General features: G+C 31.9%; 1 protein-coding gene across 1 annotated transcript; it reads left to right on the top strand.

Annotated features, from left to right (window-relative positions):
- Positions 1 to 31,084: 31,084 nt before the first annotated feature.
- Positions 31,085 to 69,053, top strand: LOC128986353 (tachykinin-like peptides receptor 99D). The gene is made up of 7 exons (XM_054406684.1): positions 31,085 to 31,183; positions 60,180 to 60,917; positions 62,569 to 62,784; positions 63,297 to 63,447; positions 65,103 to 65,299; positions 66,544 to 66,689; positions 68,051 to 69,053. The coding sequence occupies exons 2-7, from the start codon at positions 60,499 to 60,501 to the stop codon at positions 68,173 to 68,175; spliced, it is 1,254 nt and encodes a 417-aa protein (XP_054262659.1). The 5' UTR covers positions 31,085 to 31,183; positions 60,180 to 60,498; the 3' UTR covers positions 68,176 to 69,053.
- Positions 69,054 to 72,089: the final 3,036 nt, after the last annotated feature.

Raw genomic sequence — 72,089 nt, 5'->3', positions numbered from 1 at the left:
ACTATGAGAATGTGACAAGAATTAAATCTATAAATCATCATCTTCAAACCTTAACCATGAATAAAAAAGTACTATCCTTTGACGATGACAAGAGGTTTATTCTGGAAGATGGGATCAACACTCTTGCGTTTGGTCATTATAAAATTGATGTTCAAAATGTGTAGATATATAATAAATACAAATGTTAAAAAAAATCTTTCATTTATTTACCCTTACCATCCTCTTGATAGAATTGGTCAAACATAAATCTATATTTGCCATTATTCTTTGGCCTTTCTTTGTCTATTACGAGAAAGCCGTATTTAGTTTTATCCCAACATTGATGACAGAGATTTTTAAATTGGTCAAATGAAAAGTCATTACCAACATGATTGTGATATACATGTTTTAAATTTAAATCATCTTGTTTAAATAATATTAGGAAATTTACATTATCACGTAAATGTTTGTGTACTTTGCTGTAAGATTGACACAAGTAAAAACAGTTAATATTTTTATGTCGACCCATTGAGAAAAATTGTGTCATATTTGGACTATTTATGTCATCAAATACAACAACTGACTGTGATTTTACATCATTTGGTGTGATTTCACAGTCAGTAAACGTGTGTAATTTCACTTCATCACACAAACTAAATATTTCAATTATTTTTTTATATTTTTCTTGTTCTAAAGATTTAGATATTAAATATAAGTTTGTAAATTTTAATCCTTCCTTTCTTACAATTAAATTGTAAATTACAACCGTCTTCCCACTTCCACTTGGACCACTAATAACACATCGAATATTGGTAGGAAATAGACCCAACTTCTTTGGTATATACTCCTTAGTATGTGATATTTTAAATTTATGTTTTTGTTGAATAAAAGACATTTTTTATATAATAAAAATGGTAAAAAATGATAATAAGAAAACATGTAAAAAGGGCAAAGGTTTATTCCTAAAGCCTTACAGGGGTCGAGGGTTATTGAATACTCTTATAAATAACCTTCCATTTCCACTTCACATACCATCATATCAATACTGTGGACCTGGGACGAATGTACGTGAGAATTTAGCTAAAAATGTACCTCCAAAAAATAAACTAGACTCTTATTGTAAAGAGCATGACATATTCTACATGAATAATAATGATACTGCTGCTCGGAACAAAGCAGACATGAGATTAGCAGACTTAGCTTGGACTAGAGTAACGGCCAAGGACGCAAGTCTTGCTGAAAAAGCCGCTGCTTATGCAGTGACAAATTTGATGAAGGCTAAAGCAAAAATGGGAATGGGATTAAAATTTAATAAAAAAGATGGACAACTACCAGCTGTTAGAGGCCGCAAAAGACGTGCCTCACTTCAGGGGAGTGAACCTAAAAAGCGAGCTAAAAAATCTAACACCAAGAGTAAAAGAGTGCTGAATAGTTAATTTAGATAGTTAATCTGGCACACATTGGACAGCATATCGTAAAAATAAAGATATTGTAATTTATTTTGACCCATTTGGAATCCAACCTCCAAAAGAAGTAATTAAATATTTTGAGGGATATAAAATCTACTATACAACCGATCAAATACAAGATTTAAATAGTTCTATTTGTGGAATTTTATGTTTATCATTCATAAAAAATATTTCTTTATAAAAATGGATTCATTTACTATAACATTTTCGGGTACAGAGCCAGAGCTAAAGTCAGTATTCTTTCCTCCCATAGAATTAAATGATGATTATGTAATTGGATTGGTAGATTTTCAAAGTTATAACTCAATATTTAATGTTAAAAAACCACTAAATACTTTAACATATTACAAAGTAGAGAAAATGACATTACCAAAAGGAGAGATCTCAGTTGATGATTTAAACCAGTTATTAAATGGAAAACTTAAAGTTATAGTAGATAAAAATGGAGAAGCATTAATTAATACTAAATCCAAACTTTTATTCAAAGGGCTTATTCCAAAATTAAATCAACTTAAAGCCAAAAAATTAACCATTAGTGAAGGTGATGATGTTTTCTATTGTGACCACAATGCTCCAGTTACAATAGAAATTTCTGAAGGAACATATGAGGTGGTTGAGCTTGCAAAGGAAATTCAAAAGCAAATCCCAGATTTTTTCCTTACAGCTAATAATAAAACTATGAAAGCAACACTACTTTCTAGCCACGTGTTTGATTTTACAAAACCATGTTTAGGGTCTGTTTTATTGGGATTTAAAGGTGTTTCTACTCCTGGTGTTCAGTTTGAATCTACAAATAAAATAAACATTAATAATGTAAATGTGATTAGAGTAAAATGTAATATTGCAAATGGGTCCTATTTAAATGGCAACAAATCACACACCATACATAGCTTTTATCCAGAAGCTCCTCCTGGCTACAAAATTATTGAAGTTCCAAGAAATATTATATATTTTCCTGTAAATAAGAGAAGTTTAGATGTTGTCAGTATTACATTTGCCGATCAGCACGACAAGGCAATTGACTTTAACGGAGAAGAAACTACAATTACTTGTCATATAAAAAAGATATGAGGATTTATAAGAATTTATCTATAAGTGTACAAAATGCTAGGTTCCTAAAGTCAATAGGACTAAAGTTAAAATTTTCTATTAATAAAAATGGAAGATTTTCTAGACGTTACAGGGAAATCCCAATTCGACGATAGTGTGGTTAAAATTACAAATCACTCCTATGTTCCCCACAATACTTAAGCAATAAATAATTCTGATGAAATTCGAATATGTATTAATAATCAAGATTTGCTAACTCTACCATGTAGGAGTTATCTGTATATTAAGGGAGAAATTGAAAATCATGATAAAGGTCATTTTATAAATAATGCATTTGCGTTCTTATTTGATGAAATTAGATACGAAGTTGCAGGTAAAGAAATAGACATTGTAAGAAACCCAGGAATTTCTAGTCTTATGAAAATATTGAGCTCTTACAATAAAACTACTAAATTGTCAAATGTAGCATTTGATTCTGACACGAATTTAAAAGAGTTCCATAAAGGTGGCAAGTTTAGTACATGTTTACCATTAGAGATGTTAATGGGTGTATTTGAGGATTTTAATAAGGTATTAGTAAATGTCAAACAAGAATTGGTGTTGAAAAGATCCAAAAATGATTTGAATTGTATATTAACAACCACTAGTGCTCCAGCCAGTGGCACTGCTGATACGATTCCCAAAATTACACTTAACTCAATTCAATGGGTCATGCCACACGTGATACCATCAGATGGAGAGAAGTTACAATTACAAAAGATGTTATTGCAAAATAAAAATTTGCAAATTGCATTTAGAAGTTTAGAGCTGCATGAACTTCCATCATATCCCAATACCACAAGACATACATGGTCAGTAAAGACATCTTCAAGTTTGGAGAAGCCTAGGTATATTATATTTGGTTTCCAAACAGCTAGGGATAATAGTGCACGAAAAAGAACTGATGAATTTGATCACTGTAAATTAAAAAATCTCAAAGTATTTCTAAACTAAGAATATTATCCTTATAGTGATTTAAATCTCGACTTTGAAAATGGAGATGTCTCTAAAGCTTATGAGATGTTTATGAGGTTTAGAGAGACTTACTATAATACTATCCCAGATCCTATGATTAGTAGGGCTGAGTTTATGAAGAAATATCCACTAATTGTAATAGACTGTTCTAGACAGAATGAAACAGTGAAGGAAGGAATTGTTGATATTAAATTAGAGATTGAAACTGCAGAAAATGTACCAGCAAATACATCTGCATATTGTTTGATAATACATGATAAAGTGTTTGAGTACAATCCTTTGTCAAATGAGATAAATAAAATGTAAATAAAAGATGAAAAACATTCAACAAGAATTGGTTGACTCTGCAAATCAAATACGAGAGAAATATAGAGCTTTAAAACGTGGCAAGTTTCTAGAGGCTGAAGAGAGGTTCCAAACATTCCAACCGTTAATAGAGCCATTACAAGAATTAAAGAAAATCACATCAGAGAGGCCTCGAATGGAGATACTCCCAATGACTCCATCTAGAATATCAATGATACCAAGATTACAACCATTACAACCATTACAACCATCCACCCCACAGAAATTAGATTTTGGTCTTTTAGCATCAGACTATTTAGGAAATTACCTCAGTAAAAGTAGTATGACAGACACTACATATGGTATTAGACGAGAAGCAAATACATTTTTTATTGGAAATAAGGAAGTTGATATTGCCAATGATGATGTTACAGTTGCAAATAAAACCTACAAGGGGACAAAAGGTTTATGGGAATTGTTAACGTTAAAAGAACCTGAGAACTATAGTCAGGCTGATTTGCAAAATTATAAAGAGATTTTAGAAGCTACAAATGGACATTTAAAGAGTTACAAAGCTGATGCACCAATTTCAAGTAATAGACATACTAAATATCTTAATATAATTAAACCTCTATTTAAATCTGTTGGTGAAGGTTTGAGACAAGTGACTGGTAATAAAATAGACTATATTTATTGGGATGATCCTAATGAGCTTGTAGATAGGTTAAGACTTCTTTGGCTAAGTCGCCAAGCCGGTAACTCAGGAGTGGATAATGAAATCGATTCCATTATTGAGGAATTGAGAGAAAGTGGAATTATTTATTAAAGAAAAATATGTTTATAGATAAATTTTATCGTTTATATAATCCATATAATAAGCCTGCAGCACCCAGGGCTAGTAGTGAACCTACTTTAAATTTACAAGATGATAGTTGGAATTGTTTAAACCGTAAAATTGGTAATGTTAAAGATGGGGAGTTTGTAGATGATGTATCAACTTTAGGACAGACATTAACTAGAAAAGGTGATGTCTTTTTACAAGGTAAAACTAAATATGAGTTTTTAGAATCTAAGAATAAAAAGTGGAATGCTAAAAAACAGAAAATTACTAATGTGGAAAAGGGTGAAAGTTTAGATGATGTGCCCACTTTACAACAGACTTTAATACGAACAGATGGTGGTACATTTGTACAAGACAATAAAAATTATGAATTTTTAGAATCAGAGAATGGTGTTTGGAATGCTAAGAAACGGAAAATTACTAATGTAGAAAAGGGTGAAAGTTTAAATGATGTGCCCACTTTACAACAGACTTTAATACGAAAAGAAGATGGTAAATTTGTACAAGATGATAATAATTATGAATTTTTAGAATCAGAGAATGGTGTTTGGAATGCTAAGAAACAGAAACTTAGCAATTTGATAGACGGTACAGATAGTAAAGATGCTGTGAATGTTTCACAAGTTCCAAAAATGGAAGTAGGCTATTGGAATTTTAATAATAAAAGGTTAGTACGTGTTAAACCAGCCATTGATGACACTGACTGTGTTACAAAAGAACAGACTATAACTTATAATAAAAAACTACATAGTTGGGATGCCAAAAATCAATTCATAAGAAATCTACCAGAAGGGGAACATTCGGATGATATTTGTCTAATGTCACAATCTATGCATTACGATGGATCAAAATTTGTATATGGAGAAAAAAAATTTAATTTGATGGAATATAATCCTGATTTATTAGTTGCTGACCCCACATCTTTGAGCGGATTTAAGTATATAGATAATAGACCATATATACCAGAAAACTATGTATTTAAAAGAATGGAAGATAATCTATTGATTGGGGCTAATGGTGATGTATTTAGAGTTACAGGAAAGGATGATGTTATAAAAAATGAATAAAATTGCATACGAACTTCATAAGCCTGCAAGAAAGAATTTCATTAGAAGGTCTTTTAAAGTATTGGGTATAAAGGAAACCATACAAATAGATTTAATTGATATGCAAAACTGTGCTAGAGAAAATTCTGGCAATAAATATATTTTAACTTTAATAGATACATTTTCTAAAAAAGCTTATGCTGCTCCACTAAAGAATAAGACAGGGTTAGTGGTTACAGAAGCCATTAAAACCATTCTACCAAAGGGGGTTAAAAACATTCAATCTGACAATGGAAAAGAATTTTTTAATCAATATTTTAGCAAATTAATGAAAAACTTAAATATTAATCACTATCACACATTTTCTACAACTAAGGCTGCAATTGTGGAGAGGTTCCAGAGAACTTTAAAGAATTGGCTATATAGGGAATTTAGTGCTCAGGGGAGTTATAAATGGTTGGATTTACTTCCAAAGTTAATTCGAAAATATAATAATAAGGTGCATAGATCTATAGGAATGAAGCCTAACCAAGTGAGTATTAAGAACAGTAAATATGTGCATGAGAGGTTGACTTCTAAAGTAGTGCAAGTTAAAAAGCCAAGATATAAGGTAGGTGATAGTGTGAGGATTTCCAAGTATAAACATGTTTTTAGTAAAGGATATACTCCAAATTGGACAGGTGAGCTATTTACAATAGCAGAAGTTAAGAATACAAAGCCTGTGACTTATATCTTGAAAGATGAAAATGGTAATATAATCAGGGGAGGCTTCTATACAGAGGAGTTGTTAAAGACCAAGTATAAAGACATGTATTTGGTAGAGAAGGTAATTAGAAGGAAGGGTGATTTATTGTATGTCAAATGGCTTGGGTTCCCAAGTAGCCAGAACTCGTGGATTTCCACTAAGGATGTCCAAGGGAGCGCGCCATGAGCCGGGAGCGCGTCCGAGTTCGCGCACAAACCTCGCTCGATTTTGAGAATATACATGTGAATAGATGTGGATTTGAAATAGTAATGAAGTTGTACAATGGTATTGAACATTAATATAGGGGTGTACAGGCAAAGATCAGGATTTTTGAAAAAGTGGCTAAAAAATGATCCCCATGTTATTCTTATGGGGAAAAACGCCCCAAGTGCCGACTCTTTGTGGGTTCGCCACTACTCTAAATTTACACTTGTAAGGGTCAATAAATATAAGAAATAGCTTTTTAGCTTAATATCAAATATATTTATGGGGAATAAGTAAGAAATAAGGTTTGACAATTATATAGGGATATTTAGGCAAAGATCAGAGTTTTTGGTTTTGGTGGCCAAAAAATGATCCCCATGTTATTCTTATGGGGAAAACGTGCCTAAAGTGATGTCTCTTTGCTAGTTCGCCACTACTTCAATGATAATAGATGACTGTATGCGTTCATTAATTTACTGTTACAAATGCATACATAGGTAACTACTACATCGTATCAGTTAATATTTTATTGATTAAACAACAAAAAATAATGCCTAGTTTATACAGAAGAAACATAATTTACGAACTTAAGGCAATACAATGCGCTTGAGATATTAGTATTTAATTAAAAGTTTGTTAAATTTACTTTGTCCCGGTTTCACGATAATCGAAATAAGCATATTGGTAAATTAGGTTTAGAAGATAGTCTTTAGCCAAATACCTCGTCTACCTAAGGTGATACCGCAAAGCTGTTTATACTGATTACTTTGTCAATCCCAGTGAAGACATCGGCGTCACCCAACCACGTTATCAGTGTCTTATCACAGTGTGACGTCACTCCTTTCATCCGGCTTGGCTCAAACATTCCAAAACATTGTGATTACCTTCACACGTGAGCTCTCCTGCACATTAATGTATTGATATAAAATTAGTTTAAAATATTTTATCCATTGAAATTGAATAGAAGACATCATACTCTTTACGTGTGTTTTAATCCAACAAAACTTACTGATATAGAATAAAAAATAAACTTAACAAACTATGTAAGTAATTGTAATTTTTGATGAAATCCTTAACACGTTTAAAGAAGAAAATTTACTTACGTATGTTTGGGTGCAAACCCCCTTCACATGGAATTTGGGTTATTCGAAACTAGTTTACATATCATTGTTAGTTTTCACGTAATCATATTTTTAACACCATTAGGCGGATGTAGTCTACTTTGCTATTATTTCAGAACTGTTGTGGAAAACACGTTTCATTTCGAATTATTTCCATTTTATTGCAAAAGTCTTCTACACATTTCTTCAAAACGTGTTCTATGTTTAAAAATTGGTTTATATTTTTTTAGGTAACACTGTTCCTTATGAAATATCACAAGTTCAAATTATGTAAGCCCTCAAAGGTCGTAAGTGTTATTCATTTTAGGTCAATGTTTATAAGAATAATGGTTACAATTTTACTTTCATAGTAAATCCGTAGCCTAATGATATTCGACATTTTTTGTGTACTGCAGATAAATTATCAATATCCCTGCAACAAATCAAAGGCTACCAAGCAACTATTATTTTGTTAGATACCACTTAAAATGAGTTATGAGAGACTGACACCTACACACCTTAAAGTTTTCAATTGAAATAAACAAACTAAATCTGTTGTGTAAACGGTTGTGATAAATAAACGGAAATTATAAGCTCAAATTAAGAAAGAAATCGCCTTAACTACCTCAAGGAAGATTTCCTTTGTTTGGACTGGATCGATGTTTTGTTCATTATTGTTCCGTGACTAATGAATCGATGTTTTGTTAACTATTGTTGTTTGACTAATGGATTATACCATTCACTCTCACCAGGGTTTGCATTTTAATGTTTGAATGCAAGTTTTATAAGAACAATTTATATTTTATATGGCATATTTAATCACATAAATATCTTTTGAAAAAGAAGTTTAATCACTAAGTACCAAATTTCGCTAAGTAAATAAAAAATCTAGTAAAAATATCTTTGAGAAAAAAAATCTTAAGACCTTTTTGGTAATGGTATCGAGACTCACGTATTACAATAATTGTCTTCAACAAGATAAAATTAAATAGTTTTTTTTTTATCTTAAATCTACTATCTAAAGATATTTTATACTAGGACAAAATATCAGTGTTATGTTTTATTGTGTAACTATTAGCCCCTGGACTCTCATTTTCTCAGGTTATCTAGCTGAACTCTATTGGTTAAAGAAAATCCTAACTTGTCAAAAGCATTTCCCTTACAGTTACATCTACGTAATATGCTATATTTATTATCTCTTTCTAGGTAGATGGCATTTAGAAACCTTAGATGCTTGAATGTTCCTTAGAAAAGTGCTAACAACCGATTGGAATTCTATATACAGTATCTGTAATGATTTCATGACTTTAACAAGTAAGTGCAATTTACATAGTGCCAAGTTAACCTATACAATAATAAAATTGATAAGAATTAAAGCTGCTAATATTAATGATTTTTTATGAATCTTTAATCTACGTTTAAATTCCGATCTAAATTTACTGCATAACATTTTCGATAAATATTAGCAAGGTTTTAAGATGAATGAATATACTTGAGCCACATAATTGTACCTACTTTGAAGAGAATCTATTAGGCATAAAAAAACAGATTTTACAATTTTGATCATTTTTTAACTTTTTGATGAGTTTTTGATTTTTAACAAGAACTTACATATTAACTAAAGTCACTGAAGAATGCACTAAAATTATAAAAAAGTAAAAGATAACAATTAGTTGTCAAATTAAGAATAATTATTTAGTGGATGCACATTCGGTAGTGAATCTGCTCAACAGCTACGAACTACATACGAATGCACTGTTATAATTATATCAATTAAAACATATTTAAAATTATCGGTCAGCTTTAGATTATATAATATCGAAAAAAGTAAACAGTTATGGTTTAATCCAGTGTTATTGATTAAAGTTGATACACTGGTAATGTAATAAAGGACAGATAGTAACATAAATATTAAGAGTTACAACTTGGGGATAAGGAAAATACGATAGTCACGTCCCTAGATGATAGTGCAATGTTTTACTCTCTCACGCCCGTGCAGAAAGCCCCCAATGGTGTTGAGCTTGAAAACTTCCTATGTATTGTAAATAAAATATAATAAAATAGCCTTCACAGATTAGTACAATTACGTTATTGTGAAGAAATACTGGAAGGTTTGTTTAAGACATTGTGAAAATATAATTTGAAAGTGACAAGGAGGTGTGAGTTTATCAATGACTATTCCTAAAATAAACATTAGGTATAATATTTGTTATTTGAGCGCCTAATTCATTACATTACTCAAAAGTTAATGAAGATGAAGTATTTCTTACACTTTTAGACCTTCTCTTTAAAAGATATGAGAATACTATAAGATCAGTCTTTTCACGGTTTAAGATATTTAATTTAATTAATATAAAAGTTTTAATATTGTAGCCTAGCTATTAAATGTCTATATAATATTCTTAACATTAGTTTATTTGTTCAGCATTTATAACTTGAAATAACTTGTAATAGAGTTATGTATCTAAATCTAGGTTACCTATCGTCACCATACCTATTAATTGTTAATGCTAAAGTACTAAATGATCTTTGATAAACTAATATCAAGCCATAAAGAAGTTAATGTTTTGTCGTGTTTGCCGATAAACGACACTCATCAAGTTAATGGCTGTAAATATTAACGTTTTAATTTACCTTTACAGCTGACTAAACTCTTACAGTTAGTTAACTCGTTTTATCTCAAAACTCGATGACGTTTTAGCAGGCGAATGTTCTTTTTATTTACAAACAATATTTATATCTCTGTACATTTTGTCATCTAACTAGCTTCGAGTATTAAAATTGGTACTCGTTCATCATAAATGTTATTCAAGTACATATCCTCATTCAATTACTTGTTAACAATTTTATACGGTATCATAATTAACACAAATATTCATTCTCTTTAATGAATATCCTAGAATAAATCCATATTATGTTTAAAAAAGTCTTCGTTAAAAAACTAAGAGATTTGGTATTTTTGTCTTAAACTTGTTTTAGTTTAACTCCCATATGCCTCAATGTAACTCGACTTAACGTTGAATTTTTGATAAATGTTTTTGTAATTCCTGATTATAATAATTTCCCCTACCTTTTAGAGTATTTAAAATTTAAAATTGAATACAACAGATGTAACGTCAAACATTTGAACGGACGTCAGTGTGTAGTCAATCATATCTAAGGATTATAAAGGTTTTTATTTTTCTTTAGATATAGAGAATTGAATTATTGCACAAAAATGATACAATACTGCTAATTGTAAAAGAGAAAAAAAATATATAAATAATTGTATACAATATAAGTTAGTTAAATATAGTTGATGGGAAATACTTAGCTTTAAGTCGGTGTCGGTGTCTTAAGCTGGATCCACTTTGGCTATCATCTGGCTTAAATTAGTTTTCAAAACTTGGAACTTTCTTCTAGTTTTAAGTTAATTTATTTACACCAGGCTCCAAGAGCTAAGAACCTAACGACTTGTGCAATTAAATTTAAAAAATGTTTATATAAACACATTTAATAATAAAAATATCTTATTAGAGATATTGCTGAAATAGTTTAGCTGGCTTTTTGCTTAAAATTTTGTTTTGTGTATCTTTACATTTTTCAGTCAATTAATAATTGTTACTTTGTTACTTAGTTTTTTGTCAGTGTTCTTGAAAATAATTTTATAATTTAAAAATAATGAATTTAACTGTAGCCACCAAATGTTAAAAAAGCCTGAAATCATCGAACAATTATCGAGCGCTAAATACTGTATATTCGTGTGTGTCCGTTAGCCCGATAGCACAATAAAAAATCATCTGATTTTGATGAAATTTAGTAAAAATGTATTAACTTACAAAAAATATATTTAGTGGTATTTAGGAGGGTTACTTAATTATTACTTAATAATTCACAACCCTTACAACTTGAGGCATGGAGTAGATGAGTAGGACGAGAATTTTCGAAACAACTTTCCATTGAAAGTATTCAAAACCAACTAATGAGTTTACCTCACTACTTAAGTTTGAATACAAGATATCGTTTTTGTTCTCTTTTTTATGCTAAAACTTTTCTTTTTCTGAAATTTTCCAGTGAAGTTTTATTTCAAATTAAGCTTTTAATTGACACACATTGTCACCAAACTTACTGAAGGATAAACATAAATTTGAAAAAGAATCCTTTAAAACTTTCGCAAACAAAGTTCAATGAATAACATCTCATCTGTCTGGTAACAATGTACTACTTTAAGGCATGCCAACAATATCGAAATACGTTTATTTACCTTGTACAATCAAATACCAATATATAACATGATATGTGTAGTCCATCGGTCACTTAGGTAAGAATGTAATATGTTTAAATGGGGCCTTCTTAACAAACTTAATCAAACAAATAGATTGGAAAACAGACATTACATACAATGTGTAGCAATAGCACTTCATTGTAAAGGGTCGTGGTTTGTAGCACAAGATATCATTGTTGAGCGTTATTTATATTGACATCGTACTGCTGCAACGTTGTTCAACATTAAATATGTTTCCTATATACCAATTGTGGTATAACAAAGACAATGTACATGTCTATGCTTTGTAACGATGCCTAACCAATACAGTGAAAGTGTGAAAATTTGTATCTCATCTTATATCTGTCACTTCTTGACTCTACTTTTCATGATAATCATTATCATTAGGCAGTTGCATGTTATTTAAACATTAAATTTCATATTTATAATTGCAAAATACAAATAGGTTTTACATACTGGTTGGTTATGACCAGCGTAAATGAGGACCGGTTTCGGAATTAAACTAAGTAAACAACTGGTCAAGAACTTGTTCAAATATACAATGGATTCAATGATTATCATCCTTAGATGATGGCTTGATTAAATTAGGTCCAAGGATTCCTCAATAACGTGAATTATACATGTCATTTAAGCATTGGTATATGATTTTACGTTCATCTTAGCATTTAATTTCAGTTTTAATAACCATTACCATCTCAATTTCTGTAACCCTTATTTTCAAAGCAAGTATAGACCAGATTAAAATCTGTTTTTTTATTTGAATAGTATGAAACCATACAATTCCACTAGCATCTGTTTGCTAATACAAAAATCATCGCAAAATCATACTCAGTTAAGGTCTGAACCGCTTCCCCCTTTTAAGTTCATAGATTATAAACATTCTTGTGAAACGTCACTAAACTAATGCACAACTTCTAGTTTTGGAAATAGTCTGGTTGTAGTATGTTTTTTTTAATTTAGATAACATAAATTAATTTTTTGTATAGTAGTTGTTTCATATAAATAAATCGTTATTACAAATTTAATTTAATAATAGGCTGGATAACTATATGATTAGTTTACTGTTTAAGGATATTTATCTATAAAAATCATAAATGGAAATCAATACGGTGCCATCTCTTAAACGGTTTATTTGTCTGTTGGAGAGAGGACGATCCAAGTTTTGGAACTAATTAAAACTTGATAGCGGAGAACACAGTCCATCTGACTCAAGTCATGTGATTCAGTTCACATAATATACGTGCGTTACAACTGTAGTAGCATATTGAAACGTTTATGATTTTTTTTTTCAAGATCTTTAATTAGTTTAGAAAAACATTGGTTTAAATTTAAAGTATCTGGTTAAATGTGTGCATATCCAGTTTTGTTGGATATAGCAAAAGGTAACAGAGACCCCTATTACCTTATCTGTATCAAAATACATTTACCTTGTTTTATGGAAAATCTCAGGAATATATAATTATTGTGACATAATAATTTTAATTTATTGCAAATAACAACAAATCTAAACACTATAAATTAAATTTCCATAAAAACCTTAAGCATTTTTTAAATGTATTCAAGAAATTATTGAGGGGATGGTGTTGCGGTTCATGTATAACAATTTTATGAGGTTATAAATAGCTTTTGTCTTTGTCATTAAATACATTTTATTTTATGAAAACTTTGAACGATTCTGTACTTACGTTTCAATAAGTTATTCAAAAGCACAAGTATGTTTAATAGTGATCGATTCGATGTCTATAATTTATCTGTTAACTCCTAAAAAATCAGTACTGTACCACTATTACCAAACTCGGTAAAAGTGAAATTTGGCAGTAGTTTTTTACTAGAATGATACGGTCTCGACATCAATACTATTTACAAAAATACTATTATATTGCAGAACAATATTTTTTGCATATTACAATCAGCTTGGTGTAAGAGATGTTTTAAAATGGAATTAGTCAATTATATAATAGGCAAATTATATTTTCAGCTAGAGATTTTCTTGATTATTTACTTATATTTGTTTTATGACTATGAGAGTATTTATTACACAACTGTAAGATATTTTTATAAATGATATAATTCTAAAGGTTGTTGGTAGACACCACGCCCTGAGGCAGGATGTTGTAGAATGGTCGGAAATTGCGTGTCACATATTGTAGACAACCCACACGAGAAAGTATTACATTACTCACTTTAGTTTGGTAATAATATTGTGTAGTTACATTTAAAACTTGCACTGCGTACTTACAGTTTTGCTGTTTTGTCATTGAGGCCACTTGATTTCCGAAATTTCTTGTTCTTTAAACCCAATTCAAATATTCGTGGAGAATTATATTAAATAAATAAATAGTAAAGTCTTACCTTAGCAATCCTTGTTATGGTGGTCCGATATTAATTTCAAACCCGTAGGTTCATCATCAGTCGGAAGTTTAGGTAGACCAAATTTTTGTTATAAAATCCACCCGATGGGTTTCGTAGAAATGTTGACATTTAACACGAAGACACACATTACAGTTGACATAAATAATATACGTAGTTTAGGGATAAAAACCATGGTTTTTTAAAACAGTGGAATAACCTCACTTCAGTCAGGGAACACGCTGCCGGCAGAACTGTCAAAATTTAGGCAGATTGTGCCTAAATTAAGACAACCCTCAACCCACAATCTGCCTAAATTTTGACAGTTCTGCCGGCAGCGTGTTCCCTGACTGAAGTGAGGTTATTCCACTGTTTTAAAAAACCATGGTTTTTATCCCTAAACTACGTATATTATTTATGTCAACTGTAATGTGTGTCTTCGTGTTAAATGTCAACATTTCTACGAAACCCATCGGGTGGATTTTATAACAAAAATTTGGTCTACCTAAACTTCCGACTGATGATGAACCTACGGGTTTGAAATTAATATCGGACCACCATAATAAGGATTGCTAAGGTAAGACTTTACTATTTATTTATTTGATTATATAAGCAATCCAGAGGCTGAAATGATAGATAGAGAATTATATTAAATAAACGAAAATGTAGGTGACATTAATAATCGTTAACACCAATTAAGATTATATTAAATCTGTTGTTACATTTAAATTTTTACGAAGAATGTGATAAGTGACATGGTGTTTCCTACTACAATGTGTACAGTTTTATTTAGGTCTTTAAAATAAGTCTAACTCTCAAAAACTGCCCATTACCGCTGTTGTTAACGTAATGAACGAATCCTCTTTTAACGTTTTTTCACCTCGATTTATGTTAACTTTAAAAAACAATATCGAAAACGTTAATTAGTTGTAAGCTAAGTTTTCTTTTTCTCCTTATAATAAACAAGGATTCTTCAACTAACTTCCAATTAGGAGACTTTGTCTTAAATCTTGATTATTTTCCTCGCTTCAAACTACCCGTGGAATTTCTTTTTGTTCAGTCTGCTTTGTTAAAATGTGAAAATGCCTTTGTGTACCCTAGCATACACGAAGAATTTCCATGTTTACAATTGTCTCTGTTTAAATAATGAACCAATGTGTTGATAGTCAATAATTATGTATTTGTATTAGTAATGCTTTTGGGAATACCCTTAGAAATTGTTAGCTACCAGATACTGCAGACATGAGTGGGATAATGTTTTTTAAATATTTTTTTGTAGTTCCCTACTAAAATGAGTACTAGATGCGTGCTAGGAAATTATTTAAAATAATTTAGAAAGTGTTTGACACCATGCTTCATTGATGGTAATATTTTCAAATTACGTGAACTTATTATTATATTAAAACATATCTTTATGCTCAATTAAGACATAGACCAACGATACTTATTTCATTGAATTCCATTTAAAAATTTGTTGTCATGACTGTTGAAGCAATTTAAATAAGTCTCTGTATAATGTCATGTTAATTATGAAACATAGGGCAATATTTACAATGTGTAATTGTTCAGTTTTTTCTTGGTTGTGTTCCAAGATCTGTCCTTTAAGTAATTAAAAGTTCAATTTCAATTCAAAACGAATCTTAAGCTTTCTTAATTATAGTTTTAGCTGTTCTGAAAGTGGACCTCAAACCAACAACGACTTAAAGTAGAATTGTTTATTAAAAACTATGATAAATTAGTACTAATTTATGTGTGTAATCTATATGCTATTTTATTAGTATAAGTAAAGTTTGTTTTGCGAAATTGGAAACTCGCCCTACTAGGTAAAGGAATTCTAGGTAAAGGCTAAAGGAAATTACTTCCATTTCTATTGCTTTGTAGTTGAATGAGATAAAAAGCAGTTCTAGAAACTGATAATTCATAAGATTGAGTTTAAGACTGTAAACCTTCAAACGTCACTAAATTATAAATTATGTATTATGTTATGATATCAATCTCTTCATAAATACAGTAATTGCAGAATGAATTCAAAAACCTTTATCCTTATGTGGCCTATGATAATTCCCCCCCAATTATAAACAACGTCATACTGCAATGAAAGTGAGTATATGATAACGTCATCAAAACTACAAATTGTTGGCAGGAGGTTTGCAAATAAATTTAAATTTATAACTGTATATAATATGAAATTACTTTACAATGCCTTAATGCTACCCCAATTCATAACCATTCATTCTTGAGTCACACAGGAAAAATTATCGTATTACAAATAAAATGCAATAGCCCGAGAATGCTTCAATGGTTGGCTTTCAATAGTAGAACTCGAAAAGAATTCTAATGAAGACTACGTGACTCTATGTAAAAGGTCTGAGTGCAAATATCTTACTTCTATACTTTAAAACGCTGTTTAAGAACTGAACATATATTCAAGATTGGCCTTTTATAACAATGTCAACTATCCGTATACAGCTAACTAGTGAGAAGTAAATTTTAACCATCAGGTTATAATTCATTATAATTTGTAAATATTCCTGGATCTAGATAACTCCATGAATAAATTACCACTTGGAAAGAATACTCATAGATAGATTTTTCTATTTACTTATTGAAGCCCAAATCAATGTAATACTTAATTGTAATTATATTAAAATAATAGTTTGATGAAATTAATTGCAGTAACAATTTTACAGTATTATATATGTGATGTATATACTGTACATTGATGTATATATTAAATCTGTATCAATAAAAACTAAGTTTATTTAAAGCAATCGCGAGATTGATTTTAGCTGCTACAGTATTTGTCACCTCTGTAGCCTTATGAAGCAATACAGTTCTTGGAAAACTAATTTTGTTTACAAAGTCATTCCTCCTAAGATTGAGTCAGGAAATTACACTTTCTTCTAACCAAAACCTATTTAGTTATTCATATAGAGATAAGTACGGTTGAACCTGCATGGTTCTATAATTAACTATCAGTATATGTAACTATATGTCAGTATATGTATTACTATATGTATTGTACAAACATTAAAACTGAAAACAGTTGCATACTTACCCATTGTTATAAACTAGGATTTCAACATTATGTATTCACTTATAAACCCAGTTCACCCACCTGATTATACGAAAAAAGATTATTTAAAACACTGTAAACTTACCAATATAATATTTTTCATCTTACAAATGTAACATATTTAATGGTAATATTGTAAATTTGATATGTTTTTAGTTTTCGACGTACATGACTTGTGATATTGATGATTCAATGTCGAGTAACTCAATATTATTATAGATTGACCAATCCCTTAATAAATAACTTCTTCTCAGTATAAAAATATGTTTGGTAAACATTTTAGTCTACCGATGTTAAAATGGAAAGACATTAGTTCAATCAAATCATTTTAGGAATATAAAATCCACGAGAAAGGTTTGCAAAATAGTAATGGAAAGTAAATAAAAGAAACGTCTTATAACACTTAAAACATATATTTACGCTTATACTGTTACTCACAAGAGGGTAAATAAACAAAAAAGGTGGTAAGTGGTTTTTCAAAATAGTAATGTACACTCATGACTAATAGTGATTGTAAAAACTACCTTTCTTCCAACTTTCTTTATTCAACCTAGGCACTGACAGTAATAAACAAGGACTCGAGCATTTATATAATCAAGAGTGTACATGGCAAGTATGGGGGGGCAGGAGTGGAGATAGTAGAATCTCAAAGGAGTCTTCATGATGTCTAAAGCTAATTACACCACGGAATCTATTCTTTAAGGACTTAATATCCTGAAATTTACTTGAGAATATTGTAGTGGAAGGAAAAAATGAATACCGTGAGATTGAATATACGAACAGTTTAGAAAACCTATTTAAAATCTTTATCAGTATAAAGTAAAATTCGGTATTACGTTAGGCATGGGTGAAATCCTCATTCACTTGTCTTGGTTACACCAACATGTACTTAGACCTTTTTTTAATCAAAATCAATAGTATTTTCTTCATATTTATTCTATAAATCAGAATATAGGTACCATATAAAAAAAAAACAACATCAAAAAAACTATTTAGTTTAGTAGAGTTGGATATCTCAAGATGTTATGAAATTGTATTAAACTAATACAAGTACTGTGAAAGGAAATGGCTTTTATAATAAGATTTAATCACTAAATAGACAACTTTTTCATACGTACTTTAGAGTAATAAACTTTCTTATTACGTGGATAATAGTTAATAATATAATAGATGTTACACAACCTATCTGCTAAACAAACATTTAATGATGTCAACAACGACTATTTGAATTGTGATTTAAAATTATAATTTATTCGGTTATTCCGTATGGCTTTCATCGTAATATATAAATTGATCTAATGACCCTAAGATAAAATAATTAGTTATAAACAGCACATTTGGGTTAGAAGATACATACTTTTATAGTCTTAAAATACTACTTTATAAAGTCCTAGTTAAAAAAAAAAAACATAGGGCTTAAATAATTAAACGTTTAAAAAATATCTTAAAAAACAAAAAAGTATAACTTCTAATAATATTCTAGTTTATTCGGATCAATAAATTAGGAAAAAGGGTGTGATACAGTAACCAGGATAATTCAAAACGCTAAAGTTACTGAAAGTTTATAATCAAGTTAAAACCACCGTATTACATACATAATTGATGAATACTTGTATAATTTATAAGAGCTGTTCTTGGAAACAATGTTTAATTTCTCCACTAATTTTGATACGGTTGCAGCTTTCCTCACTAATATACTGTACTTACTTACTAGTACCTATAAAAAAACCTATTTAGTTTTGTGAATTATTTTGTAATGTTTTTTGCAATTCGAAAATTCTGCTGTACTACATTTTGACATTGCGTTGCGTAACTGGTCTGTAGGTTGTCGTAATGAATCTTGCTTTGATTAATGTTTTTCATCCAAGTACTATTCATGAACAAAATAAATGGTGATGGTGTTTCCCTTAACATCAGTATTAACATAAAAAAAAAAAATAATGCATAGTCAGTGAAGCAGTTTAAATATTTAGAAGTTACAGAGTAAATATGACAATTTAGATTTATTTTAACATCGAATTATAAAGACGTGCAACGGGTTTAGGTTATTTCAAAGGAGATAAAACGCACGGTCAACGTAACGGATTCAATAAGGGCCGTGTTCGTGTCTTTAGTATCGTGAAGTCCTGTGTAAATAGGCCTTTTCAAGCAGCATAGGCTATAAAACTTCTTGTAGGAACGATATTACTCAACTAAAACTTTCCGAGTGTTTTTAGAATATATAACCATAGTCATTGGTAGATATGTATTTTTATATTCAATTAATTATTTGTCTGTTATAATTTTAAATTTAAACTAGCTGTGTGCCCGTTCTACGCACGGGGATCTTATCATAGTCAGTTAAAACCTTCTTATATAAAGCACAGCAGTTGGTTTGCATCTTCAGATATGCTGACAAAACTATTCCTTCGCAAATACAGTATCTGACAGTTTCAAGCCAAAACTAATGCTTCGCAATTAATGTCACACGGATCTTGTTGGTCCATATGTTATATCCAATGATTAAACTAAATAAACGGTATCAGCATTCTGACACATACTTTCTCCCATAAGTTTGTCAACAACCTTTATCATGTGTAAGCAGTGAGAGTAAATATACGGAAATGGGATTTGTACAATTTTGTTCAGAATTTAAAGGACTATAACATAATGGTTAAAAGTATTTAAGGTACTACCTCAACCTCTTAATTTAACACTTTATTCGGGTTGACATTTTCATTATCAAGGCACTCTTGTCCTTTCCGTGAAACATTGAGAAACAAGGACATTAATGCGATACTATCATACATACACACGAAAATACCGAACTTAATTAGGGAATCTGCTACGCTTTAAGCATAAAAAGGTACATATAAAATTAGTACTTGAAATCTTTGTTAATGCCATAAAATTTGATCATAACAATTTATATTTGCTTGGACCGGAGATGACTCGAAATTCTGTCGAAATGCTATCTGAATCAGTTTGCTATATGAAATGAAGTACAGTAGGCCTACTATAGACGATTTAGATTGGTAATTTGTAATAAAAATTACCAAAATAGGCCACGAACTATTGATACATAAACAACGTTCAAAGTGTTTGAACAATTCATGATGGTTTGCTGAATAAATGTTTTACTAAAATGCGTTATAGTTTTCTTAGCATAACATTTTGGAATCCTCACAGAAAAAGCAAAAATTATACAGTTAAGACATCAATTAAATTGAATAGGCCTACGCCTGTAATAAATAAGGTGCAACACCAACGATAACTAATTTGTAAATTACTGTGATGTGTTGGTACGTAAAAATGATTCTTGCTGCTACTAAAGGTTAAAAGGAAAAGAACCAGTACCGTACCAAAAACCAACGTTTACAGTTAAGAACTGTAGTACAGCCGACCAATTATATGCGTTAATCAAGGTTATTGATCTCTTGGTTTTGGATTTTCTCGTAAAAAGTTATCGGCAATCAAAGTTATTTCCCATTAATTGCTTTATTTGTACACAACTCTTAATGTAAACTTATCGGTGTCAGTTTGAAAAAAAACCTTATACAACATAACTTTATGTTATTTAATAGATTACGTATTCTCTAAACAATGGTTGCTGGTATATATATTAACATTATAAGGAAATGTGACAAAAATCACACAACGTTGGGGTTTTGGACGTTTATAATTTTATTTCTTAAGTACCTAGGTAGGCCGTGTATTCTATGGAAAAGTACCGGTATCAAGGATCGTTGTCGAAAGGGTTGTTATAAATAATTGGGTAAGCATACGTACCACACGTACCCAAGAGAAGGGCTATGGGCCTATTGGCTGTATGGTCCAGCGATTGCATCACACGGTGAGTAGGAACTATTGACTTTATATAGTCAATGGTAGGAACAGAAAGTGACACATTGGAAAATCGAGTTCAGCATCATCCGTAAACCTCTGTTACAATCACCCACTGCAGTTGTAATTTTTTGCTTTACACTTTACACAACCACCATTGAAGAGCCGTCAATGAGTGGAACATTGTTTCTAAGCTATTGGCGACGGTCATTAGTAAATTTAAGTTTCCCAGCCGTGTACAACACTGATTCAATCTTGATTCAATGTCTTCTTTCTGGTTATCAAAACTCCAAAACAATTTTATACACATATTTCTGGTTCCTAAACCTGGATGATGCCTAGTTATTTAATTTACGGTTACACTATATTTGATATTATTGATTTGAATCGCGGTTACACTTGCGATTAATTAAATCCTTTATGTAATAAAAACGTTTTTAATCTCACTTGGATAAGATTTGCCTTCAAAACGTGATCGGAAATGGTTGTGATTTTTGTAAACAACATTTGTAAACATTTCAGTGACAGCTAGAAAAAATAATCTTGATCCGAACAGCTGTTCGTTGTTTCATAGATGATTATGTGATACAAATTGGAAGAAAACTTGACAAAAATCGCACAAAACTGCATTTTTGAACAGCCGTAATCTTAATTACAAAGTAGTGAGACCATATTTTAATGGCTAAAGACACTCTCGCCAATCCAGTGAATACATTAAAATGACTTGGGTCTTGATAGGTACTCTCGTTTTCCTGGAGAAGATTGCGTAAAATGCCATCTTGAGTGTGTCAGACAGACAGACAGACAGACAGAAATTTAGATGAGACTTGTTTCGGCTTCTTTAATGTATAAAACGTAAAAATAACCTAAAAATGTATGATTCTGAGCAATGTACAGACAAAACTCTAATTTTATTTATATAGATTTTCCACTTAGGTTTTGAATAATAGGAAAAATACGACAGAAATTAACATTATGTTTATGACATACATTTCTTTAATTATTTTACTTGTAGCCTATACATTACAAGAATGTGTCGTGGAATAACAGATTATAAAACAATAGGGCGAATTTCTCATGTTGCGTAAGGATACAGAATATGTATTGGGCACGTAACTAATTAATATACGATAACTAACTGTATATACAGTATCGAAAAAAATTGAGACCAACTATGTACAAGTGCGTATATTTAATATTAATTTTCATATTCAACGCATTCCTTTATCACGTTGAATATTACGAGGAGGGTATGTTTTTTAGCGAATCTCCCATATAGGAAATAAGCTGGATCCTGGACCCGGTTCCATATGTGTGAAATAAAAAAAATAAGTGTACTTAGCGTTGTTGTATGCCTAACACAAAAAAAAAATACCCCCGCCGCAGCAAACCTGCAGACTAAGCGAATTTCCATTTGACTGATTGCATTTACACTGAAATGTCTACTTAACAATATAACATTTATTCCCGATTTAAATAGAATTAGTTTAACAAGTACTTAGGTTTGCTGCATCAGGAAGGGTAAAATTTTTTTGTAAAATGTTAATAGTTAGTAAGAAATAAAAACATTTTCCAAATTTGATCAAAATATGTTCATAAACAAGCAAACTACAACAGTTTACTTATTCTCCATAAGAATAACATGGGAATTTTAAATTTACAATTTTTTGGAATTTTCTCTGTAACCGTTAGGCGCACAATATCGCTTCAATATACTAAATTATTTGTTTTTTTAAGCTCTACAAAATGGTTTGGAAATAAATTGCAAAATTTTAAGTTTTTTGGGTCAAAAATGGGAAAAACCTATTTTTACCCCATAAAACCCCCCGTAAACACCCGTTCCCATGGTCCGATCATGCTGGATCGCGAACTCGTTCGAATAAACGTAGGTTTACACGTTTGTACCAAATTTCATCAAAATCGGATAATTTTTGCTTGAGTTATCGTGCTGACGGACACATATATATATATATATATATAAATATATAAATATATAAATATATAAATATATAAATATATAAATATATAAATATATATATATATATATATATATATATATATATATATATATGAATTTGAACGGATGGTGTTTTTGACCTCTAGGGACCTCAAAACGAAAAAAAAAATTGGTCCCGCGTCCAGGTCTTACCATGAGTACTACGGTAATAGCTTATTCCCTATATGGGAAATTCGCTAAAAATCCAAAAAGTATACATTTAAAATTACCATGTTATTCTTATGGAGAATAAATAAACTGTTGTAGGTTGCTCGTCTATGGACATATTTTAATAAAATATGGAAAATTTATTTACTTCATACTAAGCTATTTATATTTTAATAAAAACACACCTTATTGTCTTCTCTGTAGCAGCAAACCTAAGTAGTCATTAAAATTTATGATTTTAAAACAGGAAATAAATTTGAAAATTGAAAAGGGAATAATTTAATGGAATTCCAGCCAGGTAGATGGAAATTCGCTTATTCTACAAATTTGCTGCGGCGCGCGGCGGGGGCATTTTATAGTTCATGTGTAAAACATTGAGTATTTGATGTTTTTTTTTACTTGCTAATTAAATTTAAGAGTTTTATTGATAGAACATTAGAAATTTAATGGCTTCTATTTACTTTATAGTGAAAAGATAACTGAATGTTCCGAATTAATTGATGTCTTACATTTTAAGTACATGAGTATGTAAATGCAAAAGAAAGTATCACACATTTTTTTATTTTACCAAACATTCTATTATATTTTATAGCTTTAAAAGGTAGAGCAATATTTTACTGACTATGCAATAGAGTACATACTCTACTTTTAGAACTTGCCAAGAGGTAAAAACAGCTAAGAGTTTCTGAAAGGCTTACACTCTTAGATATCTTTATAAGTTACTAGCAGAGTACCCGTCCTTCGTACGGGGTTGGCATATAAGTATCAAATGCTTATAGCAGTTATGAGTGAGGACATGGTTTAAGAAATTTCGGTTCTTTTTGAAGTTCGTTCGCTACGCTCACTCACCTTTAGGTTGGAGCTCGTTCGCTGCGCTCACTTTCCTTCAGGTTAGCTCGTTCGCTACGCTCACTTGCCTTCAGGTTAGCTCGTTCGCTACGCTCACTCGCCTCCAGGTTGAAGTTCGTTCGCTACGCTCACTCACCTTTTGCTGTTGTCATAAATGTAAAAGAAATAATAGTGCTAGTGCTGCACCCTGTTGGTAATCCTTGTAACTTTTAATGCTATTGAACATCATAGAACATAACCAACTTGTTTAATTGAAACAGCTGTTAAGATTCATTAATTCCATTTCTCATAAGGTTAACATGGGAAACTCCAGAGCCACTGGGGCGGAGCCCCGAAGGATTTTTTGGGATAAAAATATGCCTATATGTTAATCGGGAATGTGAGCTATCATCATGCCAAATTTCAGCCCGATCCGACCAGTAGTTTTTGAGATTAGCTCATACAAACACACACACAGACACCACCTCTTCTTTATAATAGTATAGATTTAATCTTGTATTATAAATAAGTTCGTTAATAAGTGTGTTTAATCAACTAAACCATCTTATGTGAGGTTTTTTTCTTATTTTAAGAGAAATTAAAACTTTTTAACATAGCTTTTGATAAAGATACGTCAGTAAAATTGGATCAAATGATAGGCTTTTAACCGTATTCGGGATACCTCGTCTACCTAAGGTGATACCGCAAAGCTGTTTATACTGATTACTTTGTCAATCTCAGTGAAGACATCGGCGTCACCCAACCACGTTATCAGTGTCTTATCACAGTGTGACGTCACTCCTTTCATCCGGCTTTCCTCAACAACCACCGAAAACTGTGATTACCTTCACGTATCCATACATAGACATCATATCAAAGATTTTTATGTTTTTAAAGTGATTACACATTTTGTACAAACAATTAACTTAATACTAAAAAAATATTATAAATTTACTTGTGGTATTATTTCTTTTAACTCAGTAAACAGTGTAAGAATGTCATTACCTTTCTTGTGAAAATTAAAAAGTGCCCATTCAATTCACACAGCCTTTTTAATAGAATGGCAAAATAAATATAAAAGTTGAAAAGATTCATCCAAGAGATTTAGAGTAGTTGAATGTTTGTTCTTCTTATCATGCTGTAGATCACTAGTTTTGTATAAGGAAATTTGGACTTACAGGAACAGCCGGAGTAAGGTTTTAACAATTAAACAATTAAAACTCACAATCTCGCGAAAACGATTTCTGCTTACGCTCTGAGACCGTATTGCTATCAGATAAATTTATTCCTAATCTCTAATAGTAAAAAATGTTTAGTGCCTTCAACGTATTAAAACCTCCTAGATAAAAGGTAACATAACTTAAATTTGTAATGGGTAAAATACTTAGTTTAGCATGTATTTTTCTTTGGTGGAGTGAAGAATGAAGTGAGATGCCTTGTGTACCTTTGTCACTGACAAAAATTAAATGTTTAATAGCTATGACGACTTATTTAAAGCCCAATATTTATGAACAACTGATCCATTTCTGAACCATCAAAAAGATGCTGTGTTTTTCTGTATCAATTCGGCAACCATTTGATTGCCAGGCGAGCACTATACGCATCAGACAGTTTTAAACGGGTACTCTCTTAATGATGATTTTAAAACATTTGTCTATAAACTCCGTAGTGAGTCTGCTAATGTAGTGTCTGCCAAATGATGTTGGTCAACTTTTACTACGAACTAACTACAGTGATTAAGTCTAGTAAAATGTACACATCAAGAGATGATTGTTTATACAAACCCAAACACATTTATGGTAAGACGTCTGATACGAGATTTGCATGTGCTGTTTCACGCAAAGAGATTGCTGAGCGACAGTTATAGCTTGTCTCTCGACGTTGTTGAGACTGAAGTGCTTTGACAGAGCGAGTGACAGAAAGTCATTAAGATGCAAAGAGCTGTTACCTAACATGAAGGCATCCACGCCCACGCTGCACAATTGACATCACTTTTAGTGCATGTTTTGCTCTTTGACAAATTAGCTTCCACACTTTTAATAAGATTTACTCCCTGGAAACGACGAACTAGTTGTAAAACATGTATTATTTGTATTTCAAAACTTATTTACATAGCATTAAGGTTTAATCAGAATTGTCTGAATCTACTTTAGTGTGAAGAATAATATGTTTTTATGTTTTGGTGAAATAATAAGAGTGTCTCTTTAAGAGTAGATTGGCCGGTTGAAAGAGCTCATTAAAGGATTTATCTTATTTTATCTATATAAACACAGGCGATGAAAAAAATAGTATATTTTATCACTAGGGTCTAAAGTGACCTGAGGTAAAGTGTTACGATCGAGGCGAAGCCCAGGTCGAAAAATGAGCGAGGGTTAAGTCCCTTTTTGCCCGTGTGGTGAACTATATTTTTAGTCATATTGCACCATTAATTAACAAAAAAAGCTAGAAAAAATAATTTTTGTGTAAAAAACACCTTTCAAAAGGACTTCCAGTTTGTTTTCAATTCTGATAAGCAGCTGTTTAGTTAGTGGTTCATGTATTTCGTGTTACAGTACATTATATCATCGATATTTCGAGCGACCGACAACAATAAGCTAAAAGCTTACCTGATAAATCAATCGATATATAATTTCGATCAATACGATTGCCACATTCAAATTTTTACAACTGTTTAAAACAGCTGATTTTTACTCCCTAGAGACTAAAAATGAGTTTTACTCGCTAGAAAGTAAAAATAATACTTTAGACCCACAACGCATGTATTAAAAACGGCTGTTTTTGCTTCAATATGACGAAAAACTATATTTTTCACTAATAAAGAGTCAAAATAGGTATGTTGATCTTCGCAATAGAGATTACAGAGTCGTCTATTAATTCAAAAAATGCTGACAGTTTTTCTGATTGGTCTTATAGCGATACAAACTTGGACTTAAAAATATTCTCAGCACTTTCAATATAACGTGCAGGTTAGTTAAAAGAGAGTAAGTGAAAATCTACAAAATTATTGAGATATCATCAAACATTAGAGGTTCACCCCTATCCTTCTAATAAACTGAATAGTTTTTATCACTTCCTGACTCTAAAACAAATTCCTTATTGTTTATGACTGCTACTTTGTTTCAAAATTGCCTTCTTAACCGTAGCTAAACATTTTAAAATTATGTTAATATTTACACGGATCAAACGGAAAATACTATAAGTTAAGTGGTTCTTTTCATGTGTACAATGATATTTTTTACAAAATATGTATATATTTAATATTTGAATACTCCAACCTTGAATAATCTTCTAAATTCACTCTAAGTTTGATAGAGTCATTAGCTCGTAAAATATAGCAATCAAAAAAGGTTATTCACGCTAGTTTTGAAACACATATCCTATATACAGGGTGTTTTTTTAAAAACTTGCATCTTTATTTATGTAAAAACCGCAATAGATAGAAATATGCAGTTTGCGGGAATCATCTATTGACGTAGGGGGCCCAATTGTTTTGAATTAAACGTTACATTCACATTCCCCCCCTTTCCCCCCCTGCCCCCAACTTATTTTTTTTAAATAGCAAGGTACCGCTTGTGACATATCAAATGAAAGAAAATAAAAAAAGAAAATGTTTGATGAAAAAAATTAAAAATCGGTTCATAAATTGGCGAGATATTCTCCCCCCCCCTTCCCCGGAACTTGATTTTTTTTTAATAGCGAAGTACCCCTTGTGACATATCAAATGAAAGAGCATGAAAAAAGAAAATTTTTGGTGAAATTTATTTTTCATTTGATATGTCACAAGGGCGGGTACCTTGCTATTAAAAACAAGTTATGGGTAGGGGAAAAAGGGGGGGATTATCTCACAAATTCATGAGCCGATTTTAAATTTTTTTCCACCAAAAATTTTCTTTTTTCATGCTCTTTCATTTGATATGTCACAAGGGGTACTTTGCTATTAAAAAAATAATCAAGTTCCGGGGAAGGGGGGGGGAAATATCTCGCAAATTTATGAACCGATTTTTAATTTTTTTTCATCAAACATTTTCTTTTTTCATGCTCTTTCATTTGATATGTCACAAGGGGTACCTTGCTATTTAAAAAAAATAAGTTGGGGGCAGGGGGGAAAGGGGGGGAATGTGAATATAACGTTGAATTCAAAACAATTGGGCCCCCTACTTCAATAGATGATTCCCGCAAACTGCATATTTCTATCTATTGCGGTTTTTACATAAATAAAGATGCAAGTTTTTAAAAAAACACCCTGTATATATGTTACAACATCATAAGATTTTATAATGTACAGTCAATATCATTATATATATATATATATATTTTTTTTTTTACATCCTTTTTCCAATCCTTGGCTGTTCAAGAGCTTTGCTTCTCTTCAAGAGTGTAGTGTTGAACCTGTAAGTCATTTCAGGATCGAAACTGCTTCCTAATACTCTACCTGTCTTCTCGATTCGGTTATGGTTTCAATGTTTTATATTATCTCTAGTCTCAAAGGGTATATATTCTCGTTTCCGTTGATTACAACTGAGGGCCTATCAGTAAAAATCTCATATTTACAAAACTTTCCCAGGTTATCACTTTATAAATTAAATCTTTCGACGTAGCATAACCAACATTTAAAAGGTTTAACAATATAAAATAATTGTGCTCGTGTTTTTAGTCCTGGCAGTTGGTTGACAAATCTAGGTTTATCTAGGTAAGAGGTATTCTGAATGTCAAGATATATTCATTAGTCTCAGAATAATCCCTATCTATTGAAGTTCATTTAAGGTGGATTCGTTTACGTTTTACATTGAGATCGAACTCATTAAATGCAAATAAATGGTAAATACAAATAACTGATTGTCGCCTTGTAGTCCAAAAAATTCTCCTAGTGGATTACAGGGTTATGTACATTTTGGCGCGAGCGCTTTTAATTAAATGCCTTTTCTGCATTTTTTCCTAATCCTACTCCGTAATCTATATCGAAACGCATTGGCTTGTTATTTATTGAAACTGCAACATAATACGCTAGTGAATTGGGTACATTTTAACGGTAGTTACAATCAAGCCTGATTAAGGCATAATTAATTTTTTTTCTAGAACGTCATTGCTTTAATTTAAGCTAAGCGGAATGCCATTTAAATGTTGAAGAAAAGTACTTTGTATTGTGTGACAAAAAGGTCTTCACCCGAATGTCGTTTTCCTTTTTACTGTATTTAGGTCGTATATTGGCTTATTTATAAACATATAATATGATTCTTGGTTTACATTTACGTTTTAAATTAGTAACTATCACGACAACCTATAAGTCCATAATGTTACAGATTAAAAACATTAAGTTAGTTTTCATTTATATACGCATTATCGAATTGGGGTTGGTTTCTTCAATAAGATTCTCAATGTTTGTTGCAATAACCTTGGTAAGATTAGCTAAGCTAGCCATTATTGCATGATGCAATTAAAAAATTAAGGCCTAATCACAAAAAGCACACCATCAATGAACCCATCATAAGGTATACATGGGAAACTCAAAAACGCCCAAAATGATTTTTGTGATACAAATGTTAATGGGAAATATGAGCTACCATCATGCTAAATTACAGTCAAATCCAATCAAAACAATTTTAACTTTATATTATTATCATATATTATATAATTATTATTTTCAGAACTTACAAATATCCATCATTATATGTATTAACATTTTCCTCGTTATTAAAACTAATTTGGTTCACCAACATACTTTTTATTTATTATATTAATTAGTCATATGAGGTGAAACCACATTAAACAGTGTCAAGTTATAATGCACTTACACTTGTATGTGGGCGTCATACAAGGCCACATTGTTATATAATGGTATAAATTTAAATGTTTTCCCTATCTGAAATTTAAATGATAAATGATTTTATTATACATCATTTCAAAAATCTTTTAATTATAAGCAAGCTATAGTTTAACATTGGCATATTTTAAACTGTACATTGTTGTCCCATCTGACGTCCTAGATTTGCAACCAAGCGACAAATGTAGGACGACAGATTCGACAGAAATTTGCAGTTTAAAATATGCCAATGTTTAAAAAATTTCATTTCCATTTACAAGAGATTGATGATTTGAGAAAGAGGTTATACCTATGTATTAGGATGAGCATATTCAAATTTACTTAAGTTCTTAAAATTATATTGTATGATTGAAAGGTATTGTGGCTAATAACCACTTTAAAAGAACTGGAAAAATAGTTGTTTGAATGACTTTTTTCAACTTTCTTCTTTTAGGTTTGAATAACTTCATTTTGATTTAGGCTTGAAAACGCCTCGATTGTTTATAAAGATTGCCATTCATGTCAGTATGAACTACATATGCTATACTTAGGTAAATATAAACAAACATATTTCTTTATTTCGGAGACTCAATTTTTTTTTTTAAAGTTTAAGCAAAAAATAAATATGGTATGTTGAGTGACGCCTTATTTGGTATTAGCGTATTAGATACACTTAATTTAAGTTCTTGTTGCATGGAATCATGATTTTACAGGTTCCCAAAATACGCATTTAATCACAAACTAAGTTAACAGATTTCTAACTTTTGCTCACAATTTACCGAGCGATTAAGGGAGATATTTCCTCTAATGATTTTATAATTACATCGAAGCTTAGGTCGACGATTTTGCTGATTCCTAATCCGATTTCCGTAATTTGCAACCTTATCAAGTTTTATGTGTGGGATCAGCTGCGAGTGACAGGGTGGCGCGGTGAGCGGTGAGCGGCAAGTGGTGGGCGGCGGCGCGGCGGGCGACTCAGTTGTGGGCGGCGCGGCGCACGTTAGTCTCCGTCGTGCCGCCAGTGCGACTGCCACGCTGCCGTGTCTTACATTGACACTACGTGCGTGTTGAGCGTCAGTTACGCTGTGACTTGTGAACCGTCTAAAATATTTAAAAGTAAAAATGGTGTCAGATAAATTATTTTCAGGTAGGTGGTTTTGCACTGTTGACAACACGTGGTAAACTATTTTATCAACTCAAGTTTAAAACTTTTCCTTAACGAAGGTTATTTTTTTAAATTTTTAATTCAAACACATATTTAACAAAACATATTGTGAGGTAAGGGATTTTGCATAAACTTACTTCACGCTAAGACATTTTAAATAACAAGGTTCAAGATATATTTTACAATTAATTAAGTTTTCTTATTTTATTGGATGAAGTCAGGGTACGAAGTTTATCAAAAACCGTAATTTACCATAATTTAATCTTATAACTTTAGTTGTTATATATTCGAATTTCATTGTCCACAAGGCACTTTATCCTCTCAGGTATCAAAATACATTGTTAAGCTAACTTACAAATTACTAACTAATAAAATTAAACCCATATTACGGTGCATAGAAATAAAGACATGCGAGTTGAATACAATAATGATCAAAAACGTATCTTTAAGTTGTATAACTTTAGAAAGTTGAGAACGAGGAAAATATAAAACAAATCACAGTGGCACGGCATTGGAAAACTTTACAGTTACCTTCTTTATAAAAGTATGAAAATCATTAGGGAAAACCATTACACACAATTTAAGTGTTAACTCCATCTCCTTTGATCCAATAAAACACGTTTCAAATGACTCTAACTTGTAATTAGTAACATTGCTCAAGGGATGTTTGAGCAGTTTCCTTCCTTCACTGAAAATATATGTTAACACGCATCTACCTGCTACCTAAGTTAGATATAGACTTTAAATTATACAAAAAATTATTTTGGTCAGTATACTTTTTGATGGTTTCTTGTTACAAAGAGTACATTTGTAAATATTGTTAAGCAATTCAGGAGACAAAATTAACTATCTAAAGTAGAAACAAGTAAAACATTTACCAGTTTATGACATTGGAAATTAATACCCCCGCTGCAGCAAACCGGCAGATTGAGCAAATTTCCATTAGCCTGATTGGATTTTTACCTAAATGTTTTAGATCAATTCCCTATTTAAATAGCATTAGGTAAAACGATTACATAGGTTTTCTGCTACAGAGAAGGTAATAAGGAGGGTTTTAAGTGAAATGTCAATAGCTTAGGATGAATAATGACTAAGTTTAGCAAATTTGATCAGAATATATACGTATAAAGAAAACTGCATACAATATTTTACGTATTTTCCATAGGAATAACACGGGAATTTTAAATTTATAGTTGTACGGTATTTTCTCCGTAGTGATAAGGCATCACTCTTTAATATACTACATTATTAGTTTTTTAGCTTTTCTTTTATCTAAAAATGATTTGTAGAGAAATTAAAAATGTTTTGGAACTCACAAATTGGGAAAAACAAATTTATACCCCGTAACCCCCACCCCCTCGACCTATTTTACATAGTCTCAACACAATATTCGCAAAACCTCGTTATAATAGTTGTTGGTCTACACATTTGTGACAAATTTAATTAAAAATAAGATCATTTTTACTTTAGCTATCTATATACATATGACGGGTGATGATATTGTCTAGGAACATCGAAACGAAATAGTAAATCCGTCCAAGCTCCAAGTCTTACCATGAGATTTACGGTAATAGTTTATTTCCGGATTTCAAATGGCTTACTTTATTAGCTTGTGAACGAATGCATTTAACTAAATATATTTCATACAAAATCCTGATTGGACCTAAATCTGAAGTATAGTTTAAAATTTTACTCTAATGCTTGATTCGGCTATATTTTGTGCTATATGGCCTAATTATTTATCAGATTAAGAGAGAGAGAGAGGGAAAGAGAAAATTCTTTATTTATTACACACTGTTTTGCAGCAATAAATACAAAAAATAAGAATATCACATGGGTCACAATGACCTGTGCGTGATAGAGTCCTTAGCTGTCTGCTGTCAAAATAAAAGTTCTTCGCACTTCACAATACACATAAAAAAAAAGAACTAACAATAACTTGGTAAAATAACACTATACAATTAATACTATAACAGTTATAAAATAACCTAAAAAACCATATGCAACGTGCAATCAATAACAAGGGGTGCACATTGTTTGCAATACATCCGATTAAAGCATAACTTTTTTCTTTCAAACCAAATTTTTTACTGAGGCGTGGATTCCGTCCAGTAAAGAGTGCTGTAGAAAGTACAATAGATAGTCCAGTTATCAGATGGTTAGGTCTAAACGAGATATTCTGGGCTGATAAGCGACTCTGTATTGTCAAGGCCTATCTCCATCAGCCAATTAGCGATTGGAAATTTAGAAATACAAGCATGTTTTATTTATTTATTTACAATATAGACTAAATAAAAAGCAGTAATTATTTAGGTATAGCTAGACGACATAGAGTAAAACTGACATATAGAAATATACTTGTTCAAAGGTCAAACAAAGAAAAATAATCAGTGTATTGCTAGACGACCATAGTAAATAACCTAAGTCATTATGATGTATTACGTTGTTCACAGCGATTTTATAGTTAAATTGGAAGATCAATTATGTAGTGTATTACCAACCTTTTCAATGTAATATTGCTAAATGATGGATATGAACAAGTAATATAACAGGTGTATGAATATTCAAGTTCCTTTTATTTGTATTAAAAGCATAAATTTATATATAATACTTTTGTTAGGTGTATTGATAATTTTAATGTGCAGAATATTTATGCCATATCATTTTAAAAATTCATTTAATATCCTTTAATGAATACATGAAAGAGTCCATATTCATCGATTACATTCAAGAAACGTGTTCAATAAAACATTACATTTTCTTTAACACACTTGACAAGCCATCATCTTCAGATACCTCATTTAATTTCTTTTTTTTATATCAGAAATATTTTCGTATCAGTAAAGGAAACCAAATATGTGATTAAATTGTCCATCAAATAAAAAAAAATATAAAACATTAACTTGAAGCTTATACATATGTAGCATAGGCTTACATAACATTTTTCAAGCGATTTATGCAACTATGAAAACCCTCATAATAAACTTCAATTCTTTGCATGGATAAATTACAATAAATAATTTGGATTTTTTCCTACTAGCATAACCTTTTTTTTGTTTTTTTTTTTTTTGCCTCAAGCCCTCAGATAAGTTCAAGATGTCTTTAAAGGTATAAATTAGTTTGAAATTGATTACAAATGCAGTAAATAGTTTCTATTGATAGACAAATAGAAAATTACTACAAATAGCTAGAAATTTCGTTGGAAGTAAGGAGAAAATATGCATGTTCATATAGAACTGGCTTGTCTATTCATATATGTCTTTAGTTTTATATTTTTATAAAAATATCAATTTCATAGAAATATTCGTAAAAATATTGTCTTAGTAGATTTTAGACATTTTAAAATGCTGAAGTGGCTTATGAAATTATCTTAAAGTATGATAATCGACAAATACCGGTTAATCATATCATAATAGCACATTAAATTGCTCTACATTTTAATGAACAAGGCAAAGCTTTATTTGAAAACCAAGCGAGTGTTGTAAAGAGAGGCCCGTGTGATGGACTACTATATTTTTCGTCGTATTGGATTTCCAACCCGGGTCGGGATTCTTTTTCGTAAAGTAACGATACTAAAACACACAAGTATGATTCACACTTGATTTACCTTCTGAAATTAACTAAAAAATGATGAAACCTCTGTAATTATATCAGTATACAAACATGTATCGCTGTACAAATTTTTATAGTAGTTAATAACTGCATTAGTACAAAAGACATTACATTTGTTACGCTGCCAACACAGATATTCATCCATGAATATTCGAATATGAGATATTCGTTCATGAAATATAAAGAATTCTATTTTTTTTATTCACACAACTGCACATACAGAAGAGAAATATAAAATAAGACACGATGATAAAACTAATTTGGGTCTTAATATATACAATATAAATGTAGTTCCAAACGGGTTTTTTACAAATAACAGACGGATTTAAATCTAACATCGTCGGAAATATAACTAGATAAAAATAATCTAGATGATAAGCTTCCACGGTCACTGCAGATTGTCAAATCTTGGTCTTCGGGTGTTCATTCTTAAACTAGTTATTCATTTACATATACATACTATATACTATATTCATTTACTATATACATTTGTTTCAAACCCCTTAATCAAGCTGCTGCAGATGGTACCTGTAGATAACTGTTTTTTTTTATTATATCGTAATATAGTTGTAAATGATAATATAATGACGTAATAATAAGTTTTCACTGCCAAATAGATAAGTAAAATAGTTTGTATAAGTAGTTTTATCAGTGCCGTGATCAGGTTGCAATAAGTGTTGTAGGCCTACATAAAAATGTTTTGTTCGTACGTGTCAAATATATATACAGTTTTATGTTTAAATGTAAATTTCTACAACTTGACGAGTACAATTTGGATATTATAATGTTTCAATGTTTCTGTGTACCACTTGAAAATGCCAAAATGGCGAAACATGTAGTGGATTGAAAAACACACTATTTATTTCAACTGAAAGACGAGGTATGTTTTAATTTAGTTTAGTTTTATACGTATAACACTTGCATGTAATCGGAAAATAAAACTGTTAGGATGTTGAAAACTTTAAGACTTTTTAAAATTAAAAGCAATTCAGGTTTTAAAATGATTAATTATTCAATATATATAGGATAGTGATAGGTTTCCCTCTTCTAGCTCTGCAGTTTTCAAGGGCGTGTACATTGTATTTATATGCATAGAAGTGCTTCTGCTGGTTTATGCCAAGAACGTCTAAAAAATCGCCGACCTTGCTTCTGTTTAGCGTGGTTTTATGCGCAAAGACGGATCGTTTGCAAAACATGCGATGAATATTCATTTATTTGGAATAGGCATGCAAAAACATAGATTTGTCTTCTCCACCGTGTATTCTTAGTACTTTGTTTTTAAGTCCTTGGTGTATCATAATTGACATGCGTGGTTTGTTGGTTTAGCATACAACAGATGATCTGAGAGCGAACATTGATTACATTTAGAGTTAATCAATTAAAATCCAAGCAAACCTTCTACATTATCATTGAAAGAAGGTATATGGAAATGCACCAACTTCCGATACTATTTTAAAACTAAATACATAGCATGTTAATTTTTTAGGATAACTCGTCAAGACATGTTAAATCATGAATTTAAAGTAACAGATGGATTATCGATAAAATATTGTTTGATCTTTCATTCAAAAGAAATTGAATTAATCTCTATTATTATAAGATTTACAAGTGCGTTTAAAATTGTTAAAGCATAATAAACACAAAAGTTTACGATTTGTAAATTAGGTTCGATTTGACAGTGGTTACTTCCATGTCATCATTCCAAATCTTCTTCATAACAAGCGAATCATCCTCCAATAACGAGCACAATTATTGGGGGTTTAAAACACAATCTCCAATGTAGGATAAGTGTAAGTATATGTTTCAAGTGTTATTAAATGTTTTTTTATTTACTATCAGTAACTCAAGACAATACTGAAACGGATAAATACTTAATATTGCCACTATTAAATTAATTAGCCTGTGTTTAAATCCAAATTATATCTGTTCGAGTTTGAAAAGCACCAAACTTTAATTTTAAACAATGCATTGCTTATTTTCATTGCATTTGAACAAATAAAGTATGAGCATTTCCTTTCGTGTTTATACAATAGTTAACAATATTTAAACTATTTATAGGTCTGATAAATTTGCTTAAAAATTTCAACATGACACAGGAAACCAATATTTTTAACTTTTATTAGATATGTGGAGATATTTTAATTTAAACGTCACTGGTTATTAAAAATGATAATTTAAAGAGGCTGTTCTTGTTATGATTATTTCATATGCAGTTTTACAGTTTATGCTCACAGTAAATTGGTAATAAATAATTTAAACTTGATTTACACTATTTTACTCTATATTATTTAGATTTTGCTTTTATAAGCATACCGACCAAATACTGAATTAAGACTAGTTGACAAATTTGATTGTATTTTTCAGGGAAAGTACAATTTTCAGGTGTTCAAACATTTTTATTCCTTAATTATTTTAATAACAGGCACAACGAGCTGAGGAATTATCAATAAAACAACAAGTTATGTAGATCTCGTGCAAATACAGTTTACAAATACAAATATACCGTACATTTACTTACTTTGTCTTTGACTACGACTGTAAATATGTAAAAATGACACATACAGTAGAAATAATTACCTAATAGGCCTAAATAGGTTTAAAATGGCAAATGTTACAGCTTATCCCAGTATGAAACGTTTGGAAAATCTTTACAGACCTGTGATAAATGAACAAAACATCCCCTACTAATTGTAATCACGTAAGTGTGGTCAGTTTTGTCACGTCACTCCCCTAGGACTGTGATAAGTCCACATTGCATTATCTCCCTAATTATTTCCGTATTTCTCATATTTGAAAACATACCCGGAAATGAGAAGACTCCCTACAATGACACGTTTATAAATGATATTATGAATACAATAATAATAATAATAATAATAATGCTCACAAAGTCGTTCATTACTGTAATGATACTAGTTACTATCGTTCAATAATAAGTATAAATCCTTTAAAAAAATCTATTGTATTACGTCAAAGTGTTTGAAAAATCTCTAAATAGAGTTGATTGGTCTTATAAAAATTGTTAATTTGATTACATTTTAGCATGCACTACATAAAAATTGTTCATTGTTCCAAACCTAGGTGTTTGTGGGGTAATCTTAAAATCCCTTATTTTTTAAACTTATTATTGTGATACGTAAACAATTATCCCTTAAAAAATAACTGTTTTTTTTATTATTAACTTAACTTCCAATTAACCTGAATTATTAACCTTACCAAACCAATGCGGAAATGTGACCCAAACTAAGTTCCTATTTAATCAATATTTTCGTTTGTACTATGTGTGTAGCAGAACCACATCAACCAATCCAAACCCTGTTTAGTGTTGTATTATTCGACCAGGAATTTTGATTAGTTGAAAGAGATTGTTTGAGAAACATTTACAAGGAAAATAAAATATTAATGTTACAGAAGATGAGTTTTCCCAAATGTATATCAGTTTGAAATAACCTTTTTTCAAATTTGACAAAGCTCGTAATGGCTTCGTATTGTACATACCCACACTGCACCCCAGGTATTTACCTTTAATGCGTTGTTTTTACAAACGTACATACCTAGAGGGCTATGATATACTAAACAAAGGAAAGTACCGTAAAAAAAAATTCAACCGTCAAATCAAAATCTGTACAAAAAAACAAATTCGTGGAATTAACACGTTACGTGTTATCATCTATTTAATAATCTATTTCGTTTGTGCAAAGATTTGACTAAACAAATGCGCCATTTCCAACCACACTTAACAAATCGAGAGGTTTCAATAAAGTCGGTGGACCAGTGAAAATCAATTACCTCTGGATATGAAGCCCTCCACCATCGCTTTGTTGTCCCTCAGTTATATTGTTCCAGACGAAATGTGATTTGTGTTAGTATATGATATATGATTATAATGATAGTAACATTTTTGAAATCAATATTATTACAGTGTGGCTTTAGTGGGGCTATTTATGGATGGAACTGTGACTATTACTAGGTAAAAAACACACTGTTTATTGCATTGTTAAAATACAATTTTGAAAATAAGATTTCCACCCAATCCTCTCGTACTTTTTATTTTAGGTTCAAGGATCCATTGCTCTAGGCCCGAGTGTTATAGAAATAAATAGCTGCGGAAGCTTTTTACTCAGTGCATTAATAATAAAAGGTATTTAGAAACAATCTTATGTTACTTATGGACTTAGAAAGGTGTATTACTGAATGTGACGTGACTAATAATATTTCTGATTATTTTAGGGAAAGTATCCATACTTAGCTAATATCCATATATTAGCTTAGCTAATAATCCATACTTAGACAATAAGTGAGCACTGATTGTTGAATGTCCATGACGAAAATGAGTGTCGTCACGAAAAAAGGCAATTCCCAATAATTTACCATTGTTAATCTAAAATACGTTTTAATTATAAAAGTATGCATTTTTGGCCATAGTATGTTGTCAGAGCGAATTGTATATTCATTTGAATTCTTTTTTATGTACTGCATTCATATATACCTAAGAAAACATAAGTTGAACCACTGAATATTTTTACTTTGGTATCTTATTATACTTACAACCTGAAACTTTAAACCCAATTTAACCTTCTTCACATGCACCTTTTTAATAGTTTTTGAAACCTTTAAGCTCTTTTTTTTATTTAGGTTAAGTTATGAAACTCGAAGTTATATTTTAAAACTCAAGAGCTAGGGTGTTATTTTGTGAGAGGATATTTTTATTTAAAACTCACTTATACATCCACAACCATTTCAACATTCGACAAACGCAGACAATATTTTTAACCTATAAAAGCAAAAGGAGCAATGGAGGGACGATTATTCACAACCCAATAGCCATTCTACTAATTGTTCTTTTAAAGCAGAATTTAATAAAACCTAAAAATTGTTTAATGCATCACAACGTCTCTTTAAGCCAGTTAAGGTGGCCGTTGCATTATGTCCGGCTATTAACCTACTGATAGCTCTTTATATCAACATACACCTGACATCTACTATCTATCATGTTCTAGGCAGAGCTATAAACAAACTTCAGATTGATGGAGGCAATAGGCAGTATTCCCAAGACTGCTCGAGGATCAATATATCGTGACACAAACGACTATACTCAGGCATTGGTCCAAAAATAATAAAGATACTTAACATTGTATACTACTTACAAAAACTTTTACAACATTGACCAAACTCATTTTTAATTTTGCATTTAGTTTGTGCTGTAGTAAATTTTAGTACATACACTATCGATCAACTGTTATTAAATAAAACCTATATTCTTCACTACACCACAAAGTCTTCCAAAGACTCTCGTGTGATCAATGCATCATGAAAGTCCACTAACCAACTCAAAGCTTTGCCTGTGTCCCACTAGACTTATATCATCTGGACTGCTATAGGCAAAGTTGTATACACACTTCAGATTGTTTGATGCATACAAAGGCTTTTCAAGACTGTTGAGGATCAATATATCAAATCCGAGAGCTACTCTACCCAGAGGTATAGGACAAAAAAAATCCTATACCTATAAACCTATAATCATTCATTATAGGTCTACTAACCGTCTATAGGGTTTATTCTATACAGGCTATAAGGTAACAACACAAGTAGCCCCAAAATAGGAAAAATATAACTACCATAAATTTCTTTACAGACTAAAAATATCCAGAAATGTTAAGTCACTTTGCATTCAAAGTAATACAGCAGATTGTTTTACGGTATATTTTTTTTGAAATAATTATTAAATTAAAGGCTGCCCCTAACTAAATAATTGGATCAGTTTTAATGTGTTAAAATAAAACTAAAAAATTACATTTTCAAAAATATTCGTCAGCAGAATATGCGTCATTTAGATTTTGGTGTTTTATTTTTTTTTAAATTTTATTTTATAAACTAATTTTAGCTGTACAGGCTTAGCAACATGAAGCAAGTTGATTCATTTTAGGCCAAACCATTATGATTTCTCCTATTCATTAATTGATCTGTTTAAACTGTAAGTCGTTTGATAGAAAATTGTAAATGCTTAATTAAGGTGTTCTTGTTTTTTTTTTTGTTTTTTTTGTTTTTTTTTATCAGACACATCCTAGTAATTAAAGTTATAAAATTTAAACCACTAATTTTGAAAAATGCCTTTTGAGGTTATTTTTTCTGCACTAGAATATGATTTGATATAATTAATAGCATACAAAATGTTATAGGATATCTTATATTGTGTTTGAAATATAAGTTTTATAAAAAAAACTTCGTATTTCTTTCTAACAAGGGAATTTTGGAAAACTTGTTCTTGGTTTTCCTTTGATTTGATCGATTAAACATATTTATAAATGGTTTGTACTTACTTACGGGATAACCTGTTAAAAGATAATAATTAAATTATTGTTGCACAACATGTCTTATGCAATATTAAAATTTACTTTAAAAAGTATTATACTATTATTATAATGAATCTATTAAACAAAATACATAGGTCTACAGTTCACATAATTGTATAAAATGTTTTTTTAAAGGGTACTATATAATTTTATAATTGAATTGATAACTGATCAACTAACAAAAAACATTTTGTATTTTTTTACATGATGTAAAAATAGAAAGTAAACGAAGTTGTCTCTGCTATAAATATTTTATATTCATTCATACCGAGAAATAACACAGGCCTAATATAACTTAAATATAATTTTATGATTTAGTGTCTGTATAATGTCATAATATTTCGATGGTGGTGTGTAAATGGTCTTTAGAACCGCGATTGAAGCCTTGCGGTTGATTGGAAATTTATACTCAAATATTCACGCGCTAGGTTCCACAAATACTTGGTGTACCCAGGTGAACAAGCCGTAGGCCGTGCTCGTGGAAATCCATTAATCAATGAATGTAAGTGAATCTAATGCCTATCAAGATCATTCATTAAACGTGTTGTTAAAGCGTACTTCGTTATAGAATAAATATTAATTCATGAAATATTTAGTGTCGAGTCACCTTTTGCAGCAGGTCAAAGTTATGTTTACTCTTACCTTGGAGGTTGTGTTTCCTAAAAATTTCAATAATATAAGTCTTGGGATAAAAATCCTAGAGCGGTTGGATGTTCAATTAGTTTTTGCATCACACATATAATTGGTACAACTGTTAGAAAACCAACTGTTCTTTGTTTGCAAAATATATATTTCCTGTATTTCTTGGAAGGTTTCTTTCAAGTGGCAATGAAAGTTGGCAAATAATTGTATGTGGTAGTAGTTGTTATTTTTAGTATTCAAGACTTAAAGCATATACCCGGCAGGAGATTTTGTGTAAGAAGGAATTCCCGTGGGTAGTGTTCTTTAGGAAGTTTTAGGTAACTAAGCTCAAAGCTTATGTTTATAATATTGAAACAGGAAAGGATTTTATTAATGTTAGTATTATTACTCTAAATATGAATTTTTGTTTATGATTCACCTGATAGAGTTGCTACTTTGGTACAATAATACAATTTCCGATCAATGATAATTCTAGTAATGGATTTTTTGTAAAATCCGCTATTTTGTAGTAACCTAAATTATAAAAAATAAAATATCCGATACTGTAAAGAAAAATCTATTTTTATTGATTGTTTTTTTTTAATTAAACCTATTCCTAAATTACTTGTACTTACTTACGAGACACCCTGTACACCACCATTACCTGTAGCATTAAAACATTGTGATTGTAGTTGAATAAAAACATCTTGATACAAACTTTGCATTTGCAACCGCAAGTAATTTACCTGAGAAACTTGAACAATTTAACAAAGACAATAAAAGTTTTGCAGTTCGTTTTTATTGTTATCCACCTTATTCATAAAATACAATGCTGAAATTGTATTCTCTATGTTTAAATACGATTTTATATTCAATGGCTTATTATTGAAATGTAAGTAATAATTTCTTTGGTGTTATTGATAGCATAATTAGCCTTTTGGACTTTGGTGTGAGAGGGATGGGTTCAATTTCTGACACACAAAAACCATTTGGGAATTTTCCCAGTGTTTGAGTACTGCCTATTATCTATAGATAATTTAAATACTGTAAAGATAAACAGGTAATTACCTAAACATGAATACTACCTCTGAAATGTACAGTGTTACACAAATCTAAAATCTGCTTGGATTCAAGAAAAATAAAAATATCTATTAACTACGATGATAATGGTCAAAACAATTAATACCACTTACGTCTTAAAAATCATTAATGTTTGATCTTATAGCAAAAAATCATTAAGTAAATATATAGGTAAGATGGCTAAACAAGGCTAATATATAACCTTAATTTGACGGTATGCGAGTCTTTATTGATAAAGGTTGGTTTATAAAAGGTCATGTCAGCGATACAAATAAAGGTCAACCCTCTTAAAAATTTAATTGCTTTGCCTTTACTATTCTTAATAAATGTGCAGAAAAGATAAAAGAGTTCTACTGGAATGTAAAAGAGAAGAAGTGGTGTTATTGAAAATTTAAGATATCTCGTATCTGTATTTGAATATTGGGGTAAAACAATTATAAAAATAATATGATCGCATACGTTTTCATTTACATTCTTTTAATTAACTATTAAGGAAAATGAATAATTTAAGTAACCTCGAAGGGAATTGGCATTATTACGTCTACAAATAAAATAGCTTAAGTAAACAATGCAGTATTGTTTTGATATTGTAAATGAGGTTGCTTGCTTAGACAATCGTCCGAAACATTACGGATTAATAACGGCAATATTTTGGGTTTGAACTTTGGTACACACCAAAACATTTTTAACACTCTTCCACTCTTGTAGTTGTCCATCCCACTTCTTCCTTTGCTAGATACGTTACATACACTTGCATGGGACGTACAGATGAAATTTTAAAAAAATTAAATGTAATGCATATTTATGTCAGCCTATTCTACTTTTTAAGTTATACATATATCAACAAGAAAAACTGAAATTGACTAAACCAAGGGACTTTAAGTTATAAAAAAGAGGGAGTTTAAATTTAGCAGAGACATAAAGCTATATTTAGCACAAGTGAAAGACATGTCAGCCCCTCTATGAGGAACCTTTGTAGCAATGTTTGCAATATCCGCCGGAAGAAACCCCACCCAACTGCTCCACGCAGGCCGCAAACTATAACTTTAGTCAACTTGCCTCCTTTACCAATAACGTCTCTATAGCCATCGTTGTTATTTAAATTACCTCAAAAATTTACCATTTTCACTATTTTAGTAATGAGGAGGTAGAATATATGTATAAAAAGTAAATACTGTATGTTGCTTCCTATTTTTTTTTTTAGTTGGCCTTTTTTATTTGTTCGTAGTTTATTTAACAAAATAAATTAAATGTGCAAATTTGGAATGAATTGAATAAATACTGCGTGGTTATGAATAGCATTAAAACATTGCACTATCCGACTCAGTACCTGATAAACCAAAATATCCATAGTATTAAATATGTGTGTTTTTTTATGGAATCATTAAATTATAAATCACAATAATGATGACTGGATTTATTAAGGTACTTTCCCCATACTTTACTACATATCTCTAGTATATCTGTATATCTCTAGCCCTGCAACGCTCTATAAAATCTGTTCACTTCGTCCTTTACTATGATAATGCCTTGGTTGAGATTTCGTTATTTGATATCCTTTAATTGCAAAAGACCAAGCTCGAAATTACAAATTACTATACCAGTAATAGTATTTATAGTGGACACTGGTTTGGATTTTACAATTGTAAACATGATTGCATTGTGCCAATACCAAGTAACTCAGCAAAGCTATTATAAGCTAAGCATTTAGTTAATGAGACTGGTGATTCTCTGGGTCCCTAGACACAGTTTCCATTATTGTCAACACTTCCTTTGTGCTCTTCTTTGATTGCGTTAAAGTGATAGAGAAACTAAATAATAATAATAATAGGGTTATATGCTTCAATACTATCAGAATTAAAACACAATTTCATATCAGCATATTTTAGCAGTAAATCCCGCTTAGTGAATAAATAATTAATTTATATTATTACCAGTTATTAATTCAGTTTAATATATACAGTTAATGAATTACAGTTTTGTATTATTTTATAATCTACGGAATTTTTTGTTGCTTTAGAATTTACAATTGGACAAGATTCTACTTGCTCCGTTTAAGGTCCAATAGTAAAACCGAGTGTTTCTATCAGCTTATGTAGTAGTTTATTTTAAGTTTGTTTTTTTTTTTTGACACCGTGTTTGTTTAAATTTGTGTCTTTATGTTATTTCTAGGCAAACATTATAATTTCTATTACTTAGGGGTTCTCGAACGATCGTGTTGTAAGTTATATTTTTGGAGATTTAATAGTACTTTTACGTTATAAAGTTATACATTGAGTTATGGTTATGAACTAAATCCAAAAAAGAATACTAATGAAACTTAACACGATGAAACACAAACTTAAACAACATATAGCGAATATAGAATGAATATTAGTTCAGATTAAAATGTTAGCTATGGTCCATCTACCTACATACATGACTTATTTAGAAATTATTATAAGACGAACCCTCTTCATAATTATCCAAACAAACAAACAGCCTACATTGAAAGTTTATACAATAAAGTTTTAAAAAACACGTGTTTATATTTAACATAATTCTGTTGACCAGTAACACTGCGAATAATAATATAAACAAGTTTATTTGTAAGCCATTTGTTTACGTTTATTATCCATATAGTTTTTAGTTTATAATATCTAGGATCGTCAAACAACGCCATCCCGGCAGCGCGTCGTCGAAAACATGCTTAGCTTTACCTCGAGACTTTTAGTTCAATTAGTGTTATGTTTTACGGTGAAAGACTCACACGTTTTTTACAGTCGTAATTATACCATTGGTTAGTAATATTATAACAAACCCTAAGTGTATCATATACTAAATAGTTAATGGTATTCATAAAAATTTCCTTTTACTTTGTGCTGTATTTAGTAATCTGTATTGTAGATGATTTGCTTTTAAGCTTTAAGCTTTTTAAGTTCTGCTATACCAGCTGATCAGCTGGTGTTTATTTTCTAATGTTTGTTTATGTTTGTAATTTACAGTTTAGTTTTCTGTTTACACCTTTAATAAAATGAGTTACTTAAATTATTAGAATCTAGTAGAGCTTTATCTCCAGCTAATGTAGTCCTCAACATCTACGTTAAACTACGCCAATCTGGTAGAGCTTTATCTCCAGCTAATGTAGTCCTCAACATCTACGTTAAACTACGCCAATCTGGTAGAGCTTTATCTCCAGCTAATGTAGTCCTCAACATCTACGTTAAACTACGCCAATCTGGTAGAGCTTTATCTCCAGCTAATGTAGTCCTCAACATCTACGTTAAACCACGCCAATCTGGTAGAGCTTTATCTCCAGCTAATGTAGTCATCAACATCTACGTTAAACTACGCCAATCTGGTAAAGCTTTATCTCCAGCGAATGTAGTCCTCAACATCTACGCTAAACTACGCCACTCTGGTAAAGCTTTATCTCCAGCTAATGAAATTCAACGGCTCAAGGCAGGCTTGTATATTAAAAGTCACATTTCCTGTACAACTAACACCTACGTTAGAGGCCAATTAAATTACCTTTTAAAACAACAAAACACCTTTATTTGTATAAAGTAAGTTTTTGGTGTTTGTACGCTATTCGATGGGTTGTTTTAAACATCTTCTAACATAAGCAGTTAAACACGTATCCTTTAACAGTAGTAATAATTTCTTACATCATTCGTGAAATCATTGCAAACTATTTTCTATCAGGACTAGATAAATTGAAAGATTTTTACAACGTTTCAGGACCTAAAATATTATACCGTTTTTAAGTGAACAAATACTTATATTATACTTTTACTAATATTTCTCATCTGAGGAAGGTTTTGGATTATAAATCTCAAAGTGTTGTGAATTTTCTTTACTAATCGTAACAGAAAATGTACACAATAATCTCATGAACTACGTAAGTAATTAAATTAGATCTTTCTAACCATCCACGTTCTCATTGACAACAAAAATTAAAAATAACGGCTTTCTTGTATATAAATATATTTTTGTATTTTAAAGAAGTGTATTTAAACTATAGCGCGAGTAACGTTTGGGCACAATGGTATGAAGGGTGGGCTTCATAGATTTCCTCTACATTGTTGGACACATCTTAATTGCATGCTGAAAACAATACATATGCTAGGCTCTGTTCTGAAAAAAAATCGTTTTCCGTTAAAAACCTAAAATGAAATTAACATTTTTACAAAATCTGTCTTGTGGATAGCCAAGAAGCTATTCCATTTTTACGAAAATGATAATAAATAAATTAGAACTTGTTGTGTTTAAATAAAAGAATAGATTCTAATAATTTAAGTAACTCATTTTATTAAAGGTGTAAACAGAAAACTAAACTGTAAATTACAAACATAAACAAACATTAGAAAATAAACACCTGCTGATCAGCTGGTATAGCAATCCTCCCGCTTTAGTTTTCTTTGTATATTTAAAATTTTCTAATCTGGTCTACATGTCTTTTCCATATACATCCGTCTTCCGTTCTAACAAGGTAGATAACATTTCCCATTTGTTTCTCAATTTTCCCAACCGTCCATTTTTTATTTGAAGTAAGAGAGTAGTCCCCCACCAGCAGGGATAGAGGGATGGAGAGAAGGGGGGGTAGTCAAAGACTCGCCGCCTTCTAATAACATCCCACCTCAGCCAGTAGTCGCTGAGAAGGTCCCCGGTGTTGTTGGCACCCCTGGGGAGATAGTGGCGGGGAGAGGAAGGGGATTCATAGGCACAGGCAAGCAAAGACCAACAATGGATAATAACAACTTACGTCAATCAATCCAGTATGTTTATGGAGGACGCACGTTTCGAACTTTAGGTCATCTTCTGCTCCGCTTTTACACTAGGTTGTTACGTACTTAGTTGCATTGTTGGTGTAGCAACCGCGTCAAATAATTTACATTGTGAAACATAGTCAGACCACGTAAACATAAAAACACAAAACACGACACTGACGAAGACGAAAACATTTAAATATCACCGTGCGCACGTCTGAACGGGCTCGGAACTGCGGCGGCACTGACTTGTCCAGGCACCCTGCTTTGGACTTTGAACATGACGTCACTCACTCCTTCTTGTATTATCCTTGATATTAGCAGAAGATGACCTAAAGGTCGAAACGTGCGTCCTCCATAAACATACTGGATTGATTGACATAAGTTGTTATTATCCATTTTTGGTCTTTGCTTGCCTGTGCCTATGAATCCCCTTCCTCTCCCCACCACTATCTCCCCAGGGGTGCCAACAACACCGGGGTCCTTCTCAGCGACTACTGGCTGAGGTGGGATGTTATTAGAAGGCGGCGAGTCTTTGACTACCCCCCCTTCTCTCCATCCCTCTATCCCTGCTGGTGGGGGACTACTCTCTTACTTCAAATAAAAAATGGACGGTTGGGAAAATTGAGAAACAAATGGGAAATGTTATCTACCTTGTTAGAACGGAAGACGGATGTATATGGAAAAGACATGTAGACCAGATTAGAAAATTTTAAATATACAAAGAAAACTAAAGCGGGAGGATTGCTATACCAGCTGATCAGCAGGTGTTTATTTTCTAATGTTTGTTTATGTTTGTAATTTACAGTTTAGTTTTCTGTTTACACCTTTAATAAAATGAGTTACTTAAATTATTAGAATCTATTCTTTTATTTAAACACAACAAGTTCTAATTTATTTATTATCATTTTCGTAAAAATGGAATAGCTTCTTGGCTATCCACAAGACAGATTTTGTAAAAATGTTAATTTCATTTTAGGTTTTTAACGGAAAACGATTTTTTTTCAGAACAGAGCCTAGCATATGTATTGTTTTCAGCATGCAATTAAGATGTGTCCAACAATGTAGAGGAAATCTATGAAGCCCACCCTTCATACCATTGTGCCCAAACGTTACTCGCGCTATAGTTTAAATACACTTCTTTAAAATACAAAAATATATTTATATACAAGAAAGCCGTTATTTTTAATTTTTGTTGTCAATGAGAACGTGGATGGTTAGAAAGATCTAATTTAATTACTTACGTAGTTCATGAGATTATTGTGTACATTTTCTGTTACGATTAGTAAAGAAAATTCACAATACTTTGAGATTTATAATCCAAAACCTTCCTCAGATGAGAAATATTAGTAAAAGTATAATATAAGTATTTGTTCACTTAAAAACGGTATAATATTTTAGGTCCTGAAACGTTGTAAAAATCTTTCAATTTATCTAGTCCTGATAGAAAATAGTTTGCAATGATTTCACGAATGATGTAAGAAATTATTACTACTGTTAAAGGATACGTGTTTAACTGCTTATGTTAGAAGATGTTTAAAACAACCCATCGAATAGCGTACAAACACCAAAAACTTACTTTATACAAATAAAGGTGTTTTGTTGTTTTAAAAGGTAATTTAATTGACCTCTAACGTAGGTGTTAGTTGTACAGGAAATGTGACTTTTAATATACAAGCCTGCCTTGAGCCGTTGAATTTCATTAGCTGGAGATAAAGCTCTACCAGATTGGCGTAGTTTATCGTAGATGTTGAGGACTACGTTAGCTGGAGATAAAGCTTTACCAGAGTTTCGTAGTTTAACGTAGATGTTGAGGACTCTCAGCTCTGCAGTCAATTACAGTCAAAGCTGAGCTCGCTGACTTATTCATAACAATAGATTGTGTACGAGAACAAGGCTCTGTGAACCCTGGTGTAGCACGCTTGGGAAATATGAGCTTTAATTATTTTTCCTACAGTTACCTAACAATGTACATGTTCTCTCACTGATTTGAGAAAGCAAAGTAGCCAATTCGCTCATCAGTGAGACAATGTTAACATTGTCTCACTCTAATTACTTTGTCTCACTCCAGATTTGCAACGTGAAGGCACGAAATAGTGGGCGCGTAACAAGCAGGCAACGTCGTATGCGCGCGAAATACGTTGGCAGCACTGGCTGTAAATCAGCTGGTCAACTGTTGTAAGTTCACTTCTGTGTAAAAATAGGTTATGTTTCTTCACCTATTTATTTGTTTTATGGTAACTGTACTAACTGTAGGAAAAGTATAATGTGCAACTCGAGTTCAAAGTACAATTGCCTCACTCAAGAAACCATTCCTCACTCGCCTACGGCTCGTGAGTAAGGATTTCTCTCGAGTGAGTCAATTGCTCACTTTTCTCACTAGCTGCACAAATAACTATTTCTTGTCTTCACCTAGGTACGACAAAGAGAAAATATTATCCTTTTCTTAACCACCACCTTTACATTTTGTAAAATGAAACACTATAAGGAGTTATGTGATTGCATAAAGTAAAACACTAAAAGGATAGCAATTATATAACTATACTAAAATAAAAAAGTAACCATGCTAAATATAAATCTTGTAATATCAAACCTAACTTAATTAAATGGTTTATAAACCTCTGAATTTAACAAAACATTGCCTAAGGAATTACTAAAAGTGTGATTGAAATTATTCTCGAAGCGAATGATAGCACCCATTGTAAAGCTTCCTTCCATTAGGCAAATGAACTAGAATCATTTTACTGCTTTCAATTTATTTGAGATAATTCAAATTTCTTTGCTGTGGGAAGATACAATTAATGTTTAACAAAATGGATTAAACTATTGAAAATGTAAAAAACGCTTTCTAATTAATCAAGTAAAAAGTTACAGTTCATACATAGAAACTTGCGTGTTCCTAGTATAAAATACAGTACGGTAATATTATATACATTTTGCATTAGCCCATTTCAATAATATTATACTTCTGAAATAATAAAGGCGTGTATCAAACCCAACCATTATAGCCCTAAAAACCATATAAAATAATACAGTATTAAGATAACTTGTGAGATAAGTGTTTGTTTTATACGCTAAGGGGTTGTGCTTTAATCATTACCTACTTTATTTTATTTTATCACCCTCTTTCTTACACCTTCTAAAATCTATTAAGGACTTTAACAGCTAACAAGAGTTAACTTTGCATAGAATGACGTCACCTCAATCCAGCTTACTAGAATTCAATATCCGTCCCGTTTTCTTACCTGCAAAACCAAAACAGATATATTGGGTTCCTTGGATTTGTTTACGTTGTACCTATGTTTGTACAATATTGGTTATATGAGGGCGTGTAATGTTCCTGTCTTTTTCAAGAAATTAAACTAAAGGAATAAGACGATTTTAAATTCGCCATTCTTAGTTTAACTCAATGAAATAAAAACGTCTAATCATTTAGCTTACTGTCCATCCCTAAAATAATATTGTTTTAAGTGTTTAAAACCTTTAATACTAAACATAGTTTAGCTAATAGCAAAGAGACACATCCAACGCAGGGAATCTTTCTACACATTAGAGACCCATGATTTTAATTTTTATAGACAGGTAAACCTACGGTCAGAGTTGAGTAGTGTTCCGCCCAGGCGTTGTCACATGCTATTTGTGTCAGTGGTGATTGGGCAGGATCAAACTAGAGATTCCTTGGCAGAAGGTCATTACTCTCTACCACTAGACAAAACTCGGTCTGCCCAACTACAACATTCTAAACTAAATCTTATCTATAAACTGCAAGGCTCTATGCCCATCTAGAAACGGTAGACAGATATATTCTACTTTTAACGGTGACAATTTATGAACACCTTGGACGTAGATGAAATGACTAAAAATACGACTGTTTTAACTTACGACGCTTTAGCTCTAATTGATAAGAAAAAAAAAATCAATTTTAGTAATAGCCGAAATTGCACAGTTAACATACATTAAAATCTCATGGCTAAACAAAGTGTACTACCTTTGTTAATTATCAAAACGTTTAATAACTGAAATATAGTATTAATGTTTTTCTAAACATAAGCTATATTTTGCTTCTTTAATTTTAACAAGTATATCGTTTGTATTACAATTAGACCTACGAAGCAACAGAAACACATGATAATAATATCTATGGTTCTTACCGTCAACGCAATCAGGAGTAATAAACATAGCAAGTAGAAAAATATGTTTTAGATATACTCTGACTTTTAATTATTAGAGTTAATAATTGTACGCATTGGAACAAACTATTTTATTTGAATGGAATATTTATAAAACTGTAATTAAAAAGGTAAACATTAAAGTACATTGTTTCATAATTAATAACAACAGCGGATCATAGAAAATATGAAGAATACTACAAGATACGTCAATTCCATGATAATGCTATTGTTTCTCTTACGGATAATCTTAAGTTAATAATAGGATAGAGAGTTTACAAACTAATTATGTTAAGACTGAAGAATCAGAATTGTTTTGTTGTCCCATGAAATCTCACGTATATTTAAGAACTGTGGCAACCCATTACGCTGTAAGGAAAAACACTTATTCTTTAACACCTTCGTCAGGACAGACTTGTAAAAGCTTTTCGATCGACATTAATGTTTGAAAGGTCCTTATAAGACAATTTGAAGCCAAACACTTTTTGAAATAGACATTAATGTTTTGTTATCAAGTTACCTTGGTGTTATTGAAATAAAATCAATACATGGGGAGTTAATAAGAGCGTTTTTTCTTTCACAATAAAGTATCAATTTTATCAAGTATTTAATATATGGACGCCACTATGTGCGGATTTTAACCCAAATATAAGTGAAGGATGAGTGTAGGATGAGTGACGCGATCTTGTAGTTTTGTTAGTGACTAAGGGCGATATATTCCTTAGACACAACTGTAAATTAATAGCCCAAACAGCTAATGGCAACTAAGGGACCTACAGTTTATGGTGGAATCCGAACCACATTCTTGCCTTGGTATTAATGAATTGGTCTAATTATCAGGATAGTACTGCGGATGGTCGTAGTACTAACTAGTTAGGACGTTAATCCACACCAAGGAGTATCGCATCCACAGTGCATCTCTATAAATATCCACAATTCGTGACCTCCGAGCAGCTGGATTACAGGACGAAGCCACCGTCCTAGTTAGTATATGTGCTTGTAATAATAGAACAAAGCTTTCATTAATTTATGTAATCATTGTAAATACAAATATGCAAAGAATGAGTTAACTATTATTTATACGTTAAAAACTTAGAATGAGTGATAACTTGATTTTAACCGACTCATTGTGCATTTATGAGTAACATTAAAAAGAGCTACTAAGAAATATTTGTGATGTAAATTGTTTTAAATGTATAACAACACATTCCATATTAATCGCTGAGAATATCAAAATGAAGAAATGAAAACGGAATGTAACATTGTGTTAAGATTGCTTAGTTGATATATCTCTTGCGTGTGAATACAGCTTGGTAAATGAAAACTGTTCATCACTGTCTAGCAGGAGACGTGGGTTATACGGACAGGTAGAGAAATGGTTGTTTCGATACATAAATACTGCAGTAAAGAGTATTTTTATAATCTTTACTTAAAAAGAATTCATCGGTAAGACTTTGTCAGCATCCATAACACGAGATTGTAAGACAGATTATTACCATCCATATCCCGGGCTATACATTGTGCACTGCAATATGAGTTACAAAAGCCATAAAAGTGATGTTATGAATATCGTAAGTCTCATATGAGAAAGACTGTAGCAATAATTCGACCGAGAGAGCAGCTGGCCGCAAGCAATATGTTGTTACGAGGCGGCTCCAAACAACCGTGTTTGTAAACAACGCCAAGGTCTGAAATTATTCTGCTGTGCTACCGTATATCCATAGTGCACTGTAGACTGCTCTACTAGAACAATATATTTTTATTTAGGTTAACCTCTTTTGTAAAACAATAACCCATGGTGTGGATTAACGTCCGCACTAATGAGTACTACACCCGCAGTACTATCCTGATGATTAGACCAATTTGTTAATAAAACTAAAGCAAAAATGTGGTTCGGATTCCACTATAACTGTAGGTCCTTTTTAGCTGTATGGGCTATAATTAACAGCTGTGACTAAGGAATGTGTCACAAGACTGCAAGATCGCGCCACTCATCCTACACCCATCCTTCACTCATATTTGGGTTAAAATGCGCACATAGTGGTGTCCCCATCTTAAATCATTTATCTTCATTAGTGTTGCAAACTTGGCTACCGTACTTCTTATTACTTGTATTCAATACTGAAGATTATTTTCGTCAATTCTATTTTCATTAAGTTACAGTAATTTTACGAGACAAATTTAGGGCCACCTGAGGCAATCCTTGCGGGACACAACGCTCAAGACAATTTGTGCCTTATATTGTGGTAATACAATAGGTTACGATTTTATTATTTGATACACTTAAATTGGTTTGAAGACCTGAAGTAATAACAAACAGTATCCTAGTTATAGTATTTATAGTTAACACTAATGTAGTTACTTGCAATTGTAAACATGAATGCATTGTGCAAATAACCGATACCAAGTAACTACGCAAAGCTATTATAAGCTAAGCATTTAGTTAATGAGACTGGTGATTCTCTGGGTCCCCAGATACAGTTTCCATTGTTGTCAACACTTCCTCTGTGCTCTTCTTTGATTGCGGTAAAGTGAAATATATACTTGATCATAATTATAGGGTTAGGCCATATATGGCTCAATACTTAAAATATGTATACGGTTATTTTACTGTTATGAAGTGAAATAGTTTGTTTTATTGTAATATTAATATTAATATTATTGTTGTTGCGTTGTAATAGTTCTTAATTGGGTATAAAATATGATTAAACTATTTCTTTATTTATTTACTATGTTGAAAATGCTAGACTCCTCAATAGGTAGGTTAAGGTACATTACTGAATGATATATTGATATAAAAAACAATATTATCCTACATTAAAGACCCTCTAATTCTTTAGCCAAGATCTTATTTTACTCCTAAATCATTGAGTAAGATAAGCTAGGTCAGCTAGATTTAATTTAGTACTTTTATAAAGTAGTCAACATAATACAGGACTGAAGACGATTGTAACGAATTAAACACCAACAATAATTATAAATAGCTTGCTAACAAGTATATTCCTCCACATCTCGAAAAATAATATATCCAAATACATGAATGTTTAATGTTTAATTTCCGTTGTCATCGAAAACGTGAAAGGTAGGTATAATTTAATTCCTTGCATAATTTAGGATATTGCTGCGAAAACTTTTATCACAATTATTAAAAAAAAATTATCAAAATTCTTAGACATCAAAAATCTGTACCGTTCTCAGATACGGAAGGTACTTTTTCAACCGGGAATAGGATTATGGTTTTGATCCCAAAACGTTGTAAAAATATTGTTTTTAACTATTCCTGATTAAATTTGTTCTCGATAGTTTGTTTAATCTCGTAAGAAATTAAGTTAGCACTACTGTTAAAGAATACATTGTGGAGTTTTAACTGATTATGATAGAAGATGTATAAAATAATCCATCAAACAGCGTACACTTACCATAACCAAAAATTAGCTTTAAACTAAGAAATGTTTTTGTAGTTTAATATCCAAATTTCATTGGCCCCTAACGTATATGTTAGCTGTACAGGAAATGTGGCTGTTAATATCCAGCCCTGCCTTATGACGTTGAATTTCACTAGCTGGAGATAAAGCTTTGCCAGAGTGGCGTAGTTTAACGTAGATGTTGAGGACTACATTAGCTGGAGATAAAGCTCTACCAGATAGGCGTAGTTTAACGTAGATGTTGAGGACTACATTAGCTGGAGATAAAGCTCTACCAGATTGGCGTAGTTTAACGTAGATGTTGAGGACTACATTAGCTGGAGATAAAGCTTTACCAGAGTGGCGTAGTTTAACGTAGATGTTGAGGACTACATTAGCTGGAGATAAAGCTCTACCAGATTGGCGTAGTTTAACGTAGATGTTGAGGACTACATTAGCTGGAGATAAAGCTTTACCAGAGTGGCGTAGTTTATCGTAGATGTTGAGGACTACATTAGCTGGAGATAAAGCTTTACCAGAGTGGCATAGTTCAACGTAGATGTTGAGGACTACATTAGCTGGAGATAAAGCTTTACCAGAGTGGCGTAGTTTAACGTAGATGTTGAGGACTACATTAGCTGGAGATAAAGCTCTACCAGAGTGGCATAGTTCAACGTAGATGTTGATGACTACATTAGCTGGAGATAAAGCTTTACCAGAGTGGCATAGTTCAACGTAGATGTTGAGGAATACATTAGCTGGAGATAAAGCTTTACCAGAGTGGCGTAGTTTAACGTAGATGTTGAGGACTACATTAGCTGGAGATAAAGCTCTACCAGAGTGGCATAGTTCAACGTAGATGTTGATGACTACATTAGCTGGAGATAAAGCTTTGACAGAGTGGCGTAGTTTAACGTAGATGTTGAGGAGTACGTTAGCTGGAGATAAAGCTTTACCAGAGTGGCATAGTTCAACGTAGATGTTGATGACTACATTAGCTGGAGATAAAGCTTTACCAGAGTGGCATAGTTCAACGTAGATGTTGATGACTACATTAGCTGGAGATAAAGCTTTACCAGAGTGGCGTAGTTTAACGTAGATGTTGAGGACTACATTAGCTGGAGATAAAGCTCTACCAGAGTGGCATAGTTCAACGTAGATGTTGATGACTACATTAGCTGGAGATAAAGCTTTGACAGAGTGGCGTAGTTTAACGTAGATGTTGAGGACTACGTTAGCTGGAGATAAAGCTTTACCAGAGTGGCATAGTTCAACGTAGATGTTGATGACTACATTAGCTGGAGATAAAGCTTTGACAGAGTGGCGTAGTTTAACGTAGATGTTGAGGACTACGTTAGCTGGAGATAAAGCTTTACCAGAGTGGCGTAGTTTAACGTAGATGTTGAGGACTCTCAGCTCTGCAGTCAATTACAGTCAAAGCTGAGCTCGCTGACTTATTCATAACAATAGATTGTGTACGAGAACAAGGCTCTGTGAACCCCGTTGTAACACGCTTGGGAAATATGAGCTCTAATTATTTTACTTATTTCATGTAGTCGCAACTTGGAGAAGATAGTTTCCTTTGTGCTTTACCGAAACCTTTATATTTGTAAAATGAAACTGTGATTGCATAAAGTTAAACATTATAAGAATAGTAAACATAATACTTGACTCAAAACAAAAAATATAATCATGCTCTAAGTCCCGTTATATAACACCAACATTAATTTTATTAAATGTTTCATATCCCTCTGAAGATGTCTCAGAAAACAAGATATTGACCAAGGAATTATAAAAACGAGTGATTGAAATAATTCTCGATGCGAGTGATAACACCCATTGTTTAAGTTTCCTTCCATTAGGCAAATTAAATTGAATCATTCGACTGCTTCCGATTTATCTGAGAGAATTTATTTCTTTGACGTGCGATACTGAGTTATACAGGGTGTTGAAAATGTCTGGAACCAACATTATATCTGGTGAGTGGTTAAAGAAAAACAACTGATATTTTGTATACGGATATACTATGGTTTTACCTATCTTTTGGTGCCTTATGACATTTTTTACCACTTATAGGGAACGTCCCGTAGAGGATGCAGTAAAAAGTTTTAATGGAAGCCTATGGTAAATGATACATCATTTTAAAGGCAATTTTTTTCTGAGTAAGGAGCCACAAGTTTCATCTCAAAAGGACCACCCTAGCAAAAATGGCGACTGTTTGAAATTTAAAAACCCACTTATAGGGAACGTCCTGTGGAGGATGCAGTAAAAAGTTTTAAAGGAAGCCTATGGTAAATGATACATCATTTTAAAGGCCATTTTTTTCTGAGTAAGGAGCCACAAGTTTCATCTCAAAAGGACCACCCTAGCAAAAATGGCGACTGTTTGAAATTTAAAATTCAATTATTTTCAAAAACTTCAAACAGTCACCATTTTCGCTAGGGTGGTCCTTTTGAGATGAAACTTGTGGCTCCGTACTCAGAATAAAATGGCCTTTAAAACGATGTATCATTTACCATAGCCTTCCATTAAAACTTTTTACTGCATCCTCCACAGGACGTTCCCTATAAGTGGTAAAAAATGTCATAAGGCACCAAAAGATAGGTAAAACCATAGTATATCCGTACACAAAATATCAGTTGTATTTCTTTAACCACTCACCAGATATAATGCTGGTTCCAGACATTTTCAACACCCTGTATAATAATATATTATACAAAGTATTATATACAGGGTGTTTTTTTAAAAACTTGCATCTTTATTTATGTAAAAACCGCAATAGATAGAAATATGCAGTTTTCGGGAATCATCTATTGACGTAGGGGGACCAATTGTTTTGAATTCAACGTTACATTCACATTCCCCCCCTTCCCCCCAGCCCCCAACTTAATTTTTTTTTAAATAGCAAGGTACCCATTGTGACATATCAAATAAAAGAGCATGAAAAAAGAAAATGTTTGATGAAAAAAAATTAAAAATCGGTTCATAAATTTTTGAGATATTCCCCCCCTCACCCCCCCGGAACTTAATTTTTTTTTTATAGCAAAGTACCCCTTGTGACATATCAAATGAAAGAGCATGAAAAAAGAAAAATTTTGGTGAAATTTATTTTTCATTTGATATGTCACAAGGGCGGGTACCTTGCTATTAAAAAACAAGTTATGGGTAGGGGAAAAGGGGGGTGATTATCTCACAAATTCATGAGCCGATTTTAAATTTTTTTTCACCAAAAATTTTCTTTTTTCATGCTCTTTCATTTGATATGTCTCAAGGGGTACTTTGCTATAAAAAAAAAAATTAAGTTCCGGGGGGGTGAGGGGGGAATATCTCACAAATTTATGAACCGATTTTCAATTTTTTTTCATCAAACATTTTCTTTTTTTTATGCTATTTTATTTGATATGTCACAAGGGGTACCTTGCTATTTAAAAAAAATAAGTTGGGGGCAGGGGGGGAAAGGGGGGGAATGTGAATGTAACGTTGAATTCAAAACAATTGGTCCCCCTACGTCAATAGATGATTCCCGCAAACTTCATATTTCTATCTATTGCGGTTTTTACATAAATAAAGATGCAAGTTTTTAAAAAAACACCCTGTATAATAAGTAACAATGCATTATGATGTTTCAATTAATGTGTTGCAAAATGAACCCACTTGTCCGTTTATGAAGACTTTGTTTAGATAACCTATAGTTATTTAGTGGATAGAGTGTTTTACATACTAATTATGTTTCATATTTCTGAATTAACGTTTGCTTTTTATAGAAAATGGCAGGTCGAGAGGGGATAAGCATTTGTGTTTCTGCCTTATAAATCCGACATATATTTTGTGACGTTGACGACCTATTACACTGTACGAGAGAAAAACGGTTTTCTGTAACACCTACGTTAGTACAGACTTATAAAAGCTCTTCTATCGACATTAATGTTTGAAAGGTTCTTAAAAGACAATTTGAAGCCTAACACTTACGTAAATAGACATCAATGTTTGTTGTCAAGTTACCTTGGTGTTATTGAAATAAAATCAATATATAACAGTTAAGTGGTATTTTCCTTACATATTAATGTGCTTGCAAGCTGTTGTGGGACCAAGCTTTCATTAAATTATGTTGTTATTATAAAGATTAATAAATTAACTATTATTTATATGTATAAAACTTACAACAGATGCTAACCTGATGTTATCTACTAATTGTGCATTGATGGTTTAAAGTACAACGGATTTTAAAATATATTTCTGATGGAAAATATTTGAATGTACAACGAACGATACATTGCTTATTATCGGCTGAAAATTTCGAAATCAGGAAATGGAAACGGAGTGTATTATTGCGTAAAGATAGCATTGTTGATATAACTCTTGCGTGTGAATACAGCTTGGTAAATGAAAACTGTTCATCACTGTCTAGCAAGAGACGTGGGTTATACGGACAGGTGATTGCTTAAACCAGTTACAAAACAAGATTATTGTTGTTTCTATACATAAATACTGCATTAAACGTATTCTTCAGTAGAATTACTTAGAGAATAATTCATCGATAAGACTTTGTCAGCTCTCATAACACGAGATTGTAAGGCAGATTATTACCATCCATATCCCGGGTTATACATTGTGCACTGCAATATGAGTTACAAAAGCCATAAAAGTGATGTTATGAATATCGTAAGTCTCATATGAGAAAGACTGTAGCAATAATTCGACCGAGAGAGCAGCTGGCCGCAAGCAATATGTTGTTACGAGGCGGCTCCAAACAACTGTGTTTGTAAACAACGCCAAGGTCCGAAATTATTCTGTTGTGCTACCGTATATGCATGGTTTAAGATACACCGTAGACTGCATCCTTAAATAATACACTGAATTGGTATTTGTAAATGTATATCTTTTACGAGTATTGCTCTGGAATGGATTATTATTTTAGTATAGTATAAATATTTAAAATCACTGAATTTACTAGGTTTTTAGCCATACTAATGTATAATATTTTGTTTCAGGTGTCTGTTTATGCTGATTGAGAGATCCACGTGCACACAGATCTGCAAACAGAAAGTTGTTTAAAGAAATTTCAAACCGAATAATTTTAATAATTAAAAGTAAGGATATCTGCCGCCAGCTTCCCTAAAGTGTAAATAGAAATTCATGAGTGTACAATGTCAAACATAATCTATATAACAGCAAAATACGGAAAACAATAGGGAAAATTAAACGTTGATTCAGTTATGTTTTAAAACATTTTTGAAAGATAGTCTCTAAGCACCGAGTGATCCTGATTTTCATCCACTATGAAAACCGAAGTAACAACGATGTCAGGATATGTCAAGTGAAGTGACACAGTTGATCAACTCAAGTGTGCTAGTGGTAGGCAACTCCTCCGACAACTACACTGGCGACGATGACCAGTCCAACCACAACCAGTTCATCCTGCCTCTGTGGAAGCAGTTGCTGTGGACGTTCCTGTACGCTGGCATGGTTGTGGTGGCCACCGGAGGCAACTTGATCGTCATATGGATAGTGCTGGCTCACAAGCGCATGAGAACTGTCACCAACTACTTCCTGGTCAACTTGTCCGTCGCTGACGCCATGGTCTCCACTCTCAATGTCACCTTCAACTTCGTCTACATGCTCAACAGCGACTGGCCCTTCGGCACCCTCTACTGCAAGATCAGCCAGTTCGTCGCCGTACTCTCCATCTGCGCCAGTGTCTTTACCTTGATGGCCATCTCGATAGACAGGTTAGTCGCTTCTATGTTCTTCATTTGAATAAAATCATATTATGTAAACAAGCTTTGCTTAAAATAGTATGGGTGTAACTTACCTTTTATTCCAGGAAATAAAACGCATAACTTCTTTTTTAGTTACTCAAGTATTTCACGCATTTACGTACATACAACTATTGTTGTAGATGTGGCAAAGGGTTGTTATGTGTACATATTTTCCCTTATAGCAATGCACTGAAGGTAAGAAAATGTCAAAATAATGCTAAACTCATTCAAGTCTCACTGTATGGAAATAATCATGAAGAAAGAATTACTGTGATCAGAATTACTTCATCAGAATTACATTAGTGTGATTTGTTCCTCTTTATTATAAAATAAAACAATTTTTTATAGTTCTTGTAAAACGATTTATTTATAAATTGACGAGGATTAATTTAAAAGCTAGCCAATTCGCTTCTTGATAGTTAACAACTGGCTTAAACTTAATTAGCGACATTTACAAAATACTCATTAACATATATTTACTGTCTGCATTTACTAAGCATTTAGATTCATTTGAATTTTTCTTTTATTTTATTTTTAATGTAACAAAATGGATGGCTTTATGAGCATGTGTTACTATTCCTTTCTCATATCTCCTTTGCTTTAACGTAACCCACATTGCAGTTTATAAGCTCTTGTTCAAAGCTTAAAAGCAAAATATATATTTGTTGTCCAGAATACTTACCCAGGCAATTTTAGTTATACTCTACTTACATCGATAATCCAACAAAGTAAAAAAACAACCTCTCCTTATATAAGCCTATATAATTATAATTTTATAATTATTATTTTATAATTATAAATTATAACTAAGGTGTTTATTAGTAGTTTAGGTCTTGTAGATTCCATTAAAACGATACGCACATCAATAATATAACATTATTTTTGTAACAACAAACTGATTATTTTACATTTTACAATACGTGGAGTAAATCAATATTTATGTTGTTTAATTTATTCTTAAGCTATTTTTAGTTTTGATTCACATACTGCTCTTTACAAAACTGCTATGTTGAATATTGATTCAACAGTATTGGGACGCATACAAACGAATTGAATATCAAACGCATTCATTCAAACGCAATATTAAATATCAAAATATTGAATAACGTCTACGTATGGCATGAATATCAAATATGCTCTCCACCTATGCATATTTGCGTTTGTAAGTTTTTTTTTTTGTAACTGGTTGTTTCAAATTTTACATAGATCCAAAGAAAACCACAAAGTTAGGATTTTTACCATTTTTTAACCATTGTCCAGATTTTCCTTTGATGATCAAGAAAAACATCTAGAAGGCACGATATTTATGAACTAAGATATATGTATATTTTCATACAAGTTACATAATACGTTATTATTGTTTCTATTATCTTTACCATCTGCTTATTTTTAATGTTGCGAAGTTTTATAGTAAACGCGTCAAATAACGACTGTGTTTACTACTCATTACAGTTACATGCATTTATGAACATTATTTCTCACTAATTAATTCATTCAGCTCTTCACGTAATGTTTATGTTTATATTTCGGTTTCAGCTTGCGTACTTTCTATGATACACAAACACATCATATATTTCACCCACAACTATCTGCACTGGTACAGTAAATGTCCCTTGTCCAGGTACATGGCTATAATTCACCCCTTGAGACCCAGGATGGGGCGTCGGGCTACTCTCGCCATTGCAATCGCCATATGGATCGTCGCCTCCATCTTCTCCATACCACAGTTCATCTTTTTTACTACATATGTACAAGAATTCCCCAACGGTGACCAAAGAATCATCTGCTACAGTGAATGGCCTGACGGTCCGACCACCGAGAGTTACCAGGAATATTTGTAAGTATCTGAAACATATTGTATTAGGAAAGATTTGTATAATTAATTATTACCTAGACGTAAAGAACGTTTCAAACTATATCAGTGGGAAACGGCCTTGTAGTCATTGTTTCACATAATGTTGTCCAAGCATATACAGTACGCTTTACATTTCTTTGTTATAAAATTATTACAGAGCAATTTTAACCCTAAGCTAGCTTACTAATCAAAGCTGGATGTTTTATGGTTTCCCATTTAAAATTTGTTTAGTTATTTAGTGAATTACAAAAGTAATGTGGTTATGACAAAGGAAATTGGATTCATGCTAAATAATTTACGAATTATTTAAATTTAAACGTGGATGGTACAAAGTCCACCGTTAAATATTCCGTTCATAAAAGGAAACAAATAACTTATTTCAGAGCGTGTAACCATATCGTTACCTGAAACCTTTGGTAGTGGGAGTAACCCAAAATCATATAGCATCTGATATAATAAAAGAGCAGATATAATACAAACATGATTTATTTCAGGTACAACGTACTGTTTATGATCGTCACTTACTTCTTGCCAATCTGCTCAATGAGCTTTACCTACGTCAGAGTGGGTCTGGAGCTGTGGGGGAGTCAGAGCATCGGAGAGGCCACGCAGCGACAAATGGAGAACATCAAGTCCAAGAGGAGAGTAAGTACCTAACTAACTGTCTAAATGTAACGCATTTAATGCCAGTTTAAAATAAATATTCGGCCTATTACATATACATGTAGTATATGTAGTACGACAAATATGGTAACTTCCCACAAAAGTAAAAAACTAAGGTCAAATTGTAGGCTGCTATGATTTTTTTCGTAGACAAAGAAATTTATTTTGGAACTTTATTAACTCGTTAACAGTTGTCAATCTTTATAGTGTCTACACATTTATTATGTTCTGTGGATAATGATTTCTACATAGACTTAAAAGTATAGTTGACCTACTTGTTGCAGTGCAGTTAGGAGCAAACCAGTGTAATGGATCGAGTGACCATTTGTGTTGGTAACGGTACCAAGCACAACCTTGTTAAGCTATAAGATCAGGTGAAATATATGAACGGAACAGAGAGTGGAATATAACTATGTACTTAATCTGAGCTTATGCCATTGCACAGCTGTGTAGCGCAGGTGGACCCGGCAGTCGATTGTACATTACTGTGCATAGATCTTGGCCTAATACTGTACTTGCTACCTGAATTAAAAACATGTTTATGTCCTACTGGCACGACCTAGGAAGTTACGCTCGAACCCATATATCTGTATTACACATTACTTCAGACAAAGAATAGAAGGTATTGTCACGTATCTTCACTAAAATAAATGTCATTAGATGATTGATGAGATTTATGAAACTCAGGTACCCAAATTTCAAGCTACACAGGATCAGCTTACTCCCGGAAGTAAAACCTTGTAGTATATTCAGGCGCTCAATGCAGCGCAGGTGGGCTGTGACTGTTTGTTTGTAGTTCGATTTTTACTGATGATAATGGAACTTAACCTAGGTTTGTGTATAGAAACTGAAAAAATATGATATGTACGATTATAGTTTAGAAACGTATCGCCCATAACTGTAGCTTGAAAAAATAGTGCAGCGAAAGCGTCGTCGGTCTTGCGCCCATTACTGATGGGAATGGCACATAGCCTCCATACTACAGTGTTGCCTGAGGTGAAATGTTATAATGTGTGCAGTATACAGTGTAAAGGCGTCTCTCGGAACTGTATCTAGACCACTTAGTGTAACACAGGTGGACCGCGACCGCGTCGGTCGAGTGTCCATTACTGATGGTAATGGCTCATAGCCTCATACTACAGTGTTGCTATAACCTGAGGTGAAATGTTATGATGTGTGCAGTATACAATGTAAAGGCGTCTCTCGGAACTGTATCTAGACCACTTAGTGTAACACAGGTGGACCACGACCGCGTCGGTCGAGTGCCCATTACTGGTGGTAATGGCTCTTAGCTTGAAACTGTGTTCTCATAAACTCAGGTGATAAAGCAAATTCATATCTTGCTTTTGAACTCATTTAATGCGAAACATCATTTGTAACAGTTATTTTAACTTTTGTTTCATGAACATACAAATCGTTGCATAAAACACAGTTTTCTTAAGCCATATTATACAAATCTATGTAGGATGTGATTGTGTTTGTACATCAAATTTTACCTTATGTTGTAGCCTATTCGTTAAATTTAAAAAAACCCTCAATACGATTTTGCTCTTTATATTTTACATCTAAAATGTGATAGGATGAGTGGCGGTAGCCCTATGATTATGTTTATGACTTTTACATGATGTCCTCTGCAGGTAGTGAAGATGATGATAGTAGTGGTGTTGATCTTCGCCGTATGCTGGCTGCCGTTCCACATCTACTTCATCATCACCTCACATATACCGGAGATCACCAACTCCCCCTACATACAGGACATATTCCTCTTCATCTACTGGCTAGCCATGTCCAACTCTATGTACAATCCCATCATATACTGTTGGATGAATATGAGGTAACGTATATGAATCTTGTCAGAAATGTATAGTGTTGCCCTTTAAATTCATTGCGAAACTATGATGTTCCCTAGACATAAGTATGAGAGGAGACATTTTTAATGAAGGTAAATAAACGAGATAAACTAACGAACGAGGTCTAAGGAGATAAACGAACTACTTTTGTAATAAACTAAAAAATATGTATTCATTCAAGAATACTAACTAAATCATATTTTTACTGTTAAAAGTATTACGCATCAAAAATAAATTTATTATCTTAAAAGCCTTCAAATGTTCTCGTATCACTGAATAAACTTTACTTTATAATGTCATTTCAACTTATATTTCAATAAAATGTGCATGCATATGATTTTAAGGTGGGAAACACAGTTCATTGTACTAGGATTGTTCCAACAAGAATCAATTCATTCTGTTGACTCATGTTTCCTCGATTGTAACAGCCAACTTTCTGCTCCAAATCACGACTACTCTATTCATGAATAAACATTGAGACAAATCCGCCTTTGCCTCGCTACGCATTCGCTATTCTGGCCCTTCCCAAAGGGGTAATCGTTCGAGAAAGTTCGAAAACATACTGTTTAAACTCTTTTTCAAATCAGTAAACTCTCTTTAGCTATCATAAACTTAACATTATTCAAATATATAAACAAGTCGTGATAATATGTAAAATGTCAATAACATAAATAATAAATATCCTACAGTATTTGTTATTTAAGTTATCTTCTTTATTCAATCGTTCATAGAGGGATAGTGTAGTTTGGGTCTCTTTATAACATATGTGATTTGTACAATTAATTGCACTATCTACTAGTATAACCAGATTATACATCCAATGATGTTAATGATTGTTAGCATCTTTAGGAAATCTTCTACACGTTAGAAGTTACAACATTATAATTTGAACTAATTGTGCAAATAATGTGCTGTTATTATTAGCTTCTAGTATCTCTGGGAACATTTTAGATTACAGTTCATCTGTTGAAATTGAATAGAGTAAAAATAGCTTTCCAATAACAGTTTTTTTTTTTACCCAGTAGATCCTAACAAAACACAGTATATTCGGTTGCATTTATCATAAAACCGTGTAAGGGATTTTGACTCACTATTACGGTTAATTATTTAACTTCGATTATATGAAATATATATCCCTGAAATTATTTTTAAATCATCCCAACGCCATTCTTTCCTTTCCTTTTGAGTCTATTGTGATCAGGTGTTAGTAAGTGTACTTGTCTTCTAGGTTCCGACGTGGGTTCAAGCAGTTCTTTTCCTGCTGCCCGTTCATACACCTGACGCCGGACGGTCTGACACGACGAGAGGCGGTCACCAGTAGATACAACAGCTGTTCCGGCAGTCCAGAGGCTCACTATCGCATCGTGCGCAACGGTAATTACAAATAATGTAGTAAACCTATGATAGAATTGGCAACCTTCTCCATTAAGGACCTTTAACATTTTTACATTACATTTTAAATTATGTCATAGAATTTGTTTCGAATTTTGTTGCTGCCGTTGCTCAGTTGGTATTGCGAAAGAATACAAATCTACAAGTGATGACGTGAGTTTGGACTACCAGAATTATTAATTAGTTAACTCCTGTACACTAAAGGTCTTTATAACATAGAATAGAATAGAATAGAATGTTTGTTTATTTTCTCTTTAAGATCGGATACATATAATACACAGGTCACAATTATTGCATTATAAATTCACATTAATAAAAAGATACAAAACAAATGAAGTTGATTACGACTATAAAGGTTTTGAATAATTATGCTATTTTCAGTCCCTTGCTCTCACCAGGCTGAAATATGACAAATTCAGAAAACGAAAATAAATCATCTTAAACATGAAAAGAACATCTGCTATGTACAATAAGCGTGACCTACGAATTTTAACGTAGAGAAAATAAATAGGGCCTCTATAGGCAAAGCCTGTAGTTGAGGTTCCGTTAATTATAAATTTTACATAAACAAAGAGCGTTCGGAAAGATATAAATTAGATTTGAAATTAAAAACACAATGGTCTTAAACAATTGAAAAGAAAATAAGTAAGAAGAAAAATTATAATTTGAAACACTTGCCAAATAGTCATGCATGTTATCTTGTTATCTTGTTGCTCTGATAACTCTAACGATGCACTGCACTATCACCACCAGGCGGCTGCTAGCCCCAACCCAAGGGCCGTCATAGCTCACTACATACAATGTATAGACCCTGAGTGGCATAGCCCGCCAAAGTGCGCCCTTACTTCTACAACTTAACTTACACATCTTTAACTTTACATCTATAAGAGGTGAAAACCATGCTCTGCTTGATACTTTCCACGCAGATGCACTATATCCATATTAAATGTCTAATGCCAGGTTAATAGATGCCGTGACAAGAAAAATCGTAGAAACCCAATCTCTGTGTTTATATTTAAACTTAACTTTCTAATTTGTTGAAAATTATAGTATTGACAACTGATATTGCTGGCAGCCTTGAGAACTTTGATCATCGATGAACTTGGAATGGTTCATGGTCTTAATGGTTAGCGTGCACCACGTGAGTCTGAAGTAAGAAATGGTTACCACATAACCACATTGTATATACCACATTGTATATTTACACTAGGACCTACAGAATTACATCCCTGCAGACGTACGTGTAGGTTTCCTCGAGTCTGCAGACTTTCAATTTCTAACAAAAAGCATCCCAGCAACAAAAATACGGTATGTAACATAGCAAAACATTGATGATATTTCAGGAGCTGTCCAGCCCGGGTCTATAGAGACAGGTCTGACGGCGCTAGGGGACTCACCCTCCTACTACCATCACACTGCCGGCTACAGGGCGCGACGACGCTGGAAGAACAATGGCACCGACTCTTGACAGGAGAGTCGCAGGGCGGCTCGTGTCCAGACCTGGATATAGCAGCTCTGCCAGACCACACTAACTTCGCTGCAGAGATTTGTATTGTTAATACCAACCTGTTTGTTTTTAAACCTATTTTAAAACTATTTGTTTGTATAAACTGGCATACATAACATGTACTTTTGTATATAGTCGAAGAATCAGTCTATTGTAAAATAGTTTTTACTGAACACACATGCCAGACATCATATCATGTACATATTTAGACAACCGACATTATTTTGATCAGTACAAAACTCTGCATCAAAGTCCGATGCCTATTTGAGGCAACATCTACATGACTTGTATGATATTGCTGTCAGTTCCTCTAACGTATCGTTACCTCTGCTATAGATTACAATATATATTTATACTGTGCAAGGTGTATATCTGTGATCACACTCGACGGGTTTCGTGTAAATATTACCACCATTATATATAATGTATTTCCACTATCTATCAAACTCATAGCACAAAGAAGGGACAATGGTTTATATTTTAAATATATTTCTACGATAAAATATGAAGCTTTATATTTCGAGCCCTAAAGGTTACTACTTTCTAACATATTTGACAAAAAACCATTTAAAATATTGTAATTCAAATAATTAAGAAGTAAATGGTAAGAAGTAAGAAGTATAATCTAAAGAAATTGGTTCATACGTTTAATTTTCTGTATCCAAACATGTAATTAGTGCTAATCAATCTTAGTTCAATCTTTCTATCCTTGAAGTTAATTTATTTCCTATTTATAAAACAGATTGACTTTAACTGTCCGTACCTTTTTGTAATGTTTAAATGTTTTCTCAATTAGTTCAATCTGTACGTTATTTTCAGAATAATACACTTTTCAATTTATGTTTGAGCCTTTGAAGGAACAAGTAACATATTTTTAGTGTTTATATTTAAGTAGATTCTTACATTTTGAATCTAATAAAAATATATTTGAACTGAACAGACTGTCTGATTTTTCAATGATAAATTAAATTTTAAATTTTATAGGTTTTTAAAACATCGGCAATTTCACAATTTATGCACATATCTTATGGATAATATTCTTAAGTGCTTAAATAAAATATAAAATAGTAGTTAGTTAAACGTTATTTAACTTGAATCTACAGAAAACAATTGGATGTTAGTTAATAAACCAAAGGATTTTAATTGCCAAAGATCAAAACTAAATTCACAATTGGATCAATTCGTCCAGTGTTTGAATACCCCAAACAAGCAACAATGTTTGAGTTCCCTCAGAGCTTTAATGGATTTGAACCGATGTATTCCAGCAGTGATGGATAATCTAAAGTTCACTCATAAAGGTTTTCACAAAACGAAAATAAACATATAAAGTGATTTTTCAATAATTGTACGTTTTGAAAAAACTGCATTCAATTTATTAAAAAGAAATTCCATGCGTTCATATATTTATTGTTATACATTGCTTACATCAGCAAATATACCCAATTTATACCCAACATACAATATTTTTTTCAGCTGAGATTACACAAATTATAAAAATTAGCATTTAAAACTGATTATTTTTAAACTCAAAAACATTTTCTTGGTATTTTAAAGCTGCAATATAAGGGACAACATAAAATATAAAGAAAATAAACATCATTTTAAAATTTAACTTTAACATCAGCACAACAAAACATTTCATCAGTTATATTCATTCAAAAAATTGGTACAATCTGTCTATACATGCTCCAAAACCTTGAACTCCCAGATTCTGTATACTTGTAAGGGAAGAAAAACGCTTTGTAATATAAAAATGTACAGAAAATAAATGAATACTCCTCATTTTGATACTGTGGGTAAATTATTTTCCTTCTTCTTTTAACTACTGAATCATCCAGTGATCCAGCAGATGTCTCTAATAGAATAATCTAGGCTCATAAGTACAGGTTCATACAGCATTCATAAGTCTAATTCCTGTATTATCAGTTAAAGTACATTCTTGTAACACGCCAGCCACGTTTCAACGCTGGGTCCAAAATAACCCAAATGTGTTGAACACAATGGCTTCAACCGTAACCGAATTCCTCAAGTTGTTTAAAAAGATCAAAGAGTTTGAAACACGTCGACCTCGAGACAGCAAATACAGCATCCTACAAAACCTAACACATTATGTTGCTAATAAATAGAAATCAATTAGTTTTAAGGCTTTTAGGAAAATAAAGTCTAACATTCTTGTAATGTTTCTGTCACTATACATTACTTAAACTAAAATAAGTTAGCCTTCTGTAGCAGGTTTAAAGTTCACTACCGTTTATTATTGTTTGCATTTTTACTCAAATAGAAAGTAAAATAACTACTACTCCAACCAAATATTCTTTAACTGTTAATCTTTACAAATCCATTCAAACTGTTAAAAGCATCTGCTTTCTACAAATTGAAATTGTTGATTTGGTGCAAATAACTTTGACCATCGGGCGCGAATGGAGCCGTTCGGGAGCTTTACACTGTCCAGCAGGCGGCTTAACAGTCGTGCGTTTATAATTGACGTCTGTTTGTTATTGCAATGCAATCCTGTCCACTGTTTACGATGGTCCAAAAATAACACCTGCGGACTATTGGCTGTCGTGTTTGTGTTAAGAGATTCTTGTTTAGGCAATCAGCCACCGATATTGTAGTCGTTTTGTACGAATTATGTTGACAGTTTGATGGAGATTTAGAGTCTTTAACGTGGTAGATAGGTTGGCTAGCGATTTACATAATTGAAAAGTTTATGAAATTCTGTTATGTGTATGGTAACATAACATTTAGATTTAAATTAATAATGTTACCGGTATACTCTTATTTTATGTTTTGTTTCACAAATATACATAACTCCAATTGTAAAAAATTTAAAGAATACCTAAATTAACAAACAACAATTTTACTATGAGGGATATATTGGAAAAGATATTTTTAAAATACTTCTTGATAATTTAGTTTTGAATGATAATTGTAATTACTAAAAAAAATATAACAGTTATAAATATGGAATTTAAATACCAAAAGCCTTCGGAAGGTTTATTTGTACAAATTGTGGACAGCGCTTAGCCTAAAAGGATAACTAACGATCATGTCTCATTGTTTTTGTTTGTCACCACACATCTGAGCGAGAGAAGCAATCTATCACTTAGACAACAACTTGTCACATTCTTGTCTTTTGTACACTAATGTGCCTTATCGGTCTGATAATTGGCTAAACTGATGGCACTATTGGTTATATTTTTGTCCTGACATTTAGCAAATGAACTTTAAATGTAAAAAATGTGTCAGGATTCTAGTACAAATAATTTACCTAATTTTACGTATCAGTACCATATGTTATATGCCATGTAATGGTTGTGCTTTGAATTGGTAGACCTCTGCACACATCTGTGTCAACACATGTAATATATCCTCTAGACAACGATATGTCACATTCTCTCTGATAAACACCAGCGTGTGTCAGAACGGTACACTTTCTGACACTATGTGTTGTTTTTCGGGTTGGCAGACTTTTCTAAACACACACACCTGTGTCAAGACATCTAATACATCACCTAGACAACAACAATGTCACATCCTTATTTTATATTAACATAACTAAGCCAAACATCTTTTGTGTTGATTCTTGGTTTGGAAGATTTTTGTACACATCTGTGCCCAGACGTGTATTACATCGATTTGTCACATTTCTGTCTTTTATCAAGACCACCGTGCAATCTCAGTACGATACGCTGAATGAAAGGTAATGCATTGTTCCTTGGATTTAATAGATCTACAGGGAATGCCATAGACATTCCTTTTTCTTAGCAAATGACTAATATTGGAAAGTGTATTTTTTTTTAAGGAACGTGTGTTTTTTTATCCTTAATACTAATAAGTATAATGTTTGTATTTAAGTTCTATGTTTCGAAGCA

Source organism: Macrosteles quadrilineatus, unplaced genomic scaffold (assembly GCF_028750875.1).
Source record: "Macrosteles quadrilineatus isolate MER2022 unplaced genomic scaffold, UCM_ALF_1.0 Scaffold_2__2_contigs__length_208266976, whole genome shotgun sequence".
Taxonomy (NCBI): Eukaryota; Metazoa; Arthropoda; class Insecta; order Hemiptera; family Cicadellidae; genus Macrosteles; species Macrosteles quadrilineatus.
Note: the sequence above shows the minus strand (reverse complement) of the source record. Positions and strands in the feature narration are given on the sequence as shown.

Excerpts from the sequence above, each read along its gene's own strand:
- LOC128986353 (XM_054406684.1), top strand. The coding sequence starts at position 60,499 with ATGTCAAGTGAAGTGACACAGTTGATCAACTCAAGTGTGCTAGTGGTA. Across the intron at positions 60,918-62,568 it reads ATGGCCATCTCGATAGACAG|GTACATGGCTATAATTCACC; the intron begins GTTAGTCGCTTC and ends TCCCTTGTCCAG. Across the intron at positions 65,300-66,543 it reads TACTGTTGGATGAATATGAG|GTTCCGACGTGGGTTCAAGC; the intron begins GTAACGTATATG and ends CTTGTCTTCTAG.